This window comes from Gracilinanus agilis, chromosome 1 (assembly GCF_016433145.1).
Source record: "Gracilinanus agilis isolate LMUSP501 chromosome 1, AgileGrace, whole genome shotgun sequence".
NCBI classification, from domain to species: domain Eukaryota; kingdom Metazoa; phylum Chordata; class Mammalia; order Didelphimorphia; family Didelphidae; genus Gracilinanus; species Gracilinanus agilis.
The window spans coordinates 27567460-27632334 of NC_058130.1; the positions used below are offsets into that span (position 1 = coordinate 27567460).

At 38.7% G+C, this 64875-nt stretch overlaps 2 protein-coding genes across 2 annotated transcripts in view; both read left to right on the forward strand.

Annotated features, from left to right (window-relative positions):
• SYNPR (synaptoporin) overlaps positions 1 to 20706 on the forward strand; it is a 362121-nt gene extending 341415 nt beyond the window's left edge. Inside the window, exons 5-6 of the mRNA XM_044656810.1 lie at positions 9186 to 9377; positions 20449 to 20706. Coding sequence (XP_044512745.1) covers positions 9186 to 9377; positions 20449 to 20706 — 450 coding nt within the window. The remainder of the gene's footprint in view (positions 1 to 9185; positions 9378 to 20448) is intronic.
• A 20025-nt stretch (positions 20707 to 40731) lies between these two features.
• Positions 40732 to 60674, forward strand: SNTN (sentan, cilia apical structure protein). Its single transcript, XM_044656811.1, has 4 exons — positions 40732 to 40841; positions 41517 to 41551; positions 57308 to 57447; positions 60516 to 60674. The coding sequence occupies exons 1-4, from the start codon at positions 40732 to 40734 to the stop codon at positions 60672 to 60674; spliced, it is 444 nt and encodes a 147-aa protein (XP_044512746.1).
• The last annotated feature ends 4201 nt before the right edge of the window (positions 60675 to 64875 follow it).

The window sequence follows — 64875 nt, forward strand, 5'->3', positions numbered from 1 at the left end:
ATCTGAAACAGGATTTAAACTGAGGCCAGCCTGATTTCAAGGCTAGCACTCACACCTCAGGATATTGCTCCGCTGCCCAATTTAACTTATCAGATTCCATTTTCCCCAATTTGGTGGCAGTCTTTTTTTCCTTTTTTAAAAATTTATTTTCATTTTTGTATTATCATGCAAAACACAATTCCATATTGGTCATTGTTGTAAGAGCAAACTCACAAAACCCCTAAAATATGGTTGCAGTCAGACTGTTGTATGAGACCCTGAGATCTGCATAGTGGCACAAAGCCAAACCAGGTGGAGAGTAACCAACAGGCCACACATCCACTGTTGAGGGTGGTATTTCCACCCCAAGTCTGTGAAGACTTTCCCTGGTAGAATAGGCAGATGAAAACAATGCTTTCCAGCAGCCATGATGGCACCTCAGAGCAGGTGCTGGGACTTAGCCGTGGGTCCAACATCAAAGACACCAAGGTCAACCCCTCCTTGCTGGGTCATTCCCAATCATCCTAATTGTTCTCTGTCACTGGACTTTTGATCACTGAAAGGGAAAGTGAGGCTGATAACTTTGTGCAACTCTACCTCACTTAAATCCAATTCACAGGCAAGTCAAGGCATCACCCAGTGACATCATTGGTCCTCTTTGCAAACAAAGGATCAACGACAACAACAACAAGGACAGTGTGTGGCAGAGGTAGGGCAGGTTTCCCTGTCTTCAAGGACTGCCCTCTATGGACCACATCACATATGAGTCATCTCCCAGTTCTTAGCATAACTCCCCGCCACTGATGTAATCCCAGCTCGCCTACCATGCTAACAATAAGAGGTTACTCCTGCTCCCTAATCGTGGGTTCTGGAGACTTCAACATCCAAACAACTCACTACTACAGAACACTTGACAACCTGTACAGTAACTCACAACTGATCCTCACAAGATCCCTGTGAGGTCCTGGCAAACGTTGTTACCCACATTTAACAGAGGAGGAAATCGAAGCTTGGAGCTAAAGTGACCGTCTCAAAGTCCCAGAACTGATAAAGTTCTAACCGCAGAAGCCTTAAGTTCCAAGTCCCCATCTTTCTCTGCCACAGCAGGCTGATCTGGTAGTTAGAAAAGAGAAACAGGATGCCAGCTTTTCTGCTTTTCATGCCAGAGGTTTTAATCCTTTCATTCAAAGTCCTTGTATGTGTATACATAAATATATACACATATATAAATATATGTATATATAAATGCATAAAATAAAATATAGAATAAAAGAATAATATATTATATGCCATATATATTATAAATATATTATAAAAGAATAATATAATAATATAAAAGAATAAAAGAAACCAGTGAATAGTTATCAAAAACATATATTAGCATATACATGTAAAAATAATATCTAAATGACATATATGGTGAATATATGTCTATATATCCACAGTTATATATACATATATGGATGTACTTTTCTGATAACTCTACTTCACCAGTTGGGTTCTTTTATTATCTTCTGTATTTGATTTTAAGCATTTGGCACCATCATTTTGAGAAGGGACCCTTAGTCTTCACCAGACAGTCAAAGTAAGGGTCCATGACACACAAATGGGAAGAAGCCCTGCTCTAATTAGTCACACTTTCTGGGGCATCTCTTGANGCAATGGGGGTCAAGTGACTTGCCCAGGGTCACACAGCTGGGAAGTGGCTGAGGCTGAGTTTGAACCTAGGACCTCCTGTCTCTAGGCCTGACTCTCACTCCACTGAGCTACCCAGCTGCCCCTAGACTGTTACATTCTTAACATAGTGCCTTAACATAGTTGGGACTCAATAAAGTGCATTGGATTTAGGTGAATTGAGTCAAAATAAATTGAATTGAATTATGACTATGAGAAGACCTGGGCTGTAGACCCAACTTTACCACTTGGGAAGGCAACTTTAGATAGATTGCTGAACTGCTTAGGGCTCAGATTCCTCTCCTATAGAATTAGAGGAGCAGATTAAATAATCTCTGAGATTGTTTTCAGCTAGGCTATTCTAAGATTCCAAAGTATTTGTTGGAAATAGGAATACTTTCCCCAAAGATTTTGATAAATTCAATTGAGAACATATCCACACATGCTTATTAAGATGGAATAGGTTTATTTTTGATCTTTTGTTAATCACACATATTGTCAAGAAAAAAAATCAGTTTGCAGTTGAAAACTACTAAGTTGTCTAATTCAAATCATACCTGAAAAACCATCTCGTCTTCTACAACCTAAGCAACTGGTCCTCTAGACTTTGCTTGAAAACATCCAGTATGGGGGAAACGACTATATCCCATTTCACTTTTAGATAGCGCTCATTCTTAGTAGTTTTGTTTTTTCTTTTGTTGAACCTAGTTTCTTTCTATCCATTGTTTCCAGGTTCACCCTCTAACATAAAGGAGAAGTCCAATCCTTCCTCCATATGACAGTATTTAAAGTCCTTGAACATGGTTATTGTATCTTCTCTGAATCTTCTCTTTTCAAGCCAAATATCCCTAGTTCTTTCAACTGATCCTCATAGGATTGTGATGGCAAACCTATGGATGTGTGCCAAATGTGGAACACAGAGACCTCTCTGTAGGCACATGTGCCATCCCCAATAGAGTTAGTTACTATAAATGCAGAGGGACTCTGGCGGAGCTGCTACCTTACCCTCTCCACCATGTCTTCCCACCCTGCTGTACTTACTCCTTCCCCTGAGTGAAGCACTCAGGCCACTCCTCTCCATTTCTCCCCTGTCTGGGGTAAGATAGGGGGAAGGGAGGGACACTCAGTCTGGGGGAGAGGGGAACTGCACACAATGAGGGGTGGACATGTCACACAGTCTGGGTAGGGCACAGCACATGGTATCTAAAAGGTTCTAAAAAATTCACCATCACTGTCATAGGACATGAATCTGAGCCCTTCTCAATACTGACTGCCCTCTTCTAGACTGTCTCAAAATTAGCCTTTTTTTAAGATGTGAGGCACAGGCATACCCTTCCATAATATATATATCCATTGGGTCCAAGATGGAATCCAAGACTGAAATAGATCTGAGATATAAGTATGGAACTCCTTATATCTTCAAGTACATGGTTCTGCAAGTACTCAGTGTGAATTAGAAGTAAACACTATTCAGTAACAAGCTTGAAGATTAATTCTAGATGCAGCTGAAAGCTTTGAATTTGTATTGATACAACCTGCCCAGCTCCCTCACCAGTTTTCTTTTGAAAAAGCAACTCATTTAATTATATTGATTCACTTTTCTACATGCATATTTCAATGATCCAAAACCCCTTTGGGATTTTTCTGCATGCAACCCAGACTATGAGTGATCATTTCAGATTGGAATGCTATTGCTGTTTATATTGGAAGAGATAATGAAGACAAATGGGGAGCCTGAACTGATTTATTGTCGACTTTTAATTTAGTATATTGGGACAGCTAGATGTTGCAATAGATAAAAAACACTGGGTTCGGAATCAGGACTCATCCTCGTGAGTTCAAATCTGACCTTAGACACTTAACTAGCTGTGTGACCTTGAGCAAGTCTTTTAAATCTGTTTGCTTTTGCTTCCCTATCTGTCAAATGAGCTGGAGAAGGAAATGACAAATGACTTCAGTAACTTTGCCAAAAAAAAAAACCAATGAGCTCATGAAAAGTAAGACATGACTAAAATAACTGAAAAACAAAAATTTGGTATATTGGTAAAATTTTTATTAGTGTAGATTCTTTCTCAGATGATAAAAATTGTCTTTTAACTTCAACCTATGCCATTTTTGTTTCTGTTGTCATGTATGTCCCCCCATAGTAGATCTATGCAATGCCCTACCTTTTTCTCTTTTAGTATCTTGGGGTTGCTCATCTATCACCCCATCAGTTCATCAGCTGTGTCTGACTTTGACTCTCTTACTAGACCACTTTCTTCTTTTCTAGGCATATCATATTCTCAGTAATGTTTTTTCATAGAGTACATTTTCATGTGTACATTCATATACAAATTATCTTGGGTGACACACTTCATTCAATCTACTTACGTTCATTCTTTACTCTATAGGGTTCTTTTTCATTTTAATACTTCCATGATCATGGTGTCTAATTATTCATTGATTCATTGAAGAAGGATCAGAGAACTTAAATACGAGGCCTTAAACTTAAATAAGAGACATTAATTATCATTAATATCATTTGGTGACCCAGGAGTTCCTTTTTTTTAAAACCCTTAACTTCTGTGTATTGGCTCCTAGGTGGAAGAGTGGTCAGGGTGAGCAATGGGGGTCAAGTGACTTGCCCAGGGTCACACAGCTGGGACGTGTCTGAGGCCAGATTTGAACCTAGGACCTCCCATCTCTAGGCCTGACTCTCAATCCACTGAGTTACCCAGCTGCCCCAACCCAGGTGTTCTTAACCTAGGTCCCATGAACTTTTTTTTTTAATATTTTGGAACTATAATTCAAAATAATTGATTTTCTTTCTTATCCATGTATTTTATTTTATTTATTCATTTTAAAAACCCTCTGAGAAGGGGTCTACAGGCTTTACCTATACAGACAAATGAATTCATGATACAAAGAATGTTTCAATCCCCAATGTTGTCCAGTCCTATCAGTTGAAAACTGAGTTTCTGTAGTATCTTCTGTAAGAAAAAAAATTAAAACACTTTTCTTTGTGTCCTTGGTGGTTATGTAATCAATCATGAATTTAGCTAAAATAAGCCTTAGTCATTTAGTCCAACCTTTTTTGTTTTAGATGTGAGGAAACAAGCCCAAAATCACTCTGGGAGTAACAGAACTAGAATCTGAACTCAGGTCTTGTAATTCTAAATCCAGGAGCAAGTCCTCTCTTCCTTTCCAGATTTCATGTTGCCTCTCCCATTCTCCACCCTCACCTCTAACCCATGTAAACTTCTTGAGGCAATAGTCCTTTTCCATGATGTCTTTTTTCCAGTGTACAGCACGGTGCCTCACGTGTGGTAGGGTCTTGAGCAATACTTATTGACTTGTATTGGACTTCCAAACACATAAGCATCTTGCCAAAGACTACAAATAGGAGAAGCAGACCTAGAACCTAGCTGTTGTGACCTCCAGTCTAGTAAGCTTCCCATTATACTATATGAGACAGCTAAGTGATACCATGGATAAGGTGTTGGGTATGGAGTCAAGAACCCCTAAATTCAAAGCCTGAGTGACCCTGAACTAGTCATTTAACCTCAGTTTTTTCATCTATAAAATATAGATAATAAATGGATCTACTTCACAGGGGGTTTTGTGAGAATCAAATGAGATTCAAATGATCAGGACACTTCAAACCTTAAGGAGTTCTATAAATCCTAGATTTTATTATAGTTATATAACGTGGAGAGAGAAGCAACACAACATAGTGGAGAGAGTTGGCATTGGAGCTAGGAAAACCTGAGCTCAAACCTGCCTGTGTCCCATACTAACAGTGTGGATCTTTGCTGCCAGGCTCTGAGTTACAAAGTCCTGATCTCCTTTGACAGAGGGAGGTCCCTACTGGGAGATTCCCATTCCACTGAAATATAAGGCCTCCCACATCCTCCACTCCCTCAAAATAGGATGCAGCAGGGTTTGTGTTGCATGGATACTTGAATAACTTGTCTAGTGGAGACATCAATCCATAGCGGAATTGTCAAATGGCCAGCAATACGCCCATTTTGCACAACAATCATAAAAATCACTTGCATCAGCATTGACTGAGCAGCATAGAAGGTACAGAAGGGTTTGGGGGCTACTTCACTGTTTGCAAAAAAGAAAGAGGAAAAATGTATGAGGCCTCAGAATTGTGGTTGCACAACCAAAAATCAATGGATAAAATGTTCAGGAAAGACAGCAGCAAATGAAAAGCACAATGTGTCAATTGGGATCAAATTTAACTGGAGGAAAAAAGAAATGAAATCCTAGAGCAGTTCTCAAAACAAGGGCCCACTCAAGCATGAAACAAGAAGATGGATTATGACTCGGTTCCCTTGTAAATAAAGGAATCTTGGTGTCATCTGCCTCTTTTCCCCCTTGGCAAAAGCCAGATTAATTGACGATGCAAGCAGTAATATTTCTTACCGTGATAAAATAAAACAAATCTAAAGATTCTGCGAGCTCTCCCTCAAATTAATAACATTGTGAAACATGTAATCCTAGCATCTGGATGGGGTCAGAAAATTGGCTGCTTAGATCCTGTTTACCTCCAAAAGGAAAATAATGAATGTATTTGGAAAGTTGAACCCAGCTACAGATGGTATTGGGGGAAAAATGCTCAGCTTGATTTCCATCTCTCTTCCTACCTCTGTGCATCTCTTCCCTGCTCAGATCTCCAGCTGAGTTCAAAGAGAACTTGGCTTCCACAGGAGATGTACTGATGTACACAAGGGGATAGGTAGGAGGTCCCCAATGTTTTGGTTGGATAAGAGTTGAGATGTTATAGAACTATGGGCAGTTTCATAATGGGATTTTCCAAACAAGCAATATGGAAATGAGAACAGCTGGTACCAACAGTCCCTTGGCTTATTAGCCAGTGTATAATCTACCCCCAAAAAACACAGTATTTTTTCCTAAAACTATAATCAAAGTACTCACACCCAAAGTTCTAGATTGGCTATGAGTTTTGATTGTTTATTCAGTCCTCAAAATCCCAAATGGAGTCACAAAAAAATTGGTCATGTAACTTACCCAGAGCCACACAGCTTCTCTGAGGTAGGATTCAAATTCAGATCTTCCAAGTGTCCAAGTTTGGCATTCTATCTCCTTTACTAATATATCTATATTGGATATACACATATATAATAAAATATAAGGTCCTCAAGTACAGAAATCATATCATTTTTGTCTTTGTATCCCCAGTATTAGGCTCTTTACAAATGTATATTGATTGACTTTTCTGTGTACATGTCATTTCTCTCCAGTACCATGTGAGCTTCTGAAAGTCAAGAACTGTTTTCCCTTTTTGTTTGAATCTCTAGTTCTAGAGTAATGCCTGGAATATAGTGTGTGCTCTAAAATGTGAGTTAAATGGAAGGGAACGTATAGAGAGCCAGCCTCTACATGCAAAAAAATGAGGGTTCTGAGTGGCGTTTACGGCGTCGGATTGATAAGACAGGAAAAAGAAAATGAGAACAACCAGACTAGTGGTTAGCCCATGCTGTTCCGAATTCTGCAGGCTTGGGAGTTTATTATATACTGATTTCAAACAAAGAACACAAAAAGAGTCACCATTGTAAGGGGGTAATAAATCACACATAATCCATTGAAGTCTAAAGAATAAAGGTGCAAAGACAAATGGTCAAATTTCAACCACCAACTTAGTAGGGGATAATTCTGGGAGAGGAAATACCCCATGGAGATGCTCACCAATTGAAATCTGCATTTGGTCAAATGAAGTTCAGACTAAAGACGCCAGTTCTAATCTGAATATGCAATCTTATCTAAGTAACATTTGTTAGGATTCAGGCTTCTCAATTATCAAGGAAGGGAATCATCAACTCAGTAGATGCTGGTCTTCCACTTCAAAGCTCTCCAATAAGAATTCTAAGAAAGGTGGGGATCAAAGACTGAGTCAAAAGAGGAGGCTCAGATTTTTATCTTAGATGGCCCATTCTGTCTGTCCTGACATGCAGTGCAGAAAAATCATACACACAGTTTTACTTGCCGATGATGTTGTAATGGGATCCAGATAAAATATGTTACAGACTCTGTTTCTCTAAATGACTCCTAATAGCCTCTTGGAGGGATCAAGTTGATTTTGGATTAACCTACCTGCTGGTACCAGAGCTTTTGGGGGCTCAGGTGACCAGGACCAAACGCAAAGACTGCCTCAGTCTGGATTGGTCACGTAGGGATTCCAGATAACAGGCCGTGAATTTGATCCTATTTCTCCAATGGCTTTAATACATCGAATGGCTTCCCACAGGAATGGAAAACTGGAGAACAGAACTAGATCAGAACTGAGCTTAGAATGAAATGCTTCTGAGTCATCTCTGTCTATCCAGTTCATGTGAACTGACTTAGGAATATTGTTTCATTTCAGTGTTTAATTATGTTTTATGACCAAGGAGTCTTTGGAAATATGTATTCGTTCACTCTAGAATTTTCTGGTCATTAATGCATATGAGTTTGTTTTTTTTCAGAGTATTTGAACCTTCAAAGTCCTGGCTTTGATCAAGAATGAAGAAATGTCTAATCTTGGCCAGATGTTTCATTTTCTCTTTTTTTCTCTTGTATTTTGTATTCCTGATACTCAGCACAGTGCCTGGATCATAGTAAGCCCTTAATGAATAGTACTTGTTAATAGAGTGCTGAATCTGGAGTAGGGAGGGACTAAGTTGAAGTCTGGCCTCAGACACTTTGTGACTCTGGGCAAGTCACTTACCCAATTGTCTAGCCCCTGCCACTCTTCTGTCTTAGAACTGATATTAAGACAGAAGGTAAGGGTTTATTGGTCTGACAACTTAATTGTGCTAAATGAAGGAACAGTCCATTTGAAATTGTTAGGAAGAAGATTTGGAGGAACATGATATAACTTTAAATACTCATTCCATGGTCCCACTCAGCACTGGAAAGAAAATTAAAACCTTGGCTATCCCAAAGATTCTTCCTAGCTAATCTCTCTCCATTTGCCAAAAGTTCACAGGTAATAATAGAAGTCAGTATTCCCTCTGGCTCTCTTGGAACGAATGGGCACCCTCCTTTGGCAAGGGTAATTGCAGCAAAGACCCATATGTTTCAGTAGAATGATTGTTTTTTTTTAATCTCCATCATCCTTCCCATTAGTTTAATTTCCCTTAATCTCTAAGCACTGTCCTTAGCTCCTTCAAATATTTCTTTTAGAAATTTGAAAGAGCATTAAAATTCTGACACAGCTAAGCACCAGAACACATCTACCAAACTATAACATATAACAGTTTAGAAATAGCTCATGAAACCTGAAATCAAGGCTCCCACCTAGTCCACGACCATGTTTCACATTCCATTTGGCAATTCCAGTCATGTGGAGGAAACAAGAATTCAATTCTTAAGGAAACTATTCAGTATTCTTTGCCCATAGTATTTGCTCTAAGTCAACAACCATTCATTAAGAATTTACTGTGTAGGCCAGATGCTGTTCTGAGATGTTTGTTGAAATAAATTGAATTTCTACATATCCACTTTTCTTTTTCCATCATTTTTCTCCTCCTTTGATTTTCTAGGATTTCATCGTCACAGTAGTCTTCTCATTTCTGTGGCTGGTTGGTTCATCCGCTTGGGCAAAAGGACTTTCTGACGTCAAGGTAGCAACAGATCCAAAGGAAGTCTTGTTGCTGGTGTCAGCTTGTAAACAACAGTCCAACAAGTGCTTGGCTGTCCACAGCCCCGTTATGTCGAGTTTGAATACTTCTGTGGTAAGTACGTTTCATCGTATGCATGACCCTGAGCTCTTTGCTTATGACTGAATCAACTACTGCTACCGTTTCTAAAAACTTGCAGAAATTCTGTTTCCAAAACTAGGTCAATCCAAAAGTTGATGTTTCATTCCACAGGGAAGATTAATCTGTGGACCTTCCAGTTTCAGAGTGTCAGAATCTGGAGACTTTAATATATCCAATTATGGCGTCCTTAATAAAAACCCAGCAGGTATTAGTAACAGCTTGGATGAGAATCAAGACTAACTTCTCACCCAGAAGCAAATTTAAAATGTGAATGCTGAGGTCCAAGATTGGCAGAAATTGAAAGAAATATTTGAAGGCTTAGAAATTGGCCGTGAACAACACAGTGTTCAAATCATACTTATTTTGAGCCTACCCAACTGATTGCTTAGAGAAAAGTTCTCAGACCTGGTAGGGTGGTGAAAAGAATACATGGAATATTAAAACATACACACATTATAGCTATATTCATGTTTTTACCTTTTTCCTGCTTATAATTGCAAGATCTGTTTGGAAAAGTAGTTATCATATTATATGACCTTAGAGCTAGAAGGGAACTGAAGGTCTTCTAATAAAACACCTTTGTGTGACAAATGAAGAAACTGAGGCAAATTGAAGAAGCAACTTGCTCAAGATTTCACAACTCTTAAAAATTAGTATTTAAGGGGGCAGCTGGGTAGCTCAATGGATTGAGAGGACAGGAGGTCCTAGGTTCAAATCTGGCCTCAGACACTTCCCAGCTGTGTGACCCTGGGCAAGTCACTTGACTCCCATTGCCTAGCCCTTACTACTCTTCTGCCTTGGAGCCAATACACAATATTGACTCCAAGATGGAAGGTAAGAGTTTAAAAAAATTAGTATTTAAACCCAGCGCCATCAACTACAAGTCAAGTTCTTTTCCCACCACACTAAGTCCAAAATAATCCAGGGAGATGGTAGAAGGAAGATGACTTCAGTTAAGAAACTTGTCCTATAGTATCATCAAACAATGAGTTTCGGACTAAGAACATCATGAATTTGGCAGGAAAACAAAGTCAACATTTCAGTTTCCAACTTTGTGTTAGTGCTTAGAGTAAGTTACATCCATAGAAGACATGGCCTGTGAGAGCAATCTGAGATCCAGTCTATGACATCCAATTCATGAAGGATTTGTTAAGAATTTACCATACTGGTCCCTAGAGATACAAAGGCAAGAACAAAAGCAATCCTTCACACCAAGGAGCTTACACTCTACTGGGAGGAGTCAACATGTACACCATTGCCAACATAAAATATAAATCAGATAAATATTCAGTGATTTCAGAGGATGAAGCAAACACTAAGGAGGGAGAGAAAGCAGAGCTTATTGTCAGAGGCAACACTTGAATCAATCAGTCAGTGAACATTTATTAAGTACTTGCTATTTTCCAGGCACTGTGCCAAGCATTGGGGGATCAAAAAAAGGTCAAAGATAATCCCTACTCTCAAGTTGCTTACAGTCTAATGGAGGAGTCAACATGCAAATAACTATGTTCAAACAAGCTTTAGCTAGAATAAATGGGAAATACTTAACAGAAGGAAGGCACTAGACTTAAGAAGTATTGGGAAAGACATTCTACATGGGATAGGACTTTAGGTGTGATTTGAAAGCATCCAGGATTCAGGGATGAGGAGGGAGAGGATTCCAGACACAGAGGACAGTCAGTGAAAATGCCCAGGGAGGTGGGTGGAGGGTCTTGTTTGAGGAATCAAATCAAAGAGTTCATGGTGAATGGGCTAAAGCAGTGGTTCCCAAACTTTTTTGGCCTACAGCCCCTTTTCCAGAAAAAATATTACTTAGCCCCCTGGAAATTAATTTTTTTTTATTTTAATAGCAATTAATTGGAAAGATAAATGCACCTGTGGCCGTCACCACCTCACTGGATCACTGCAGCACCCACCAGGGGGCGGTGGTGCCCACTTTGGGAATCACTGGGCTAAAGTATAAGAAGACTAAAAAGGTTAGGGATCAGGCTATGAAGGGATTGGAAGGGAAATTGGGGTTCCAGGAAACAGATGTGAAGATCATGTGCATTTCAGCAATAGGGAAGAGTCTATGCAAAGAGACAGAGAAGGGAGATAGACTGTCACATACAGGGCACAGAGAGTATGAACTAATGAGGCTAGAAAAGTATGTGAGGAAAACTGAGATATAATCAGACTTCCTATCAGAAGACAGTAACTCTTCTCCAGGATCCAAATCCGGTGTTGTTTATTCTTTTCATTCAGAGAGGCGAATGGGAGGGGGATAACTCCTGACACTGATCTGATTCTAGTGGACAAGTTCCCTTGTGGTGACAAGCAGGGATGTCAAAGAAAGGAAGAAAAAGAGGCCTCTTCCTGGACCTTGAATCTGGTCCAGGCTCAGTGACCAGGTACCTTTGCAACTAAGGTCTTGGCCAGGGGTCAGAGGCTGGATGAAAAGAGACCAATGCTAGGGTCTTCCCTAGTAATGAGTCCAAAATGCAGTCTGAAGCACAGCAAAGCTGAGAAGAAAGTTCAGCAGCATTTGTGGACAGAAGAACCTTCTTGAACAGCCCCTAAAAATAATTATCTTTGCTTCAAGGTCGTGTTCCCAGAGCATTCTGGGATTCAATCTGGGGAGGCATTGAAGAAGGGAAAAAAATTCCAAAACTGTTTTCAGTTATTTGACTGCAAATAGTGTCTCTGGGAGATAGTCGCTATGGAGATAAATTATGTATTAGGGTTGACAGTCATTTTCATTTATCCCTGACCACACCTGTGGACAATAACTTCAAGGGGGCCATTAAAAAGCTATCGCCTTGTTTATGGATTTCTCTAATGCACAGTGTGTAAAGATGCCTGTGGCATCCAAGCACAGCCCTTGAAATCTTTGAAAGGTAAAATAAAGTGTTGGATGTTTTTCTCTCGGAAGAAGTCATTGCAGAGAATTTGAAGATTTATCTTACTATTTAAAAACACATATACACACAGGAGTCTTTCAATAAACAAGAAAAGCTCTGGCCTTCAACAAAGTCCTTTTAAAATCCACTTCGAAAATCTCTAATCGGTCCATAACGGATGTCATGGGAATTGGAAAAAACCCATACCCAGAGTATGGCAAGTGGAGCTCAGCCCCAGGGCATTAAAATTTAGAAGGCAAAAATGTGTAAAACGTTTGCTCCCTCAACATTGTAGAAGCCACCAGGCATAGAATCAAATACTTACCAAATGTGGGATCCTGGGCAAGTCATTTTACCTCACTCAGGCTCAGTTTCCTCATCTGTCAAAATGGGGAAAAGGAATAATGCCTACACTTCATGCTTGTTGTGAGAATCCTATAAGAAAGTATATGTAAAAGCACTTTGTAGGTCTAAAAGTATTTAAAAAAATGTTAGCTATTTTTTATTTTTATTAATTTTTTTGAGGGGGGGTTACTTACTATATTCTTTCATATTATAAAATCCTAATTTCATATGAGAACACAACTGCTAATGCTTGCCAGGGATATTATAACAGGTTTCTTCATGCTGTGGATAAAATGCTGAACCTGAAATCAGGAAGATGTAAGCATATCCCCACTCAGTGACTTGTTAGATGCATGACCCTGGGGCCATCATTTAACCTCTCTCAGCTTACTTTAGTTACCTATCTGTAATCTAGCAGTAAAACTATGGCAAGAATAGCCCCAACCTGGGGGCAGCTGGGTAGCTCAGTGGATGGAGAGCCAAGCCTAGAGACAGAAGGTCCTGAGCTCAAATATGACCTCAGACACTTCCCAGCTGTGTGACCCTGGGCAAGTCACTTGACCCCCATTGCCCATCCTTACCACTCTTCCACCTAGGAGCCAATACACAGAAGTTAAGGGTTTAAAAAAATTAAAAAAAAGAATAGCCCCAACCTCACAGAGGATCAAATGTAAGCATTTTGTAAACATGAAATTTTTATTTAAATGTTAGCTGTTAGCTGTCACTCTCTCTGCTTTTCCCAAAAGCCAAAATGTCTAATTATAGTTCCAAATGGGAGATTTTGTGGATAGGAAACAAAGCAAATCCATTCTCCACATTCACATAATAAATGGTCACTAGACTGATTATGAGATCTGTAAGGAAGATCACCTATGCTACCTAAGCAGCTGGTTTATTCAGGTAATATAATGGGATAATTAATAATAATTAGACAATGAGCTTCTCTATTAGAAAGTGACCTTGATAGTAGGGATTATGGGTTTTTTTTCCTATTCTTTGTATCCCCATTCAGTTCTTGGTATACAGTTGGTGCTTTATAAATGTTTATTAATTGACTAATAATTGTCTCCTTGTGGAATATGCTTTCATGTCAGTAATTTTTACAACTAGTCTATGAGCTAAGTGGGCATGGTGTTATTATCCCTGTGTTAAAAATGAGGAAATGGGACATAACTGACTGATTGATCATATGATTCATCAGTAGGAAAACCTGAACTGGAACCCAAAGCTTGGAAGTTCTAAGTCAATTCTTTTTTGCATCTCACCTCAGGCACCCAATAGACATCCTGTGGAACAAATGCCTCAGGTCTTGACTGAGTTTTTAAAATCTTATTAGCTATCAAACATGAAGTAGGCATCAACATAAGATCATATCACTCTAGTGCAAATATCAATAATATGGAAATAGGTCTTGATCAATGACACATGTAAAACTCAGTGGAATTGTGCGTTGGCTACGGGAGTGGGGAGGGAAAGAACGTGAATCCTGTAACCATGGGAAGACGTTCTAAATTAATTAATTAAACAGAAATTTTAGAAAAACATAACATCGTAGATTTAGAAAAGAATCAATAGTCTGGGAGGCTTGATTTTAAGTCCTGCTGCAAGCATGTATTACCTATGTATCCCTGACCAAGCCAGCTAATCTCTCTGTGCCTCAGTTTCTTCATCTGTAAAGTGGCTAATAATAGAACCAACCTTACAGGGTGCAGTGAGTAGCAAATGAAATAATATATGTAAAACTCTTGTAAATTTTAAAGTCATAACATCCACAAGGAATTATTAAGCCCTTGCTATAGACCAGGCAATGTGTTAGCCATTGGGGAATGCAAAGAATGAAACGCTCTCTAGTCTCAAGAAACTTTTATTTCTCTATTAGTAGTCAGAGTGTTTGTAAGAGAGTAATGTATAACTATCAGAAATTTCTGTTTGAATGGCCAGATTTGGGGGTAAAGTCTGGGTGCACCCAGCTTTGTAAAAAGTGTCCTCTCTCCAAAAAAAGTGTTCTCTTTCTAAGAAAATGGAAATGGAATCTGCCACCATCACAAAGTAAACCTAGTATCTGAATTTAGTGTTTGGGGTAGGGGTAGGGGGGACATGTATGCAGTTCAGTATATTGAGAGCCAGGCCCAGAGATGGGAGGTCCTGAGTTCAAATTTGACCTCAGGCACTTACTGTCTGTGTGATCCTTTGTTTTGTTTGCCTCAGTTTCCTCATCTGTAAAATGAGCCGGAGAAGGAAATGGCAAACCTCTCTAGTATCTTTGCCAAGAAACTCCAAATGGGGTCAACACTTTGCCTCAGTTTCCACATCTGTAAAATGATCTGGAGAAGAAAATGGCAAACCTCTCTAGTATCTTTGCCAAGAAAACCTTAAATGAAGTCATAGAGAATAAAATGGCTCAATAACAAATAGTCTTCAATCCATGATAACACGGTCCTTGGTTGTTTCTCTCCACATATATCTCTGGCTCTCTTGTTTCCTTCTCCCCCAAAACAAGCAATTCATTCACCCGGTATACTAGACCAGACTACCAAGGGAGTTGAGGTTTTTTCCCTACTTATATATACTACCTATAAGATAGCCTAGAGTAGGAGAGAGGTTGGTGGCTTTCCTTAAGGCTGTATGCAACAGCTGCTGCCTTCCTTCCTTAGGCAGCTGCCCTACTGTGTTGATAGTGGCAACACCTTGACTGTCTGAACTCTGATACTCAAGAGTAATTCAGATTAGATACCAATATTCTCTTTGATTTGATCAGATTCTATCTGTATTTTTTAATAAACAAAATGATTGAATTGTTCCAGGGACCTTCTTTTAATTTACTATTTTCTAAAAAAATTATCATTTCTTTCAGGATCACACAAGATTTATCTTTTTTAATGTTTAACTTTTTTCCAATTACATGTGGAAAAGTTTTGAACATTTTCTTTTATTTTGAGTTCCAAATTCCCTCCTTCCCTCCCCTCCCCTCCATTGAAAATCAAACAATTTGATATAGATTATACATGTGCAGTCATGCAAAACAGATTTCTATATTAGTCACATTATGAAAGAAAATATGGAAAGACCTACATGAAATTATGAAGAGCAAAATAAGCAGAATCAAGAGGCCATTATTTACAGCAACAGAAATATTGTTTGGAGAATAAATTATTTATGTCTGCCTCCAGAAAAAGAACTGATAGGAAAAGCATAGTTGTATATATCCATAGATCTTTTCATCAAATAATGCTTTCTCTAGTGTGGGGAGGGAGGGAAGGAGAGAAATAACTGGGAATTTTAGTGTAACAAACAAGTCAATAAATTAATGTTTTAAAAGAAAAACCAAATATACGCACATACAATAAAGTGAAAAACAGTATGCTTCAATAAATATTCAGAAAGGGAGCAATTGGGTGGCTCAGTGGATTAAGAGCCAGGCCCAAAGATGGGAGGTCCTGGGTTCAGATTTGGCCTCAGACACTTCCTAGCTGTGTGACCCTGGGCAAGTCACTTGACCCCCATTGCCTAGCCCTTACCACTCTTCTGCCTTAGAACCAATACCCAGTATTGATTCCAAGATGGAAGGTAAGGGTTTTAAAATAAATAAATATTCAGAAACTGTCCATTCTTTCTCTGCTCACTTCACTTTGCATCAGTAAAATCCATAATTTTGAATAGGGAGCCAACAAATTCCCATGTAATGCTCATATCCACATTTCTGATCATGTGGTCCCACTTGGAAAAAGTTTGAATGTCCTTACTGTGGACCATTTATATGTTTTTCTTCTGTAAAAAAACTTTTCTCTGTATCTCAATTCCTTCATCTTGACATGGGGGGGGGGGGTAGGAGTAGGGATGGATAATCGATAGTACCTTGCACAAATGCTTTTAGATCGATGGATTGACTGGTAACCATAGGATTAAGCATGTATAGTTGAAAAGGAAGTTTAACAGTCATCTAGTCCAATGCCCTTATTTTATAGAAGAGCACACAATGGTCTACACAAGTTAAGTGACCTGAAGTCTCTTCCTGCTCTGAATTCCTAGGAATCCATGTTTCCCAACCCACTTCATTTGTTGTTTATTTATTTGTTTGCAGACTGGTGACTGCATCAATATAGGCAATTCTTAGTGAGGAACCTTTAGGATCAGCATCATCTCAATAATTTTTAACTTGATTCATCACTCAGGAAGAATTTAAGGGACCTGCCCAGAGCCACAAAGAAAGCATCTGTCAAAAACAGCATTCGAACCCAAGTATTCATGATTCCAAGATCATTCATGAAGCTAAGATACCTCTCAAACATTTAAAGTTGAAAGGTTATCTAACCCACCCCTTTGATTTATACCTCAGAGAAGTTGTGACCTAAAATACCTTCCAACTCTAAACTTCTATGAATCTGGATTTCCCAACAAAAGATAGCTTTCAGTGAAGAACATGTGTGTTTTATTTAAATATAATGTCTTCATTGTTGACTTGGGAAATATATACCCTGAAATATACTCCAAAATAAAAACTAAAAGAGCAGAAAGGGAAACTGAACAAAAAAGGATGCATTGAAGAAGGTAGATTCTAGAGGTACAACTGCCAATTAGCAAGTTATTGCAATGGTCCATGCAAGAAGTAATAAGGTCCTAGACAATGTTGTCAGCCACCTGAATTTTCTCTAATGGCCAAATGTCCCTCCCCATCACTTCCTGTTTCATTTCTATGTCTTCCTAGAAATCTATTGGGGAGTGAGAAATGATACATGGATGCATTAAGCTTTGAAAAGAGACTTTTATGCTGAACATGCTCCTATTTCCCTATGCCTAACTCTTCTTTTTTTAGTTGGAAATTTTTATTTAACTAATTAATTTAGAATATTTTTCCATGGTTACATGATTCATGTTCTTTCCCTCCCCTCCAACCCCCCACTCCTGTAGCCAATGCACAATTCCACTGGGTTGTACATGTGTCATTGATCAAGATCTATTTCCATATTATTGATAATTGCTCTAGGATGATCGTTTAGAGTCTACATCCCCAATCATATCCCTATCAACCATGTGTTCAAGCAGTTGTTTTTCTTCTGTGTTTCTACCCCCACAGTTCTTCCTCTGAATGTGGATAGCATTCTTTCTCATAAGTCCCTCAGAATCGTCCTGGATCACTGCATTGCTGCTAGTAGAGAAGTCCATTATATTCGATTGTACCACGGTGCATCAGTCTCTGTGTATAAGGTTCTCCTGGTTCTGCTCCTTTCACTCTGCATCACTTCCTGGAGGTCATTCCAGTTCACATGGAATTCCTCCAGTTCATTATTCCTTTGAGCACAATAGTATTCCATCACCAACAGATAACACAATGTGTTCAGCCATTCCCCAATTGAAGGACATTCCCTCGTTTTCCAATTTTTTGCCACCACAAAGAGGGCGGCTATAAATATTTTTGTACAAGTCTTTTTCCTTATTAACTCTTTGTGGTATAAACCCAGCAGTGGTATGGCTGGGTCAAAGGGCAGACAGTCTTTTAAAGCCCTTTGGGCCTATGCCTAACTCTTGAAGTAACTTCAAATGTTAAAAAAAAGAATGGAAAATGAGATTTTTTTTTTCAGCCTAACTTAGGAAACAGTTCATTTAGTTCCGAGAAGAATATGATTAGGGTTGAAGCAGAGAAGTAGCACTTGCCTTCTAAATCACCAACACCCTCCTGGGAAGAGCAAAAGTCTCCATCTAGATCTCACATATTCATGATAGTTTTCTCATTAACTATTTTGTACCCTTTGGAGACACTTACTTGCCAAGGAAGGAGTTCAGCCCACTGCCTAAAAACTCTAATTCAAAGCTATAAAAATTGAGTCATAATAACTATATGGTTATTGGTGTATATGTGGTGTTTTTCATGGTATTAGGACAAGAGACTACTTGACATAATAAATATAACCAGGTCTCAGAGTCAAGAAAATCTGGGTTCAAACTCATCCCTCAGTGCCTGAAAGGCTACTTTCTAACATTTAATTACAGAACAGTAGTCTACCTACATTGCTAGAGGGAGTTTCTTCATCTGGAAACATTCCTTATGCCAGTGATGACAAACCTTTTCCAACCCCATGCTGTGTCCTGCCCACACACACACACACACACACACAGAGACAGAGGAGGGAGTGCTCCCATTGCGCTGTGGGTGAAGTGATGACATTTATGGAGAGGGGAAGGGTTTGTGGGTAAAGCGCTCTGCTCCCCTCCCATGTGAACATTCCCATTGGGATGATGGGCAGAAAGATGAATGAAGTGAAAAAAAATGTTCTCAGCACAGTGGAAGAGGGGAAAGGGAGCAGTTCCCCCAAGTCCCTCTGCCTTTCTAGTAACAAATTCTGGCAGGAGAGAAATCAAGTGCCCACAGAGAAGGCACTACATGCCCTTTTTGAGTGTACCATACGTTCACCACTATGGCCTTATGCCAATAAAATCACAGATCCAGTCCAAAGCAATAGTGATATCAGCATCCCTGGAAGAGAAAGAATGGAAAATATCAATCACTTAATCAACAAGAAATTATTAATCACTTACTATGTGCCAGGCATAGAACTAGATTCTGAAAATACCAAAAGAGCAATAGAACTATCTGTGTCTGATCTCAAAGAACTGACATTTTACTAGAAATATCAGGAAATAGTCCCAGATAAGTAAACATATACAAAATATGTGTAATGAGTATGGAGGGGCAGGATTAATAATTTAGGGTGGGAGAAGCAGAACTCTAAAGAAGATAGCATTTAAGCTAAGCCTTGAAGGGTTTTCAGAATGTAAAAGTAGATGAAGGATGGCAACATTCCAGTCATAAGAAATAGGAGATGGACTATGGGGATGGCAAACAAGAATAAAATAAATTGCAATGAAAGAACACTGAGCATAATTTACAGATATCAAAATTAAAACAATGATCCCAAAATTAAATACCAATGATAAAAGGCAATATGAAGAGGTCATTGAGCTAAGGACCAAAGCCCCAGGTTCTAATCTCAGTGCTGTCTCTAAAAAACTGAGTGTCCCTAGGGAGCCAATTGATCACAATTTCCTCATCGGTAAAAGGAGCCAATTGAATAAATAATCACTGGGGTCTCTTCAAGCCCTATCCTTTTGTTAAGTGAAAAATTTTATATTCATTTTCTAATTGCACATAATAACAATTTTAACATTCATTTTTTATTTTTTTATTTTAAATTCTCTCCCTCCCTCCCCTCCTACCTCCTTGAGAAGTCAGGCAATTTGGCATAGATTATATGTGTGCAATCATGCAAAGCATTTCTATGTTCTATGTTGTGAAAGAAAACAGAGACTTTGAAAAAAAAGAAAAAAAAATGTGTTTTGATCTGCATTCAGGTTCCATCATTTTTTTCTGGAGATAGTGTTTTTTTCATTATAAGTCCCTCAACAATTGTTTCGGATCATTGTATTTCAACCCTATACTGTTATGAGCCACAGCTCTTTCTGAGAGAGATTTAGCAATATTTGGATGACAAGAGAAAGTAAGTATAATTGTCTGATAGGTTCTTCTAAATTTAAAGGACATTTCCCAGAGACAGTCTTACATAGTTTCTTCTCCATTGCTTTTCTCTTAGATTCCTTGGGTATGTGCCAGATTGAATCACAGAGTTATGGCTGGGAAGGGGTTATGGCTGGGAGAATTAAAAGCAAATTTTTCAGTTCCATGGGAAGGAAATGACAGAACCAGACTCTCTGGCCCCAGATCCAGAGGATACCCAACTGTACTACATTGTCTCCCCCAGGCAGAAATTCCAGGCTTTCAACTGTCAAGGGCATCGTAGTGATCTGATGTTCTTTTTCTCCTTCAGGTGTTCGGTTTCTTGAATTTTGTTCTCTGGGCAGGAAACATCTGGTTTGTTTTTAAGGAGACTGGATGGCATTCTTCCGGCCAGAGGCATCTCTCCGAGTCAATGGAGAAGCAATCCAGCAGCTACAGCCATGGTGGATACAACCGAGACAGCTACGGGCCAAGTGGTGGGTATAACCAACCGGCAAATCTGGGGCAATCTGCCGAGGAATTTGGCCAGCAGCCTAGTGGCCCAACTTCCTTTACCAATCAGATTTAACACGGCAGAGCTTGATTTCTTCTGGAGACCATTCACCATGATATAATTCAATGGCACAAGATTTCCTTTTTTTTTTTTTTTAAGAGCTGGAATCAGATATTAAAATAGAAAGTGTTTAATGCAAATCAGAGCTCTGAAGCTCTCATTAAACAAGGAAGGCCCTAGGTTACGATAAATGGTACTTTGAGACTGGTTGAAATGATCTATTATTTAACACAGGTGGCTAATTGGACAGCGTCTTCTTATATGTACAGATAATTTTACAGTAGTTTTGTATGTGTACCAAGGTAGTAGGAGTATTTTGTAGCCTAAAGTCTTGAGTCTGTCATATTTGGAACATAAATAAAATAGTACCAAGTTTTCTTATCCATTTCAATGGGAAACAAACTTTTAATATGATTTCTAAGAGATGTCTTGGTGTGGAGCACCACACTTGCATGCTATATTACTGAGTTTACAACACTGCCAGTCTGTGAATCTTTCTAAGTATTTCTTTTAGATAACTGTTCCTTTTTTTCTTTGATAATAAAATTTAGTGCATGAATTGGCATTTTCTCCCAAACTCAATGTTTGCACCGTGTTTATGGAAACTTCCCAATTGTACCCTGACTCTACTAATTGTACATTTAAGGAAATGAATTGCCTGTTATGAATATTTTGCAAATTTGGCTCTCTGGTTCTATTCAGGTCCTTAAAGCATTGTAATGAAGGTGTGTTTCCAAATAAGGGGCATTTGAGAGTATGTGTGGTAACTAGTCAATGTGGATGCCCTTTGTGTAAACTCTGTATTTTTGCCCATTGTAATGTGCACTGGCTTTTTGTGAATTTTTTCACGTGAGTCAAGGATTATACGGACCAAGTAGCCTGTGATTCCTGTAATTGCAGAGGTATTTCTGTTGATACGTTGATGGAGGTGAAGATTGTCAGTAGCCCTAGTTAGGAATAAGTCCTCCTGGACTGTGCGTAATGTTGTCAAAAGTATTCATTACTCCCAGACAAGCTACACTGGACAGGCTTGTTTCATTATCATAACACGATGGCTCTCCCTAGCTAGCTAACAAAAATTCCCAAGTTTTATTACAGTTCTCCAATGAGTAGGGCACAATCAAAAGAGTGAAGATGTTGGGAGGACCTTTTTTTAAGTGAATTATTCTCCAATGCCAAAAGAATGACTCATAAAATCTTCTTTTGGGGGCAGCTGAGTAGCTCAGTGGATTGAGAGTCAGGCCTAGAGACAGGAGGTCCTAGGTTCAAATATGGCCTCAGACACTTCCCAGCTGTGTGACCCTGGGCAAGTCACTTGACCCCCATTGCCTACCCTTACCACTCTCCTGCCCTGGAGCCAATACACAGTATTAATTCCAAGATGGAAGGTGAGGGTTTAAAAAAAAATCTTTTGCCTCATTTATGATAAAGAACATGGCAATCTTCACCTCTGGGTTCCACGTCATTTGGAAGCCCAAAACAAAACAGGATTAGAAAAAGCAAGTAATTACATTCCTAGATAAAAGTGTTACCAATATATATTATTACTGTGTGGTCTGTAACATTGGAAGCATTTTAACCATGTTGCATCTTATATGATAATTGTAACCAGTTTCTGGCTACTTGGTGGATGAATCTATATTGTGAAATCTATTTGACCCTAATAAAGTTATTGCATACAAAGTTGGTGAAGTCAAATGATTCCACCCTTCTACAAAGAAAACATTCTGGCAAAATGTCTAGAGTTCCCCAACATACCATCATCTTGGCTCATTGGTTGGTTGGTCAGTCAACAAACAGTACTTAAACACTTACTATGTGCCAGGCACTAACTGTTCTACATGGCAAGGCTTCAAAAAAATGTTTATAATACACTTTGATGAGAAAATGGGTTTCCTGGTCTAATAGCCCCCTTTTCTTTATGACCTCAGACATGCTCTCACTTGCCAGTGGGATCCCTCCCTTCGGTGCCATGCTCCCACTGTGAGTGGCTAATTTTAATTTCTTTCTACTTGCATTTCTCAAATTGAGAGTAGCCTGCTGTTTTGCATTCCCTCAAGTGTACTAGTTCCAGTAACTAGCAGTTATTTTTTACCAGGCCTACTTATACAAAAGAACATTCTGGGCTTCAAATGAAAAAAAACTATGCCTGGCTATGTCGGTGGAAAATGATGATTGTGTATTTTATGGTATTCTTGCTAAAAGAATCCAAACAGGATTTTTTTTTCTCATCTGGGATTATACTTTTTTAATTTCAAGCAGAAGAAGCAAATTGTCTAAAGAAAATCAATGTGTCTCACAAGGTATGTCAACTCAGCATATAGAGTAGCTGAAATTTTTCCATGTCAAAATTCAATTTGATATCACTTGACTCAAGAGAAGCGTTGAGATATAGAAGCTAGTGTGCTAGACCTGGAGTGGGTTCAAGGAAGACAGGCTAACATCCTCACCTCGATACCGGAGATGCCAAAAGAAGAGCTGAAATGGATCTCAAAGTTCATCCATCCAATAGCTTCCTTTTACATAGGAAACCAAATCCCACAGACTTGCCCAACATTGGGATTCAAATCCCAATCCTCTGCCTCCAAATCCAATGGCACTTTCCACTCTACTAAAATGTCACTGAGTCAGTACATTAACCCCTCTGAGCCTCAGGCAATTCTCTAACCTAATTACTTAAATTATAGAAGGCTGGCATCCCCACCAGCGAAAGGTATCATAGTTCCTTGGAGTGTCACTTGACCCTCATTGCTCTCAGCTGCTGTTTCCTCTAGGCTGGTACTTTAGCAGACTCTAATGCAGAGATCACCCTAGTTTGAACAAACTCAGAGAGAAGCATAGAGGAAATGACAGCTATCAAGGGTCTAAAGGGCAAGGGACTCATTCACTGACATCAGGATAGTAGTTCTTCACATTTGCATGGTGAATAAAATGACTTCTCAGGGCTACCTACCTACTTACCTACCTACCTACCTAGTCTCATTTAGTCCATGGAGCCAACCTGCAAAGTACACAAGGCAAAGTTGCTCATCCAGTTTTTTACAAATGAAGAAACTAAGGCTTAGAGAAATTAAGCAACTTGCCCAGAATCCCACAAATACTACTTAATGGGAGGAACCAAAGTCAAACTCGGGTACACTGAATCCTATTTCATTGCTTCAATTACTTCATGAAATCTATCCAACATTTCTCCAACCTATTGCTGTGTGTTAACCTTAACTGAGACCCCCAGGCAACTCTCCAAGACTCTAAACTGGAAAGTTGCATTGGTAGAGGGAGTTTTAATGTTGTAAGTTCCTAACACTAATGAAATCACAATGCTTTCTCTCTCTCTTTCTCTTTCTCTCTCTGGCTCTCTCTCTATCTCTGCCTCTCTGTCTTTCTATCTCTCACATACAGATACACACAGATGCACCCACACACAACCACAACCACAACTTGAGTGCATCTATTTTCAATAACTCCAAAAATCTCTAATCCTAGAAATTAGAAGTTGTTGATATTCATTGATGGAAGAAGTATTTCCTGCTGAGGGTTCTTTTTACTGATGTAATCATAGTGTATATCTGAACATATCCAGACACACACACACACACACACACACACACACACACACACACACACATAGTGTATATCTGAACATACCCAGACATACACACACACAAAACCTATGTGGCCTCTTGAATTTTTAATAGCCTTGGGCAACTCTTAGAATATGAGTTACAAGGAGTCGTCAATATCTTTGGTAAAAGGTGCATTAAATACTGGTTATTCCCCAAATGGATGAAATCTAGAGTCCAGGACCCCCCCCCCACCTATCCACTATACCAATCCCCACAACATTAGTTTGTGCCCACATGTAAAATAGCAAATAATAATGACAATGGTTACTGCCATACCTTTTAAGTCAAACCAATCAATATTTCTCAAACATGTAGAGTCCACTAAGGCACTCAGCAAATGGTCCTCAATATTTGGACTAGAATCACAATCATTTATTTACAGATCCTTTATGGTGACATATATAGAACCAAAATTACAGCATTTCAGAATGGGGGAAAAAGTCACAAGGCACTGAATCCCAGACTTACAAGAGCTAGAGTTTCCTCTACTATATCAATTCAACTAGTCAGTGGGCACTTGAAGACCTTTCATGAGGGGAAACCCTCCATCACCTTCAGAAGTCCTTTTTTACTTCTTGACACCTCTAACCATTAGGAGGTGTGTCTTTATGGCAGTCCTAAATTTCCTTCTTTAGAACTTCCTACTAGGTCTACCCTCTAAAATCAAACTGAACAATTCTACTCCCTCTTCCACATGTCAGCCTTTCAAATATATGAAGACAGCTATTATACGCCCACCACCACTACCGTTGTGTCTAGGGTTTAGCCTGGTAAAGAGAAGATATAATCAATGTAAAAAAAAATATTCATTCCTCTTGGATTTCAAATAATCCAAATAAAATTCCAGCTCCACTAGTGATAAATTTCCTCTTTTACATGATCTCATCCTAATACCTTTCTTGTGGATTTTTTTATTCCTATTACTTTATGACACAAGTAATACTCTTTAAAAAAAAAAAATTCACCTTCCATCTTAGAATCTATACTGTGTGTTGGTTCTAAGGCAGAAGAGTATTAAGGGCTAGGCAATGGGAGTGACTTCCCCAGGGTCACATAGCTTTAAGAAGTGTCTCAGGTCAGATTTGAACCTAGGACTTCGCATCTCTTGGCCTAGCTCTCAATCCACTGAGCCACCTAGCTGCCCCCTGAAGTAATACTCTTTTGAACTAGGATCCTTAACTTGGGATTCATGAATTTTATGCCAGTACACATACACCTCTTTGTATACATATATGAATATATATATATGCTTATTTCAATGTAATTTGTTTTCTTTGTAATCATATGTATTTTATTTTATGTACTAATCTGAGAAAGAATTCATTGGCTTCACCAGACTAACAAAAGGATCACACACACATTGGACTCACTCTCTTTCTCTCTCTTTCTCTCTCCCTCTCTCTCTCTCTCTCTCTCTCTCTCTCTCTCTCTCTCACACACACACACACACACACACACACACACACACACACACACAGAGTTAAGAACTCCTGGTCTAGAACCAATTGAATCATTGTACAGTTGATCATTCAAAGTGTGCCAGTTGGCTCCCTGATTTACAAGACCCATTCACCCATGTGAATAACATGTACCAGTTACAAAAAGGTAAAGGCATGAAAGCAGAGTGACCTTTGACAGTTCTCCAAAAGTCCTATGTGACCACAATCGATCTTGTAAATTGAGTTATGTGTTTCCTTTAAATGGACCATCTTCTATTCTCTGTATCAGAACCAGTGACATATATTACCCCAGAGGTGACTTGTAATGAGTCTAAAAGGCTTCTTAATGGCTGAACTAGAATAAAACATTCAGCTCCTATTATTTTATTCATATTTTTATCACTTGACCTCCTGTGGCTTCATTACCTATAACTTAACACACACTGTGAATTAGAATCCTTGGGCCATTGGAACTTAAACAGATTTTGTCCCTTAAAAATGTACTGATGAAAAAGCATTCCCAATCACCCCTGTTTCTACCTTTTATTCCCATTGCCCTCTGAGAAACAAAATGCCAAATAGCTCCTGTTATATAACTTGACAGTTTCACTTCCTTCAAATATTTCCTTTGAGTTCTTTCTGCAATTTCTCTTGTATATCTTATCCTCTGGTCTTCTAGCCAGTAAACTCTGTTCTGATGGATCAAAATGTCATATTATTCCAAAACTTGATATATTCCTTAACTAGCACATTTCACCAAATATAATGGCCCAATCTCAGCTTTTGGAAAGGGTATTAGGCTTTCCACATCAGTAATTACATATTTCTCCTTAAAACTTTTCACTCATGTTTCTCTAAATGAGAATTTGTGTGTTCTAATGAATGGGAAGCATTCTAGGGAGAGTTTCAAAAAAGATGTGGGGTTTTTTACATAAATTTCAATGCTTTACTTGAACAATTCAAGGACATGTTACTTCCTTAAGAAGACTATTTCACCTACTAGCCAGATATTAATCCCTCTCTCACTTAATGGTCTTTCAGAGTTAGAGTGGCCAAAAAAAATTCACATACTTGAAGACAATCTAGAGATGACCTTTCCTGAACTTAACTAGATTGATCTTCAGGCAACAGATATAAAGCACCTCCTTTGGTCTATGCTACTCCCTTCCCAGGTTGATGGGACTTGCTCTTTACTGGCATTTCTCTTAAGAACTGAAGATCATCCCCACACCATGATTTAGCATTGAAGTGGGATTCAGTGAAGATTCTCAACCTATAGCTTTCTGTATTCATGCTATGAAGCATTTATGTGGCACAGAGAATAGAGTGATGGACCCAAAGTCCAGATAACCTAAGTTCAAATTCTAGCACCATTACTAGCTACATGACTTGGAAGAAATTACCTAATCTTTCAGCCTCAGTTTCCACATCTGTAAAATAGGAATAACAATAACACCAACTTCACAGAGTTGTTTTGAGGTTCAAATGAGAAAATATATATGAAGCAATTTGCAAAACTTACTACACTTTATAAATGATATTATTTTTATTATGAAAGTATAGATTTTCCCCTAGATCAAAATGGATTATTACTATTCTGTAGCATTCTGTGGTTTTTTTTTTCTGAAAATAAGTTGGAAACAGAATAGAGTTTATCCAGCCCAGACCCTTCTTCCCATTTCACAAATCAGGAAATTGAGACCCAGAAAATTCTGAATTGAGATCTGCCAACTTCCCAGTCCAGTGCAACCCAGAATGATGGCTACTAAATAAATTCTATTGGTGGACAATTTCCATAAAATCCAGTTCTTTGAACCATCAACTTCCTGAGCATGAGCTTGCCAGATAAACCCAGGAACCAGTCATTCTCAATGTATGAACTTGCCAGTGGGAGCATATTATTTACAGATAGATTCCTTGAGGTAATGAATGATCCAGGTCAGCCTTGCCATTTTGGAAATACGGTCTCTCCAAATCTGAAGTTCATAACAAGCTATTCCCAGTTTATTCCCAGTTTTCCTTCTCACTAACAAATTCTAAGAAGTGACTTTTCCTGAAGGTACCCATGATTTCCATTCATGGAGCCAATACCTCCTTGTTAATAAGAATCAGCCCCAGATGAGAATTTCCTCTTGTTAATTTCCTCTTTTTATGTATATAGCCCAGCACTGGCAAAGGTTTTCAGAGTTCTTGTGCCCGAACTGCAACTTCAAGCTGCCTGTGAGTCCCCTGGATTACCCCAGAGTGGAGAGAAGAAGTCCTCATTTTGAGTAACTGGACAGAGGAGTGGGCATGCAAAAAATGTGCTCAGGCACTGGGAAGAGGAGGAATGGAGCAGCTCCCCTTATGTCAGCTAGGCACAAGCATCAATACTTCAACAACACTGACATAGCCTATTTGTGTAGGCTATTTTCTCCTTTTCTATTCCTTCTCAGTCAAAAGGCTTTTTGACTAGATTGACAGGATTCCAGGTAAAGATATTTTTATTAGCCTTTGTCAGAAAAATTCTGTATCTGATCAGATGTCCATCATTCCTGTTTCTAACATCTGGGATACACATACCTTCTTCACACATGGGTCCCCAGAATATTTAAGGTACTCTTTGGGTTCACATGTCCTTAAAAGGATAGTTTACAGATCCCCACCAATATATCCATTTTTACTAGTTGGTCAAAAGACATAATTAGTTCAAAGTAAAAGGAATTAATGAAAAAATCATAGTTAGAAAAGTATCAAAATAATATCCTCCCAGGGGGCAGCTGGGTATCTCAGTGGATTGAGAGTCAGGCCTAGAGACGGGAGGTCCTAGGTTCAAATCCAGCCTCAGACACTTCCAAGCTGTGTGACCCTGGGCAAGTCACTTGACCCCCATTGCCCACCCTTACCACTCTTCCACCTAGGAGCCAATACATAGAAGTTAAGGGTTTAAAAATAATAAAATAAAAAATAATAATATCTTCCCTCTATAAACTTGGGACACCCTCTCCTACAAATACAAATACCATCAATGGTGAGAGCTGACATGCATAGAGATTACATATTAGGACTCATATATGAAGGGGCACACATTTAGGGAAATGAACACATGCATGCCTCCAAAGCTGTTGAGATTCTTTGCTTATGTTGCCATGCTATATTTTGCTTGTTATTCTATTTTTGCTTTTCACTGGGCACATCATGCCATTGGCCTCATAGGAGTTGTGGGAAAGAGGCTCCAGAAAAAGTTTTCATAGCAAAGGGGGCCCAAAGAATTAAGGGAGAGGGCCCAGGCAGTGCTTATACCACATGACTGTATGAGCCAACAAAAGACCATGAGTTAAGGCAAAGAACAAAGATTAGACTAAGAAAAAAAAGTCCCCCATTCCGAGATTTGAGTGCTAGCGTAAATACTCTATTCTCCCTATGCTAGTTATAAGTTTCCCTAGAAGTAACAACTATATAGCTCACATTTCTCAAAATATAGTTTCAGATTTAATGTGGGAATTTGTTTTACTTGACTATACATATTTATAATAAAAAGGTTTTTTTTTCTTTTTTATAGAGGGGAAGATAAATTAAATGCTTGTTAATTGAAATAAATAAAGGCTTCATCTGAGGGAAGGCAATGATTGACTACATGATGGATTAACCTGAAATGAGCCCCTGGGGAATTCTGGGATGCAGATGATATGGATATGGGGTTTAGACACATTCTGACATATGGTGAAAGATCAAATATTCCCTAAAAGCAAATCCTTCTATTCCCATTTGGAGTCATTAGAGGAGAACAGAATACCCTAGGAAGCTTCTCGTTTTAAAAATGGAATACATCTCCAGCATTTCCAGAAATCATCGCCAAGTTATCAAAAAGAAAATGTAACTGCAAACCTTTTACAAGAAATCGATGGAAACTCCCATTTGAGCACCTTGTGTGAGACTGAGGAGCCTTGTTAGCAGAACCAGGTCCATAATACGGCTTGGTTCCATCCCAGTACAATGGGCAAGTCAGAGATAAAGCAGCCAAGCTCAACAAGCAACTCCCTCCTCACCTCGTGAGATGTTTTATTTATATCTACAACTCAGGGGCCTTACTTCAAATGTAGAAAAAGTCTAGCAGTCTTTGTCACTTTTTTAAAAAGGTTGCTTTGGAGAGAAAAAATGTAAAGAAAGACTTCTAAGAGGAGAGAAGATATTACTATTCCCGTTAGATAGATAGATAGATAGATAGATAGATAGATAGATAGATAGATAGATAGATAGATAGATAGATTTAACCCTCATTATGTGTCAGGCACTCTACTAGGCACTGAGAGTACAAATTTGAATGAGTTAGTTGATTCTGGCTAAAAGCAATCTATTCCCCTCTTATCATCACTTGGCTTTTCATATCACACTATATATTAAAGAAAATTAAATTCAGAGAGAGTTTATTAAGTCACTATTGTTCAGTCATTTAGTCATATCCAACTCTTTGTGACTACATGGACCACACTGTCCATGGGGTTTTCTGAAATGATTTGCCATTTCCTTCTCTAGTGGATAAAGGCATACAGAAGTTAAGTGACTTGCCCAAGGTCACATAGCTAGTAAAGTTCTGAGGTCAGATTTGAACTCAGGTCTTTCTGATTCCAGGCCTAGTATTCTAATCCACTTAGCCAGTGTGCCAGACACTGTTCTAGGAGCTTGTAATACAAAGACAAAAAATTAAAATAGTCCCTGCCCTAAGGAGCTTATATTCTATTGAAGGAAAAAATTGAATGAATTAATGAATGAAAAAAAAGTATATTTAGTGCATACTACCTGCCAGGCAATGTGCTACAAATACAAATAGAAAAACAGGAACCACAGACAGACAACTTTCACGTACCTCGAATTCTGACAGGGGGAGACAATTCAGAGGGTTCTGCTGCGGAGAAGTTACCAAAGCTCAGGGTTCTTGGGCTGCACTGACAGGGCACTCCCCTTACAGGAAAGGCACAGCCACTCAGGTCACATAAGAGATTCACATGATCTTTCTGGGGAAGTGGTTGTATTCCTGGTACTTACCATAGTGTCTGGCACATAGTAGGGCAGTTTGTTGGTTAATTGATTGATTGCCTGTGAGCCTTGAGGCCCATCTACTATGCCCTCTGGATCCTCAGGCATTATTGCCATCTGTTCTTAATGTACATATATAATGAATAAAAAAATATACATAGAACATCCCAAGGTGGTGAAGGCACTGGGAGGGAGGAAGAAAATAGGAAAGCCTGCATACAGGAGATTGCACTTGTTGGCTTTAAAGTAAGCTGGAGGCTCTTAAGAAGTAGAGGGGACAAGAGGGACATTCAAGGCTGATGCAAAATTATAGAAACAAGAGATTAAATGTCATGTGGCCTGGTCAGCACCATGACCACCATCATCGTCCACATTTATAGAACCCTCTCAGGTCACATGGACTGCCAAGTGACAGTTGCTGACATAACTCAGAGAGATCCTGCTGTCTGCTTTCCATTCCCTAGACAGCAGTGTCACAGACAGTCATCGTTACAACCACTGTTACACCTCATCGGGGCCCTTTGCTGACAATCTTCCTCAAGGATCTGAAACTGAAAACACGGTTTGGGGAATGATTGCCATGAAAAGAGTTTTGGCTGACACACTGACAGGTGGACCATTCTGGTGCCGCGGCTCAAACTCCATCGCCGAGTTCTGAGTCTTAACATCAAATGCTGGCTTATTTAGCAGTTTAAGTAATTTGTTACAATCTTGATTTTTAGCATTTCTTTAGCTTTTGCATCCTTTTGATCCACAGACTGCATTCATCTAAGAATATCTGTTATAATCGTTTGGAACTCTCTCCTGGAACTCAAGACCAATCAGAATAAATATTAACCCCTAGAGCTGACAATCAACTTTTTCTCTAGAAGTATTAAACAGGCCATTTGGGAAATAAACCCATAATATAGTCACCACAGGGCTCAGATTTGGGAAATAGATGTACTCGATAGCAGATGGACAATGGGAGATAGTGGACGGCTTGCTGAACTTGGGATCAGAAGAGACCTGTGTTTAAATCTAACTTCTGATTGTGACTTAACCTTATAACTGTGGACAAATCACCTAATCTCTCTGAGCCTCAGTTTCCTCAACTATAAAATGGGAATAAATAAATCCCTGCTTCACAAGGTCATGAGGCTCAAGTGAAATCACATACACAAAATGCTTTGCAAACTTTAGAGTTCTATAAATGTAATACGGTGATAGTGGTAGGATTCGTGGTGGGAGTGGGAGTGGGAGTGGGAGTAGTAGTAGTATTGGTAGTAATGTTGGAGCTGGTGGTGGTTATAGTAGTAGTAGAAGTGGTGATGGTGGAGGGGAAGTTGTTGGTAATTGTAGTAGTAATAGTAGTAGTAGTAGTAGTAGTAGTAGTAGTAGTAGTAGTAGTAGTAGTAGTAGTAGTAGTAGTAGTAGTAGTAGTAAACAACCATATATTCTTTTGCCTTCCTTCCCTTACTCCACTCAATGGGAAAATCTGCGATTTTCTGGGGGGCATTTTCCTTTCTTCCCTAGTAGGAAAAGAAGGAATGGTACCTAGCTGAGCATGAAAAACATAACAGAAGCTCAATAAATAGTTCTTGAAATCAAATTATTTGAACTACAATGCATTAAGCAACAAAGATACCTCCCTACCCCTGACTGTGACTGCAATAACTATGTATCTTGAGAGTTTGAATTTCTTTGTGTAGATTCCCCTGCTCTGCCTGTTAATGTTTTAATTTTAAATAATAGAGAAAAAAACTGAAAAGAAATGTTTTAGCTATATCAGTGGATCTTCATTTTTTTTTGTATTATGGACCCTTTGGCAATCAGTCTGGGGAAGCCTAAAAACTCCCTTTTCACAATGCATAAAATAAAATATATGATTATGAAGGAAAGTAATTAACATTGAAAAGCAGTTATCAGATTTTTGAAAATAAAAAAGTTCTTGAGCTGCAGTTTAAGAATTCCTCGTCTATAAGATAACAAGTAGACAATTTGCTGGGGAAAGCACTCAAGCTGGTTGTTGGGTGCCATGGCAACAAAACAAGGAGTGAACTCATCTTTAACTTGTCAACCAGTCTGTGCGGATCCCATCTTCTTCCCTAAATGATGTACCTGGAAAGTAGAAATGGAAGAGCCCAAAACTCCACCTACCTACATGAGTCTAATTAGCCAAGCTAAGGACTAATCTTATATAAAACAAGTTTCTCTCAAAGTTGTTTTAAATAGACTAATGCCAGGGGAGACATACAGACTCACACACCATCGAAACTGGAAGAGAGCCCCATTCACAAACAGATAGGCTTCAAATTTGTGCTATTTGAAATTATATATAAAGAGATTCCAATACAATGGAGATATGCAGTGTGAATTCAAATAATGACACCACTTCAGCAGACTTCTTGTTCCCACTAATCTGAGACCTACGTGGATTCCCTCAGGTTGTGAAAAAGTGGCTCATTTAAAGATAGTGGTCTTTGACCTTCATTTTCTCTACATTTCTACCATAAAGGAGTCATCAATGACTCCCTAAAAGTCTTCTTCTCATTCTTATGCTATACTAGAGGCACCATTGTAACTAACTGTGCCTCTGTTATCCCTCAATCTTCTTATATATTTGGGCTTCTTTTCTTTATGTTCTTATTTGTCAGGAAGAGGGATAGGCTGAGAGTCAGGAAGGCTTGGGTTCAAATTTTGGCTTATACTTACCATCATGTGACCCTGGGAAAGTCACTTACTCTCTCTTAGCTTCAGTTCCTTCATTTGTAAAATAGAGAAAATAAAAGAACCTACTTTCACAGGGCTGTGAGGATCAAATGAGAGATATTTGTAAAGCTCTTAGTAAAGCTTTAAGTGCTAAAAAATGCTAGCTAGCTGGGATGACGATGATGATGATGATGATGATGATGATGAAGATGATGATAATGATGATTGAGTGGTAGTGATGGTGGTAGTGATCGTGGTAGCAGCATGAGTCTGTGACATGTCTCCCACACACTTCTACTTTGGTAATATTCTTCAATTTATTTCGCTCACCATGCATCCTTCCATTGTCCGTAGAGTCCACTGAAATTCTGATTCCTCTAAATTCTGAATCATGGTGTTCCAGGATCACATCATTTGGAGAATATTAACCCACAACAATTAGCTTTGGGGATAGCTAATATCTGAGAATCCATTGCTCAATAAATAAATATATATTAGATACCAAATATGTCTGAAGCAATGGGGGCCAAAGACAAAAATGAAGCAAAATCTATCATTGTGGAAATTATAGATGTGCATATAAAGTATATGAGGATATATATATTTTTAACAATACACTATAATTTGGTAGGAAGGTGCCACTAGATGCTGGGGGAGAGGAATGGATCAGGAAAAGCTTCTAGGAGGTGAGGCTTAAACTAAGCTTCTAGAGGTAAATAGGGATTCTAAGAGGGAAAAATGAGGACAGATTGTGTCAGGTATGAGGACAACCTTGTACAAAGACACAGAATTGCGAACTGAATGCCATAACATATCGGTCAGATGAAAACAGTGAAAGGTCAAAGAGGACTAGAATACAAGACTAGAAAGGTAGGTTGGAGCCAAGTTGGTAAGGATTGTAAATACCAAAGAGATGAGTTTATATTTAACACTAAAAGTAATAGGGAGTGACTGTGACTATTGACTAAGAAGTGATATGGTTAGATGCGTACATTAGGAATATCACTTTGGTGGGCAAATGAAGGATAAATTGGAAAAGGGAGAGAGTCATGGTAGACACACAAATTTGGGGGCTCTTAAAAGAATCCAGGCAAGAAATTGAGGTCTTGAACCAAAGTGGGGCTAAAAGAATGGAGGAAAAAAATCACATAAGAAAGATATGGTGGCTGTAGAATCAAAAAGCCTTGGCAACTGATATATGTGGAGTGAAGGAAAATGAATCATGGAGAATGAATCCAAAGCTATAAACCTGGAGTGACTGGATGGTGGTGTTTTTGACAGAAATAGGGAAGTTTGAAACCTTCCCATTCAACAACAAGAAGCCTTACTTCATCCTTTCATAAAACATAATGGGAAAGATTGTGTCAAGTAAGATATTTAAAGAAGGTGAATTCCAAGGTATTTGGAGAAATGGGGATAGTGACAGATCGATCCAATGTGAAGCATAGTGATGGATGGGAAATGGGAATACCATTAAGAAGCACTCATGCGGGTATCATTTTTATATAGTCGGTGCTCCTTGAAATATGGCAGGAATCAGCAGATTTAGAAAGGAATGGTGGGATTTTCTTGAACTACTGTGCAGTGTAATAATTAATCATAGTGACAGGTACAAGACAATGTAATGGAGGCAAAAATCTCAGAAGAAAACACACAGACACAAATATAGAAATTAGAATTGCTGAAAACAGAATCCACTGAAGTATTCATGTCTGTGTTGGTCCCCAGACTGGTATTTCTATTTACAACTTTGTTATTTATTTTTGTCCAATTTCAAACATTCAATGTAGAAGACACATTTTCATTCATTTTGAGTTTTATCCATGATTTTTTTAAATGATGAGCCCACAGATAAAATGCCATGAGGCTCAGAGAACTTAAGTGATTTTTTTCTTTTTTTTTTATTGTCCTACAAAGCACACTTCCATATTGGTCGTTGTTGTTAGAACAAACTCATACATAACCAAAACCCCAAAATAAAACCATAAATACACTGGTATAAAATATGACTCCAACAGTTCTTTCTCTGGAGGTGGATAGCATTCCCCATTTGAAGTCTTTCAGTATAGTCCCAGATCAAACTTAAATGATTTTATAAAGACATCAAGCTATTAAATGTAAAATTTGAACCCAGGTCTCCCTTCAGTTTTGTATCCACTAAACCATGCTAAGTCAGTCATCTTTCAATGATTACTAAAAGAAATGATAGATTCCTTTTTCATTTGCTGTATTAATCAATGGGATAATAAGTGTTGATTGTGTGTGTGTATATGTGTGTGTGTGTGTGTGTGTGTGTGTTGGCCTGTTTCATTGCAATTACATTGCATACTTTATAAGTGAGGATCTTAAAAAAGATACTTTTGATTGTCTTAAGCTCCTAAAACCCCTAAAAACAAGGATCAAAAAAATCTGAGTAACTCTCAGATAGAAAATTAAGAGCTCCCTTTTATCCTTAGTTTGTTTTTTTTTTTTTAATCCTTACCTTCTGCCTTAGAACCAATTGGTTCTAAGTCAGAAGAGCGGTAAGGACTAGGCAATGGGGGTCAAGTGACTTGCCCAGGGTCACACAGCTGGGAAGTGTCTGAGACCAGATTTGAACCCAAGACCTCCCTTCTCTAGGCCTGGTTCTCAATCTGCTGGGATACCCAACTGCCCCCATTCCCTTACTTTTTGAGATAATTTAAAACAAGGCGAGTGAAAGTGGTTGTGTCCTCATTCTTCAGCTTTGAGTGACTGAGCTACCCCAAGATCAGGAAAACATGTTAGTTCCCCAATTCAACTGTTGCTGGTTCTTTGTATGTCATGAGCCATAGAGTAACAGTCTGGCTAGGCCAGGGATCGATGCCCTTCAATCAGAGACTGGACCTGGGAATTGGGCTCTCCTCCCTCAATTCTCTTCCATTGGTCATGATGCCCAATGGCGCCGGGACAACAAATTCAAAACAGCTGGCTCATTAAAAAATGATGCAGAACTTGTGCATAAAATATGTAAATGCAATATTGCTCAGGCTGCTTCCCAAAAGGCAGAATGAATCTATTTCCCTGCCCAAGTGTAGGAGGAACTGGCCACTAGAATGGAGAGGAGGACATCCTGGGCATCCGCACAGAGCCTCCTCACCACCCACCCCGGGAGGGTGAGAATGTATGCGAAGCATGTTGTAACGGCACACTGCTATGTAAATGGGAGCTATTATTAGGAGATGCCCACCTATTCACGCTCCTAGGGCCAGAAAATAGGGGACTCATCCAGGGTGAAAACACCCACATTGTACCTGCAATGAATCCTGCCAACCAGAAGTTTATCAGCTCACATTTATGTAACATTTAAAGGTTTGCCAAGTATTTCATATATGTTGAGAGGATCATAGATCTGGAGCTAAAGGGACCGCAGAGGCCATTTAGTCCAATGACCTTGTTTTATAGTTGAGGAAACTGAGGCCAAAGGCACACAGATAAGTGCCATAGGTGAGATTTGAACCTCTAACTCCAGAGACAATGCATATATATGATCTTATTTTTTTTTAACCTTTCTTTTTTGGGGCATATTGGTGGCTCAGTGGATAGAGAGTCATGCCTAGAGATGGGAGATCCTAGGTTCAAATCTGGCCTCAGACACTTCCTCGCTGTGTGACCCTGGGCAAGTCACTTAACCCCCAATGCCTTGCCTTTACCATTCTTCTGCCTTGGAACCAATATACAGTATTGATTCTAAGACAGAAGATACCTTGATTCTAAAATGGAAAGTCCCTTACCTTAGAATCAATATTGTGTATTTTAATTGTTCTTAAGTGTTCTGCACTTGTGATTTTAATTGTTCTTCACAGCAACTCTGCAAAGGAGATATGAGAATTATGCAAACTTTACCATTGGGGAAATGGAAGCACAGAGAGATTTTCCAGGGTTAATGCAGCTAATAAATTATCAAAGGTAGAATTTGAATCTAAGACTTCCCAATAAACCGAATCACAGAATTTAAGAGTTGGAAGAGGCTTATGAAGCCAACCCTGTCCAATCCAGCTCTCAGAAGGAATTCCCATTATAACATATTTAACAAGTGATCACCCAGTCTCAGCTTGAAGACTTCCAAGGAGAGGAAACTCACCACTTCTGGGGGCAGCCCAGCCCACTGGGGGACAACTGTAATTGTTTAAAGTTTTTTCTGACATCAGGAGTGAGCTAGTGGCACAGCGATGGAATGCTGGGTTTGGTATCAGGAAGACTTCAATTCAAATCTAGCATCAGATGCTTTTTTTTTAATTGATTAATTAAGAAAATTTTTCCATGCTTACATGATTCATGTTCTTTCCCTCCCCTCTTCCCATAGCCAACACACAATTCCACTGAGTTTTACATGTGTCATTGATCAAGACCTATTTCCATATTATCAATATTTGCACTAGAGTGATCATTTAGAGCAGGGCAACGTATGGCTCTCGAGCCATATCTGGCTCCACCTCCCAACCAACCAGCCAGTCCAGGCAGAGTCCCAGGATGTGCCCCAGGGGGCACATATTCTAGCACCATATTCTAGCGCCTTCTGCCTCCATCCTTCTCCTTCTGCAGGTGTTTATGGCTCTCATGGCCAAAAAGGTTGCCGACCGTTGATTTAGAGTCTACATCCCCAATCGTGCCCCCATCAACCCATGTGATAGAGCAGTTATTTTTCTTCTTTGTTTCTGCTCCCACAGTTCTTTCTCTGGATGTGGAGAGCTTCTTTCTCATAAGTCCCTCAGAATTGTCCTGGATCATTGCATTGCTGCTAGTAGAGAAGTCCATTATGTCTGATTGTGCTACAGTGTATTCATCTCTGTGTATAAGGTTCTCCTGGTTCTGCTCCTTTCACTCATCAGATACTTCTTAGCTATGGGACCCTGGGTAAGTCACAACCTCAAATTACTGTAGTCTGCTCAATTGTAAAATGGCAATAATAGTAGTACAGTACTTAGCTCTTAGGGCTGTTGTGAGGATCTTCTATAATAATAATATTTGTGAAAGCACTCAGCACAGTGGCTGACATAAGTTGTTCAGTCATTTCATTCATGTCTGACTCTGTGAGCCTATTTGAGGTTTTTTTGGCAAAGGTACTGAAGCGGTCTGCCATTTCTTCTCTGGCTCATTTTATAGATGAGGAAACTGAGGCAAAAGGGGGTTAAGTGACTTTCCCAGGGTCACACAGCTGGTAAGTGTCTGAGACCAGATTTGAACTCAGGAAGATGAGTCTGACTCTAGACCTGGCACATAGTAATCACAATTTAAATGCATATGGCCTTTCCCTTCCCTGACATCAAACTTAAATCCATTTTTACTCAATTTCCCTCCATTGCTTCTAGCTCTGCCCTCTGTGGCCAAATGGAGAAAGTGTAATTTCTTTTCATTTGAACAACATTCATGTCCATGAAGACAGTCATCATTCCCTCCCACCCCCCAGTCTCCTTTTCTCAGGCTAAACATTCCCATTTCCTTATATGATATGGATTGCAGCCCCCCTCCCCAGACATCCTGATGACCCTGCTAAGAAAACTCTCCAGTTTGTCACTGTCCTGAAGTCATGGCACCCAACAGTACAGTAGCCACTCAACTCTGCTACATACGGGGGAGATTTGCAATTTAATCCAGCAATTTAACAATTATTAAGCTCCTGCTGTGTACAATACAAGCCATTGCTAGGTTCTGATGATGCCAACAGAGGGCAGAGAAAGGGACGGCGGCGACTTCTTTACCATTAAGTAAATACAGAGTGATACAGAGTCATTTCATTCAAGAGGGAGGCAGGGAGAGACAGAAGAGATGGAGTTAGACAGAGACAGAGAAAGAAAAGAGAGATAGAGACAAAGGCAGAGACAAGGAGATTTAGAGACAGAAAGATTGTGCTAATGAAAGGGCTGGAGGACAATAAAGGTCACTCCATACATGAACTGAGCATTGAAGGAAACTAGGAAGCTTGAGAATCAAAGATGAGGAAAGATGGCATTCTAGATATGAGGGACAGTTTGGGCAAAGGTACAGTAGTGGGAAATAAAGCATCCTGGGAATAACAGAAAGAAGGCCTCTGGCTGGATCATAGAGTGTGGAAAGAGGAGTAAAATAAATTAGGGCTTATGTGAGTATTTCCTCCATTTGTGTAGGTCTCAAGCTCATTTTATCTCCTCATCCCTTTCTACCAGCCACTAGCACTGACTCCTCCCCCCAAAAAATAACAATATTGTATTCATTTTGAATATATTCTGCATATATTTTGTGTATAGGTTGTCTCCTCTATTCATATGTAACTTCAGGGCAAGGGCTATTTGTGAAATCACTTTTGTCTTTGTATCTCCCGCATTTAGCACAGTGCCTGGCACATAGCAGGTGCTTATGACTGATTGTGATTGATCCTGTGTGATTGTCATCCAAATCTCTCCACAATTCCTCCATAGGATAACCATTTGAGGTGGTAGAGATCTTTCAATTCCTTTACTATTTTATGAACTAGATGGCTCAGTGGATAAATTATCAGGCCTAGAGTCAGGAACATCTGAGTTCACATCAGCCTTACATCCACATACTAGCTGTGTGACCCTGGGCAAGTCATTTTACCCTATTTGCCTCAATTTCCTTATCTGTAAAATGAGGTGGAGAGGAAAATGGCAAACCGTTTCCAGTGTTTTTCCTAGGAAAGCCTCAAATAGGGTCATGAAGAGTCAGACACAACTGAAAAATTACTGAAAAAAATTTCATACTGAAAAATTGACAATTCCATCCCACTGATCAGAGCCAGCTCCGGTACACCACTGAACCCAGCCAATATATGACCCAAATAGAACCTGACCTCAATTCTTCCTAACTCCAAAGCCAGCTCTCCATTCATTGCACCATGTTGGCCCTCTGATTCGGAGAGGGAGTTTCCCCAACGTGATCCAGTGTCATCTCTAAATCCGAGTATTCCTAATTGTGCCACTACACAATTGTTCCGTTATTTCTTGGTGACCCCCTTTGGGATTTTCTTGGCAAAGATACTGGCATGGTTTACCATTTTTCTCCTCCAGCTCATTTATAATCTGTAAAGGGACCGTCAGTCAAGCACTGTTATCATGCTAGTCCCTAACACTGCTCCTAATCTATTGTACAAGCTGCTGGGTTGTGAGTTTATGTAGATTGCTTTAAAGTTACATTATCAGTGACTCATTACACAATCCTCTATTCTTCCGTGGCATACAGAGCACATACTGTAGTGCCGGCTTCCCCTAGTCGCTGTTGCTTAGGGATGATGAAGTACAACAAGAGACTAGAGAATGTGTGGCTGTACTGTGAGCACCAAGGATCAAAAGTCCCCCTCCAAAGGGGAAACCCATCCTTTGGCATCCCCTACAGCAACCTCCGCGCCTCCAAAGATGCTGAAAAGGTCAGTGGTCTGCCTTGACATCCATTTTCATTCTGGCCTGCAACTCCAGGACCAAGAGTTAATAATGTCAAAGGCCTCAAAGCTTGTGGGTTGCAAGCTTGGAGCCTTTGAACGGGAGTAATCCACCTTTAAATGGAATCGAAAGAGCAAAAGGACCAGCTTGCAGTTTTGACCTCAAAAAGAATTTTTTTCAAAAGAAGAAAAAGAACTTTCTCTCTCCATTAACTGAGAATGATCTGATTAACCCAAGTTAATGTAACTCACCTCTTGGGAAATATTTGAGGCTGAAGCGTTTTGATAATGATTTTCCGGAGAAAATCTACTGTAAGATAAACAAGCCATCTCAGTGACCCACGGCGAAGTGAAATTATTTCAGGCTATTCAAATATGTAAAATATATCCATTGATTCCATGGTGGGAGAGAAAGGAATTCTTTCCTTCTTCTATTCTTTTGGGGACTGTCTTTACCAGAGTTCAAGAAATGGGAGCTGTTTCTGTTCTGCTCTGTGGATTTTTTGCTAAAAAAAAAAGATTAACTTAGGGATGATCATATCACTATCTCAGAGTTTACATGAAAGAAAATGGAAATCGATTGATGGATTTCATTTTTCCTGGCCATTCTTCTCTTAAATCTCCCCTAACAAATTCTAACATTGCTTTCCTTTTTATTGACAGCATTCCGATTTCCAAACAGCTATCTTCTGTGAAAGGTAAGATGCAGAGAGATGAAAGCAAGGGTGATTAATAAAACATCTTCTCTGGCTTGAAAGAGCATGCTTCCATGCCAGAAATTAGAGCCATTCACATGGGTGCATCTCCAGGGTACCAGCATCTGGAGCCAATGTTGTCAAGTTTGCTACATGGGAGATCCTGAGTAAATCCAAAGAGAGCTGCCCAGGAAAGGGAGGCTGGAAACTTAGGTGTAGTCCTGCTTCTGCCTGGCATTAGTTGTGCGAGCTGAGCAAGTCACTGGGCCACTCTTGGCCTCCATTTCCTCAGACATACCAAAAATGAGTTGAATTTAAAGACCTCTCTGGCCCCTTAATTTCAGGATTTCTTAAAATCAACTCCTAACTGGAGCAGGGAATTCTCAAATCATTTATGTTTGCCTTCAAAATCCAGTTTTAGCCAGGCCTAGAGATAGGAGGTCCTAGGTTCAAATCTGGCCTCAGACACTTCCCAGCTGTGTGACCCTGGGCAAGTCACTTGACCCCCATTGCCCACCCTTACCACTCTTCCACCAAGAAGCCAATACCCAGAAGTTAAGGGTTTAAAAATAATCTAGTTTTACAGGTGATATTTCCTTAGAGGAGATCGCTATGTAAGGAAAAGGTGGATAAGCTTTCCTAATGGGTCACTGTGGGTGATCAAGACTTGACTGAGCACTGTATTCCCATTCCATTAGATTGGCAGGAGGAACAAGTTCAATTCAAGTTTTTCTTTTAAACTCTTGATTGAAGGGACTTTGGAGGCCAGGTAGTCCAACTCTCCCCCTCCCCCTTAACAGAAAAGGAAGCTGAAGCACAAGGAAATTGGCTAACTTTCCCATAGGCAGGATTTGAACTCAGATTCTGTGACTCTAGAACCAATGTACTTTTTTTTTTTACTTTTATTTTTTTTTTTAAACCCTTAACTTCTGTGTATTGGCTCCTAGGTGGAAGAGTGGTAAGGGTGGGCAATGGGGGTCAAGTGACTTGCCCAGAGTCATACAGCTGGGAAGTGTCTGAGGCCAGATTTGAAACTAGGACCTCCCGTCTCTAGGCCTGACTCTCAATCCACTGAGCTACCCAGCTGCCCCCACCAATGTACTTTATATCATGCCACAAGACTTGCCTCAAACTTTCTTCTTACAAAAATCCTGATTATTGTGTCGAGATTTGAACCCACAATAAGGGGCTACTGTTGTCTGTGTCTGGAATTTATCTTTAAGAGTAAGCAGTTATCCCTCCAGTTCTTCCAGTCTGATACCTCCCATATCTTGAAAAGCACTCATGTTACCCCATATTTGTCTGTTATCATTCTTCCCCTCATCCAAGATACTTCCCTGAATTCTTCCCCGTATCTCAAAGCCAAAGTGACCTCCAGCTCTCTCTGAATCACTCCAGTCAGGCCATTTTTTGTCTGACCTTTTCTATGCACTTTATAATTGGAGGCATTTATGTGGTAGAGTGGATACTTACTGGAACCGGAATCAGGAAAGTCTGAGTTCAAATTCTTCCTCAGACACTTGTTGGTTTTGTGGCTCTGGGTAAATCACTTAACCTATGTCTGCCTTATTCTTCTCAACTGTATAATGGGAGTGATAATAATATCTACCTCCCAGGGTTGTTGTGAAGATCAAATGAAATAATATTTGTAAAACACTTAGCACAGTACCTGGCACACAGAAGGTACTTAATTGATGATTGTTTCCTTTCTAACTTTAAGAAAAAGTCCCACTTCTAGCCCAGGTTGACTGTGTGGCCCTGGGCAAGTCACTGTTGAATTTAAATCAATATCAATAATGCCAGGTTCTTATTTTCCATAGAGTTTTATTAACAATCACTTAAATAGAGAAAGCAGTAGCCTAACTGACCATGTGTGTGGCTTCTCCCACCTGGCTATCCAGCCAAGTTCAGGGAAGTAGAGAGACAGGTTGGTGCCACACCAAAACTTTTATCCTCCGTTCCCCCCATGCATGCACGTTCACATCCCTTCCTTTCGTGCAACATTCCCGCAGTGTAAGCACACAAATGGGATGCTGGGTAAGACGAGCCTTGGGGAGTGAATTCTATCTACACATCACTCAACTGTCTAAGACTGGAAGTGGCAGAGAAGGTGCTCCCTGTCTTTGTAGAAGGAATTTCCTCACCAGGGAGTTTCCTATATCAGTGGACTCACAGGTTTAGTTTCTGTGTGGTTACCTTTGTAAATGTCTCATCACATAAAGCTCAGGACTCTTATTTTTTCTGTGCTTGTATCTACAACACTAACAATCAAAAAGTCAACAAGCATTTATTAAGCACCTACTGTATGCTAAACGTGTGGCACTTTTTTTGGCCCATATCTAAGGTTTCATTGGTTAAAGGAAATTTTCAGCATGGAAACTCAATTTACCTATACAGATCCGTGACTCTCCTGTAATTTATAGATTTAAAGAATTGCCTGGGCACAGAAGAGCCAAGTGACTTGCTGGGAGTTGAACCCAAGTCTTCTCTACTGCAAGTTGAATTCATTCTGTACCAGGCCACGCTTTGTTACACACTATATTTTGTTGTTGAAACTGTCATTTCAGTTATGTCCAACTCTTTGTGGCCCCATTTGGGGTTCTCTTGACAAAGATACAAAAATTGTTTGCCATTTCCTTTTGCTATTCATTTTATGGATGAAGAAACTGAAGCAAACAGGGTTAGCTGACTTGCCCAGGGTCACACAGCTAGTGCCTAGAATGGATTCGAACTCAGCCCTTCCTGACTCCAGATCCAGATCTCTATCCATGCCGCCACCTAGCTGCCCCCACACGGTACATAGTGGGCTCTTTTAATGTGTGTTTGCTAAACTGAATTAACAGATAGTCTTTTACATACAATTTCTGTCAGAGTTCTCCTCCCCAAGTAGCAGCTCTCAGCCCATGGGGGACTGAGTCATAACAGGGCAGGCAATTGGAACCAAAGGAAGGAATTCTTGTATCTCCTTTAAAGCTGATCTGCCCAAACCCACGTCTCCTGTGAAAGAGTTAGTTATTCAGGGCAATCAAGTAGTGAGACGAGGCATCTGGGGGTGCCCCAATAGCTGGTCTGTCTCTCCAGTTTCCTACATCCATAGCTTTATCTGCATAGATGGCATTGGGGATCCATCGCCTACCACCAGGGAACCCTAGAACTTAACTACTTTGGATCACCTATAAATTTATTTTATTTTATTTTCAAATCCTCACCTTTCATCTTAGAATCACTCCTGTATATTGGTTCTAAAGCAGAAGAGTGGTAAGGGCTAGGCAATGGGGGTTAAGTGACTTACCCAGGGTCACACAGCTAAGTGGTGTCTGAGGTCAAATTTGAACCCAGGGCCTCCCATGTCTAGGCCTGGCTCTCAATCCACTGAACCACTCAACTGCCCCCTCCCCTATACATTTAGAATGAAGGAATTTCTATGTATGTACTTTATTACCCCCCTGCCCTCCAGAAGAATGTAAGCTCCTTGAGGACAGAGATGGTTTCATTTTTGTCTCTGTATATGCCAAATACCCAACACAGTGCCTGGCACTAAGCAAAAACTGGAATGGAAGAGAATGAAGGGAGGGAGCCAAGAAATAAGTATTTCTCTAATGCCTTATATGGGCAGCTAGATGGCACAGTGGATAAAATGCTGGACCTAAAGTCAGGAAGACTCATCTTCACCAGGTTAAAATCCAGCCTCAGACACTTACTAGCTATGTGATTCTGAGCAAGTCATTTAACCCTGTTGGCCTCAGTTTCCTCTTGTTTAAAATGAGCTGTATAAGGTAGGCTGTTGATTTCCCTAATTTCTGTTATTCCCTTTCAGAGTGGAGAACCAGGGTCATTGGAGGTGGGGGTGGGGGGAATATAAAGAAGAATTTTAAAGCTGATAAGCCTATGGAGGACCAGAGTAAACCCAGAAAAATCACTTGAGAATAAATTACATTGACCAATTGGGCAAATACAACCTGTCACCCCTGATATAAATACACAGTCATGAAATCAATCAATTACTCAATAAGCACTGGTCAAGGGCTTACTATGGACAGTGCTGTACCATGTTCTGGAGATATAAAGAAAAGCAAAAGTAGTCCTTGGCCTCAGATGGCTAAAAGACAGGTCCCCTAATCTACCTTCTTCATATTAATAGTCCTATAAGACTGTCACTATTATTATTCTCATATTCCCATTTCACAGATGAGTCTCATAGAGGCTAAACAACTTGCCAGAGATCTCACAGGTAATAATATCAAGTAGAAGGAACACAAGCTTTCTTTATCCAAAGTCCAATATTCTGCCCACTTATGCTATGCAGACTCTCAACCTCCATGGTATGTGTGAACAGTGAATACCCATTGCAGCATCCTCTGATGACCCCCTTGAGAAATTGGACCAATCAGTTCCAACATGTCAGGTAGCTCCTGAACAGGGACAATACAGCTCCTGTTTGGGTTTATAGCATAGTACCCTTGTAAATTCTGTTTTCGACAACGGAAAATTTAGCCAATCTTGTGTTAGGAGAAAACCTGTTGAGTTTATGGAAGTCATAATTCCAACACAGAAACCAGAAAATGTAACTATCCAGGAAGTGCTACTTCAGGACCTTGGAAAGCATTGATGATCAGAACAGAAGCTCCTCACCCTTGGAATCCAATCTGACTCAAATATTACACTTTTCTGTTTATATGTAAACATAAAACATATGTAATATCACTTATGTTATAAATACCACTTATATTTACATATATAAAATATATATCTCAGTAATTATAATAATCATCATCATCATTTAGAGACTCTATAGAAGTAGCTCTCCAAAACAACTGATATTCTGCAAATTCATTTCAAGGATAGAGTAAACATGCTTTCTAGCTGTCTAATGATTATTTTTCCCTTGTTTAAAGAAGTAAAACATTCCATACATGACTGGTGTATTGGGAAAGCACCTGACCATGAACCAAGAACTTGAAGTTTGGCTTCTCATACTCCCACTTACTAGAACTGGATCTCAAATGAGTCCCTACCAAACTGGCCTTCTTGCTAATCCTCACATGTGACTCTCCAACTCTTTTTTTTTTAAACCCTTACCTTCCATCTTAGGATCAATACTGGGTATTGGCTCCAAGGCAGAAGAGCGGTAAGGGCTAGGTAATGGGGGTTAAGTGACTTGCCCAGGGTCACACAGCTGGGAAGTGTCTGAGGCCATATTGGAACCCAGGACCTCGACTGACTCTCAAACCACTGAGTCAACCAGATGCCCCCGACTCTCCAACTCTTATCTCTAGGCTTTTATACTGGCCATCATTCATCCCTAGAATGCATTCTCTCTTCACCTCTAAAGAGAGTGTAGGCAGTGTAGTGAGTGAATACAACACTAGGAGTCAGGAAAACCTGAGTTCATATTGGGCATCCAGACATTTACTAGCTATGACACCCTGAGCAAGTCACTTAACTTCTATTTGTATCAGTTCCCTTAACTCTAAAATTAAGATTTTACCCTAATATTATAAAGCCCTTAGCACAATAGCTGGCACATAGTAGGTGCTATATAAATGTTTATCATCTTTCCCTTCCCCTCCTCTCATTACTCCTCCACCTCATAAAATTCCTTATTGTCTACAAGAACTCAAGCTCAAAATGATCCCCCATCTTCTATTGACCTTCCTCCCTAGCCCATCTCATATTTATTTTGTCTAAATGTTATACTTCCTTATACATACTTATAAATATTGTCTCCCCCTATTGAATATAAGCATCTTTTTTAAAATCCTTACATTCTGATTTATTATCAATTCTAATACTGAAGAACAGTAAGAGCTAGGAAACTGGAGTTAAGTGACTTTCCCAGGACAAACTAGAAAGTATATAAGACCAGATTTGAATCCAGGTCTTCCCAACTCCAGACTTGGCACTTTATCCATTGTGCTACCTAGCTGCCCTGGTGTTAGTTCCTTAAGAGTAGAAATTGTTTTGTTCTTTGTTCTTGTATCCCCAGCACCTACAATGTCCCTGGAATATGGCAGAAACTAAATTCCTGTTGGGTTTTTTTTTTTTAATGAAAACCAATGGGCAGCCTGTGTGCTTTATTGGTACCCTTGAAATGTCTAGGGAAATTAAAAAAGTCTCCCAACATGTTGAGCAGCCCTGTTGTTGTGGACTTGATGGAAGATAGACAAGAGTTACCTCTCACCTTCTACTAGTAACTTGTCCTCATCTTCCTTAATGCTGGTCCTTTACTTCTGATGAATATCTCCAATTATCTTGTTTGTGTGAAACTATTCGCATGTTGTCTTCCCACTTGAGAGTGAGATTCTCTTTTGCCTTTCTTTGTGACTCCAGCACTTATGGGTCTGCTTAATAAGTATGAGTTAACTGACTGATTAACCCAGGATAGTGAAGCATAAATGAGTTATTCTTGATACCATAGAGAAAGTACCTCCCTCTTGATGAGATCACAGATCCACTGGAAAACTGGAGAAAGCTGGGACAAGTCCCTCAGTTTCTCCAGCTCTGTTGATAGAACCCAGTGATGGAACTTGGTCTCTAGGACCTTTCCAGCTCTAAATCCAGGATTTGATAACCTTCAACAATTGTTTTAATACTCTGCAAGTCTCATAGTTCTCATCTATAACAGGAAAGAATTGAATAAGTTGATCTTTAAGGTGCCTCCTAATCAGAAGTTCATGATCTGAAATACTTGAGCAAGACAGTCTCTCCAGATTTCATATTCTTAATTTGCACATAAGAACTCCAAATCTATGATCTCTAAGGTCTTTTCAGGTTCTAACATGCTCAGGTCTTAGATCGCTGCCTAATTATTCTTGGCTAGTGATATGAAAGTAACCAGCCTTTTCAATCCTAAAAACAGGTCAAAACAAGTGGCTTGCTAGGCCAATTAGAGAGAGCATGTTTACCTCAAAGAAGTGGTGGGTTTTTTTTTCCTGGAGCTGTCTGCTTCTTAAAGGCTGATCTATTTATAAAGCACAGCTCATCTCTCAGCCAGGCAGACTCAGGACTGTAGACATTCTATACATGCAAAAGTTTTTAAAAATTAAACACATGAACAGACAAATTCTTCCCCTTTGGAAGGCACTAGGTGACAGGTATATTTCTTAATTAATGTATTCAGAAGTGTATTGCTTAATAATTTCAGAAATACGCCTGTCAAACCCAATACGTTTCAGGAGCAAAATAAAAGTCACTCATTATGGCATGGTCATTACCCCCAAAATAAGTGCACTGGACATAGCCAAGGGAGGGTAGGACTAGGATCATGGGAATTTTGTGGCAGAACATAGAGAAAGGAAAAACAAACCAGGGAGCAGGGTTAAAATTGAGTGGTGGTATATACATGCCATAATTATATACATATGAGTGTACACATGCACACATATGTACAAAGATATCTGTTGCTGGGGCATGAACTCTATCTGTAAGGAAATGGAGATCAAGATCCGGCAACAGGTTATGTGGGAAGAGTGAGGAGCCAAAGCTGCAAGCCTATGTGGCTAGAAGAATAGTAATACCCTTGACAGTAATAGGAAAATCCAGAAGGAGTCATTTTGGGGAAAATATAACAAGTTCTATTTTGGATACGATGAGTTTGCTCTGCCTCTGGGATATCTAGTTTGAGATGTTCAAAAAGCAAATGGAGAAGCAAAACTAGGGTTTATTAGCAAAAATAGGGTTCAACATGCAGATCTGAGAATCATCTGCACAAGGTTGATAATTGGACCTATGGGAGTTGATGAGATTCCATGGCACGATAATGAAAAGAGATAAGGGCCAAGACGTGGTCTTGGGGGGCCCAGTTTCTTAATAGGTGTGACATGGATGAAGAACCAGAAGGGAAACCTGAAGAAAAATCAAATAGATAGCAAGAGAACAGGCAGTGACGTATCATAAAAACTCAGAAAGGCAGGAGTATACAGGTAAAGAAGGTCCTCCTATATATCCTATATGTAGATATAAATGTAAATGTATGGGGCAGCTAGGAGACACAGTGAGTGAAGTGGTCGGCCTGAAGTCAGAAAGGCTTATCCACTTGCATTCAAATCTGGCTTCAGACACTTGCTGGCTGTGTGGCCCTGGGCAAGTCACTCTACCCTCTTTGCCTAAGTTTTCTCATTGTAAAATGAGCTGGAGAAGAAAATGGCAAATCACATTCACTGAGGAAATTCTCTCCAATTATCAGTCACTAATTATTCTATAAATCATAGTAATGGAGTTACCAAGGACCTAATAGAATAAATAATTTTCTTTTTTTTTTAATTTTTTTTTTTTACCCTTGTACTTTGGTGTATTGTCTCATAGGTGGAAGATTGGTAAGGGTGGGCAATGGGGGTCAAGTGACTTGCCCAGGGTCACACAGCTGGGAAGTGGCTGAGGCCGGGTTTGAACCTAGGACCTCCTATCTCTAGGCCTGACTCTCACTCCACTGAGCTACCCAGCTGCCCCCGAATAAATAATTTTCTAAGAGTCACATAGTATGTGCAGTAGTTAGAACTTGGATTCTGAGGCTGGACCTCTCCTTATAGACACTCACACACATATAATGATGGATGTGAGATACATACATACATACATATATATATATATATGTATCTCACATATATGTATCACACAAGTATTTATATTTTTGTATATACAAAATGCTACATACATATACAGAAAGACAAACAGAAAGACAGAGAGAGAATGAAATTAATACTAATGTGTAAGTGTGAGGTTCTAAAGCGTTACTCTTTAGTGCTTTAAGTTTTCCCACAAGTTGTTACCACTCACATGAGTATAAAGTAAAAAAGCAATCAACTAGCCATAGATTTGTAGAATTATTGTGTGAATCTTTTGACAAATTTAATTTTTCATCCTATTCTGCTGATTAAATGACTTTGGAACTCTGACAAAAGTGATCATGATCACAGCGTTCCAAATTCTGCCATCATATGTTTAAGGTGTTTTGAAGCAGAATAAGCATAGAGCAACTCTTCTTATGGAAGCTAATACTATAGGAATCAATAAAACGAGACATTTTGTGATTAGAAAATGTATTGATCTTTAAGTTTAAAAATGAACTATGTATTTACTCATTTATAAAGAACAAAGTATTTCTTAAGCAGAACCAAGAGAACATTGTACACAGAAAGTGAAACATTGTGAAATGATCCAATGTAACAGACTTTGCTATTAGTAGCAATGCAACAATCTAGGATGATGCTGAGGAATTTATGAGAAAGAATGCTCTCCACATGGAGAGAAAGAACTGTGGGAGTAGAAATGCGGAAGAAAAACAAATACATGACTTGGGGTTTTGGTTTCAAAAGATTGCTCTATTGCCAAAATGAATAATATGAAAATAGTTATTAAGTGATAACATTCATATAACTCAGTGGAATTGCATGTCGGCTCTGGAAGGAGAGAGGGGAGAGGGGAAGGAAAGAAAATGAATCATGGAAACATGGAAAAATATTTTAAAATAAAAAAAAAAACAGAGCAAAAAAAGCAAATGGTGGGAAGGGAGGGAAGTGGGGAGGAAGGCAACAAGAATCATGTAACCATGGGAAAAAAATGTTTAATTTTTTCTAAAAAAATTTTTTTAAGTGAATAGTCTCAGCTAGCTGAAGAATAGCTTCAGAAAGAGTAATTAACCAGTGGCTTCATTGCACATGGAGGTTAAAAATGAGGTGGTAATGCCAAGTATGCCTAATGCTGGGTGCTATGCTATACAAGTGAGAAATTAGCATCAGAGATTCAATGCAGCCCAAAAAAGGTAATGGGATTTGTACTGGGTCACAAAAAACCTTAGAGGCCATTTTCTAAGGTTAGATTTGATGACCTCTAAGGTATTTTGTGACCCAGTACAAATCCCATTACCTTTTTTGGGCTACATTATACCTATGAAAATGATCTCCATGCTCCTATCTTGAACTAAATCTCTGATGCTATTTCATACATGAACAGTGTTGCTTTCCCATCAGCCATTCCTAAAGTGTCAGTTTGTATGGTAGGAGTCAGTAAAATATTCCCAACACTGTGCCTACCCACACTCCTGTGTAAATGGAATTAGCTCATCCTCATTCATTGTTAGACTCTAGCCATCGTCTGGGCCAGAGTTTCTCTCTCTCAATTTCCCTACTTTCAACCTTCCTAATTGTAAATAAACTTCCATAAAAGTCATCCTGGCTTGGGTCTATTTTTAATTTGAAATCAAGTTAATCCAATTTCTGATGACCATACCTTAAATATCTAGTTTCCCCTCTTACACTGCTCAAGTGAACTACAAAGAACTAATAAAAGACCAGTCCAGCACATGTTATTTCCCAGGAAACCATATCCCTACTACATCACACCCCTACCCCTTCCCCAACTTCTTTAGGAAAAAAAAAGTTCTTAATTACCTCACATCAAAAAGGCAAAAAAGGAAGAGCTTTTACAGTGGTGAGAAAGATGGGAAAGTGGGCAACACTTAAACTTTATTCTCATCAAAGAAGGAATAACAAAAATAGTTGAGTATAGAAAACTATCTTACCCTTCAGGGAAGTAAGACGGGAAGGCAGTAAAAGCAGGAAAGCTGTGCCAATAGAAAGGAGGATAGATTTGGGAGGTAGTGGTCAGGAGCAAATTAAACTTTTGAGGAGTGACATGGTAAAAGGAAAGAGACAGAAACAGAAGAGACAGACGAAGAGAAGAGAGACAGGGACAGATAGAGTAGAAAGAGAGGGAGGGAGGAAGAAATAGGATGGAGGGAAAGACACAATAATTATAATTGTAAATGGGAATAGGATGAACTGACCCATAAAACTGAAGAAAGAACAGAATGGATTAAAATGCAGTCATTTAGTGTCATTTACAAGAAACGCATTTGAAACAAAGACACACAAAATAAAAATATGGGACTGGAGCAGAATCGTTTATGTTTTAGCTAAGGTTAAAAAAGAAGCAGAGGTAAAAATAATGATCTCAGGTAAGGAAAAAATAAAAAATATAAAAATGTCTAAAAAAAGTAAAGATCTAATTAAGAGTGATAATCAGGAAAATGTAAGGAATTAAAATTAGGAATTTGACTAAAATATATGAAAATTATAAATAATATTGTGGCCACTGATTTAAAATATTGTAGCTCAAGTCAAAAGGACTTTCAATAGTTTTTATTTACAAAATAGGTTAGAGAGAGTAAATGTTGAGAAATACAAAAAGAGGGTAAAGAAAATATTTAGCCTATCACACTAAATATTGCTCCAGTGCTCAACTCAGCCCAACATGACTTGTTAACCCTCTACCAGAATTACTTCTCTCTCCAGAAGTCAGGAAAGGAAAGCCAGCTATTCACTCACCCAAGTTCCCCTCAAGAGGCAATTCAAGCTAAAAACGTTGACCTGTCAAATCGAGCCCTAAAGCCAGCCTCTAGCCACAGAAATTCAGGATGTTTATAGTGACTTCTTGTCCCTTCCCCTCTTTACAGTGGCCAATCACAACTTTCAAATTGTCTAACACTGCCCAGGGAGGCATTGGCTTGAGGGATCAACTTCTCAACCTCTAGAGGTATAGAATTCACAATTCCCTGTCTGATTGAGCCATTACCCTTTAGAAAATGACTTGCTTTGGAACACTCTTATTTAGTGTCTGGTGAGTACTAAGTAGGGGTACTTAAGTTAGTGTTAACTCAAAATAGACAAAGAATTCCCTTTCACAGAAATCACATTTTGTTAAAGGGTAACATGGGCAATGAAGTAATATCAATATTAAACATAATTCATCTAAAGGTAAATTAGTATAAAAAGGAAAAAAGTAATAAAATATTAGTGGGAGGGCCTCAACTTGCCATTCTTACAATGAAATGACTCCAAGCATAAAATAATCAAGAAAGAAGTTAAGGAGAAGAATAGTATTTTAGAAAAGTAAGTTATGATCAGCCAATGGAAAAAAATTAATGGAAACAAAAAGAAATATATCTTTTTCTCTCCTGTATATGGTACCTTCACAAAAACTTATATTGGGGCCTAAAAATCTCAAAACCAAATGCAGAAAAGAAAAGATTATTAAATTCATCCTTTCCAGATAAGAACACAATAATAATTATATTTAATAGAGAGTCATGGAAACATTGATTAAAAATTAATTGATAACTAAATAATTTAATCCCAAAGAATGAGTGGATCAAAGAACAAATTATAGAAACAATAATTTCATTAAAGATGACAACAATGATACAACATACCCAAATTTCTGAGATGAAGCCAAAGCATTTAGGGGAAAATACATAGCTCTAACCATTTATATCAATAAAATGGAGGTGGGGGTGGGGAGCAGATCAATGAATTAGGTGTACAACTAAAGGAAACCAAAAAAAGAAAAAACTAAAAATCCTCAATGAAATACGAATTTGAAAACCTAAAAATCAAACAAGGGATTAATAAACTTGAAAGAAAACCACTGAATAAAACTATGAGCTGATTTTTTATTTTTAAAAAACAATAAAATAAATAAAACATTGATTAATTTGATTTTTAAAAAAGAAAAGGAAATTATCAACATCAAAAAAGAAAGATATTAATTAATCACCAATGAAGATAAATTTATAACAATTATTGGAAGCTTTTTTATCCATTACATATCAAATAATCTAAGTGAAATGGATAAAAACTTGCAGAAATAAAAATTGACCACATTAACAAAAAATGAAATAAAATACTAAAATGACACATATTGAAAAGAGCAATTGAACAAGCCATTAAAGTCCCCAGGACTTGATGGAATCATAACTGAACTCTACCAAACATTTAAAAAAAAACAATTAATTCTATTACCATATAAATTATTTGGAAAAATAAGCAAATAGAGAGTCTTAACAAATTCCTTTTACAACACAAATTTGGTGCTGATATCTAAACCAGTAAGAGCAAAAACAGAGAAAGAAAGCTATAGACCAATTTGCCTAATGAATGCTGAATCAAAAAGTTTAAAATAAATACTAGCAAGGATATTACAGCTATATATCACCAAAATCTTATACCACAAGCAAGTGGGATTTATAACAGTAATGCAGGACTGGCTTGATATTAGCAAAACTGTCAGGATAATTGACTACATCAAAAATAAAACAACAGAAATCACATGATTTTTCTCAATAGATGCAGAAAACTTTTGACAGAATACAATAATCATTCCTATTTATAAACCATTAGAAATCAGAAATAAATGAAGTTTTCCTTAAAATGATCAGTAATGTGTATCTAAAAATATCATCAAACATTATATGTAATACCGATAAGCTAGAAGCCTTTCCAATAAGATCAGAGGTGAAACAAGGGTGCACATTATCACTATCATTATTTAGTATTATACTAGATATAGTAGCTATATTAAAACAAAACAAGAAAGAAATTGAAGGAATAAAATAGACAATGAGGAAACAAAACTATCACTCTTTGCAGATGATATGATAATATACTTAGAGAATCATCTAGTTGAAATAATTAACAACTTTAAAGAAAGGGCAGGACAAGGAGAGGAAATCAAAATGTTGGGGAATACACAGCTGGTAATAATAACTCTGAATATGAATGGGATGAACTCTCTACCAGCAGCAATGCAATGATCCAGGACAACTATGAGGGACCTATGAGAAAGAATACTATCCACACTCAGAGGAAGAACTGTGGGAGTAGAAAAACAGAAGAAAAACAACTGCCTGAAAACATGGGCTGATGGGGATACTATTGGGGATATAGACGCTAAAAAATCACCTTAGTGCAACTATCAATAATATGGAAATAGGTCTTGATCAATGATACATGTAAAACCTAATGTAATTGCACATTGGCTGGGGATGTGTGGCTTGGAGGAGAGGGGAAGATCATGAATCATGTAACCTTGAGAAAATACTCTAAATTTAAAAAAAGAAATAATTAACAACTTTAAATAAAGTTGCAGGATTAAAAATAAAGTCACTAAATGATTACTATTGCTTTATACTACCAACAAAGTCCAGCAGGAAGATATAGAAAGATGTAGAAATTACACTTAAAATAGTGTAGATGGGGGCAGATGGGTAGCTCAGTGGATTGAGAGCCAGGCCTAGAGACAGGAGGTCCTAGGTTCAAATCTGACCTCAAACACTTCCCAGCTGTGTGACCCTGGGCAAGTCACTTGACCCCCATTGCCTACCCTTACCACTCTTCTGCCTTGGAGTCAATACAAGACAGAAGGTAAGGGTTTAAAAAAAAAAAATAAGTGTATACAGTATAAAATATTTGGAGATCTACCTGACAAGGCAAACTCAGCGGCCATATATATACACAATTACAAAACATTTTTCACACAAATAAAATCAGATCTAAATGACTAGAAAAAGACCTGTTGCTCATGGGTGGGCCAAGCCAATAAAATAAAAATGATGATCCCACCTAAATTAATTTAATTATTAAGTGCTATTCTAATCAAACTATTTTTAAAATTAGTTTAGAGAGCTAGAAAAAAATAATAAAAATTCATCTGCAGAAACAAAAGGTCAAGAATATCAAGGGTATTATTTTTTTTTAATGTAAGGTAATGTAGTCTAGCTATACCAAATCGCAAACTGTATTCGAAGAGGAAATAATTAAAACAATCTGGTACTGGCTAAGAAAGTGAGTGTAGAAACATGATACACAATAGGAAACTATAATAATCTAGTGTTTGGCAAACTCAAGCAAAGTTCTGGAATAAGAAATCCTTAATTGACAAAAATTGCTGAAAAATCTGGAAAGGAGTTTGGCAGAAACTAAGTATAGACCAACATCTTGTGCCATATAGTAAGATAAGGTCAAAATGAGTACATGCTTTAGTGAGTACATGCTTTAGATATAAAAGGTAATATCATAAGTAAATTAGAAGAATGTGGAAAATTTTACCTGTCATATCAATGGATAAGAGAAGAATTTATGACCAAACAGGAGCTAGGGAGTACTGTGGGATGTAAAATGGATAACTTTGATTATACTAAATTAAAAAGAGTTTGCAAAAACCAATTCAGGCAAAATTAGAAGGAAAACAGAAAACTTGGAGTGAGAGGATTCTAACAAATTTCTCCACTAAAGGCCTCATCACTCTTTTTGTGGTGGCAAAGAATTGGAAATCAAAGAGATGCCTTTGGGAGAAGGCTGAGCAAGTTGTATTATATGATTATGATGAAATAATATTGCACTATCATGAATGATGAACAAGATGCTTTCAGAAGAACCTAGAAAGACTTACATGAACTAATGCAAAGTAAAGTGAGCAGAATCAGGAGAATATTGTAAATAGAAACAGCAATATCGTAGGATGTTCAACTGTGATTGATTTAACTATTCTCAGCAATATGCCGATGGAAGATAATTCTAAAGGATTTGTGATGAAAAATGCTATCTATCTCCAGAGAAAGGTATGGTGAAGTCAGAATGCAGATCAAAGCATGCTTTTTTTTTACCTTATTTTTCTTGGAAATTTTTGGTATGTATTTTCTTTTGCAAAATGGCTAATATGGAATTATGTTTTACATGATTGCACATGTATAATCTACATCAAATGGCTGACTTTCTCAAGGAAGTAGAAGACAAGGGAAGGAGGGAGAGATTGTAAAACACATTTTTTTAAAGAATGTCAAAAATTTACATGTAATTGAGAAAAATACTGTAAGAGAGAAAAAAGAGAAAAAAATAAAAGCAGTAAGCAGAGACATAACTTTTGTTTCTCTAGGATCTCATTTTCCATCATGTAACACAGCTTTGCATGTAATCTCTTTTGTAGCTCTGGGGAAGGGCTCAGACCTGGAGAAAGCCTTTGCTACTGCAGCTCTGATTTATAATAACTCTTCTGACCCAGATGGTAAACTCAGTAAAGCTGCTGCAAAAAACTTACTGCAGACCCAATTTATGAATTTCATCCAGGTAAGGAGATTAAAGTGTACAGGCTGTGTCAGAGCCACAAATATGGCATTGCTAGAGGGACAGTCACTATCTTAAATCAAGGTTTGCTTTTCTTTTGCCTCACAGAAACCCTGTGTCTAGCAAGAGAGTCAAAATAACAACTACTTTAAGATAAACTTTGCATCAGTAGACAGATAGTGGTATCTTTCCATGGTTTTCCTTAGAGGATGTCTTTTAATATTTGCCCTTTAAATTTTTACTTAATTCTGGATCCAGTGGGTGTCTGTTTCCAGGGAGCCATAGTAGGCCACTTCCATGATAATCTGTCAAATCATTAGAGATTTATTAAAATCAGAGACCATAAAAGAAGGCAGTTATATGAGTAGCCTTATTGGTATTCATCACTAGCTTTAGAGACACAAGATGGTCAAGAAATTTAAACAGGAGTTATTTAGGATCAAAATAAGCATCATTAGTGGAATTTAGCAAGATGAAATTTAATTGAAATAATTTTAGATTACTATATTTGGATTCAAAAAATCAACTACCCAATCTCAGGATGTAGGAAAAATGGTCACAGTAATAAAGAATTGGACATTGTACAGGAACGCAACCTCAACATACATGAATAATATTACATGATGACTGAATAAGAAATGATGACCTCAGGCTGCATTAGGCAGCAAATGCCACATTCAGAATAATCAATTAATTATTTATTAAGTTCCTAGTGTAGGCTTTCAATTAGTATCCAATAACTCAAAGTAGCCTAGAACGTCCAACAGAGCACTCACTGGCTCTGCACTCAGAGCATATACATGCAACACCTGCCTTTGACACTACCTATATGACCTTGGGGGAATCATTTAACTTCTCTTGGATTTATTCATTTTTCTCATCTGCAAAATGAGGGGGTTGAACCAGATGGCTTCTGAGGTCTCTTTCATCTCTAATCCTATGATTCTATGATTAATGTAAGGAAGTTGAAAAGAGTCAAATTTGAGCTTAGTATAAGAAAAGACTTCTTAATGATTAGAGCAGTCCAATGGTAGAACTACTTTAGCTAATAGTGAGCTCCCAGTTACCAAGGACTTCATGCAGAAACTGAATGGCCACTTGCTAGTCATGCCAGGATAATTCCTGTTTAGATATAGATTAGACTCAGTGATTTCTGAGGACCTTTCTAATGCCAAGATTCTTTGGAGTTTTAGATAGTCTGTCTTTGGTGTAGGATAAGCAGAAGAAAGTTCATAATTATCCATGTTTCATACAACAAAAATGTCCAGACCCCAATTTGATGATACCTATTATGTTTGACCTACCTTTCACATGAGAAAATTTTACTTCAATGGACAATAGGAGACCCCTCTTTTCCTGTGCCTCCTAAATGATGCTGTAGAGAATGTTTAAGATACCTTATTATATCCTGTTTAACTGAAAAAAATATGTCTTCTTCAAGCAAGGAAATATAGGCTATTAGGAACTATCTATGGACTAAATTCTAGAGGCAAATAACCCTAGAAATTCAATCCAATTCACCACCACTCATCTTCATGTAAAAATGAGTTTGGATTGAGATTGGTAAATCACCTTTCCTGCCTTCCATCCTATATTCCTATAAAACATGACAACTTACGAAATTATAAAAATCAGGAAATATCATTGCACTATGTATCATCCCTCATTCAGTTCTCCACAGAACTCCACAAAACAGGTCTTAAGGGAAGTATAAAAAATATTCTGCTTTGATCAGACAGGTGAGTAGGGCACCCCACTGGCTCACTGCTTGAAACACCCACCATTTCTACACAATGCCCAAACACCTGTCAATTCAGTCAAAACCAAACATCATCTGAATCATATTAGGTAGACAGTCTGACTTGGCCTTTTGAGGAACCAGACTGAATTTTTTGTTGCAATGTTTTGTACTTTTTTTCCCCAAAAGTTGTCTGTATTTTTTTTTACCAAACTTATAAACAAACACCATGCCTCCATTCAGTCATAGAGTTTTGCATTGTTTGGGGAATCATGGCCTTAGAGGAAAAGATGATTGCCAATTTCATCCATTCATTCAGCAAGCATTTATTAAGCCTCAACTGAATACAAGCACAGACAGTAAAAATAAAATAATTCCTGCCCTCAAAAATTTTACTGTCTATTAAATCCAAATAGATAAATATAAAATATAAGCAAAACAAGGCAGTAATCACAAGAAAATTTTGATAACTGAGGGGTCAGGAAAGGCCTTGAGTAAGAAGTATCTAAACGGAGCATCAAAAGAAGCTAGGAAATCCAAGAGGTGGTGGTGCTGAAGAGAGAGGACATATTAGGTATGCAGAAAAGTCTGGGCAAAAGCAGAAAGATGGGAAATCATACAGAGAGCAGCAAGCAAAGCAGCTTGTCTAGAATTTAGAATATGACTGGAGAGAAGAGGACAAATGAGAAAAATAATGTAGAAGTAGAATTACAATGGTCTGACCACTGATTGGAGTCAAGAAAAATGGCTTTACCCTGTGTACAAAAGTCATATTCTCTCCAGGGGATTTCAGGAGATATTTTTCCATTATTATCATGATTGTTTTTGACAATTAGCATGTGTGTGAGCATTTGGTGATTAAGCTGAAGATGATGAATGTGAATGCAAATAGCTAAGATACTAAGAGGAATGACCTTAATGTTTGCAGTGTTAGCAGAAAAGATTATTCATGAGTTGTAGTCTGATCCAAAGAGGCCCTCCATTAATATTGTGATTCATATTTGTACCTTCAATCTTTCTGTTTATGTGAACTGTGCATTTGAATTTGATTTATGAGTGAATTGAATGTGGAAGGTCTTCCAAAGCACATATATTTTCTCTTGGCAATTATATTTCATAGTTCTGGGCAATCTTTTTAGGTGGGGAGGAGAGCGTGGAGTGGGAAAAAAAAACAATTCTTGAACCCAGAAATGCAGAACAATATGAGTGCTTTATAGGCACTAGTCCTACAACCAAGCTGATTAATTTTTTTTTAATGGAGAATCTAGGAAAACCTACAAACACTGGATGTCAACAATGCTCTAAGGCATTTTTTTTTAAATTATTCTCACAGGGACAAGAAAACAAGCCCAAGTACAAAGAGATCCTTTCGGAACTTGAGGAGCAAACAGAGAGTAAACTAGGTTTTGAAGATTTCATGATCCTGCTCTTAAGTGTTACTCTGATGTCAGATCTGCTCCAAGAAATCTGGACACCAAAAATCACCAAGTGAAATGGCATGTCAGAATGGTTAGAGACCACCCAGGAAGTGGCAGGTGGTGGTTAAAAATGCTGCCTCCTTGTTTTTGAGCAATTGCAAACTTGTCAAAGGTGTAAAGCCCATTATAAAAACAAAAAAACTCCTGATGGGGCTAGTTCTGTTACATATCAGATTCAATCTTTCATATCTCCAATGTTACATCATTTCTTTCTCCCTTTAATGGTGGAAGTCCGAAGTTGACCTTTATACCAAGTGGATACTGATTCCAGTACTTTAAGTCAGTCTATTCTGGGTCAAAGGGAAACAGGGCTAGATTTGGAATCCAAGGAACCAAGTTCAAATCCTTTCTCTGCCTCTTACTACCTGTGTAACCTGAGGCCAATCATCTCAATCAATTATTATAATCTCTCTGGAACTTTATTACCTTTTCTGTACAATCAGAGGGCCAGACCAAAAGAACTCTGAGCTCTAAGCATGTGAGCCTTCTTTGCTAGAGTGATTAGGAGTACAACTAGAAATATCTCTACCTAGGCTTCACCTAAAGCCACAGCTATTGGTAGCACAGAAGGCTAGTGAAGGCTCTGAGTTCAGGTTCCTCATTACTCTGTGTTCTGATGCAGAAATGTATCCAAATGATACCAGAAAGTAGCTGAGCCTCTGGGACATTAGACTGTTATCCCTAGATTCCCTAACTTCTCTTCAGGAACTATAAACCATATCATAGCCAGAAGTGACATTAAACTCTGATTTTTATTATCTTATTAAATGGCACTAGGAGGTTTATAGGATTGATCCAGTTTCCAACTTAGAGTCAGAGATCCTGTCTATATAGCTCAAAAGGGAAAGGGGTGAAAAAAGAACTTAGATGATCTAGCTTATTTAACTTGTCAATAGCATTTCTGAATAATTCAGACCCAAAATAATTGTGAAGTTTTATTTCCTTTAAATCTGGACTATCCTGACCAACTTTCTATACAATCTAGTTAACCAGGCAGTTACAGCGTCCCTCCCTTCACCCCCACCCCTACACCCCCACAAGATAGGAAATAACTTATGTAATCCAGAATATACTTATATTGTAAAAACTGTCTTTTGTGACATTGAGTCTTTAGTTATTAACCTGTTTTTATTTGCTTGCTTTTGTTGTTTATTGAAAGCAATGGCTCCAAAAACATAGAATAAACCAACAATAAACATTTATTGAGCATTAAATGTACTCCACAGACTGTGTGGGATCCCAGCGATACAAAGTGGGGCAGGGAATGAAAATGAAATCATTCTTGGCCACAAAGAGCTTATATTACATATACTGGGGGAAGGGAGAGTTAATGGACACAATAAGTACACAGTTAAGAACCTACAAAATATTTCATTAATTCAATAAGCATTGATGAAGTGCCTGCTGTATACAAAATGCTTTTCTGTGTTGGGGGGGGAATGCAAAGATAAAAAAAAATAATCACAAGTTTCAAGAAGCATGCATTCTAGCAGTAGTGGCTTACATAGGACACAAAGAGAAATTTAACTGAGGAGGGAGGAAAAACTTGATGGCAAACCTTTTAGAGGGGTGGGTGATGTGAGAAATGTCATCAGAAAAGCACGGAAAGGAGATGGGGAGCAACCCAGTCCTGCATCCCTCTGGCTTTCTAGTAACAAACTAGCAAACTCTGTGCTGGGACAATGGCCTGTGTGCCCACAGAGAAGGCTCTGAGTGCCCTCTCTGGCACGCATGCCATAGGTTCAACACCATAGCGTACAGTGTGCAACCAGAACTGAAGATTGAAGGGAATCTAGAAATTCTGAGTGGAAGAAGTAAAGAAACAGTCCTGGAGAATGGACTGTGCAATGGCCAGGAAATAGAAAATGCAAAACAGTACTTGGGAAAAAGCAAAAAAAAAGGCTAATTTGGCTGGGACGTGGAACTCATGAAGAAGAGCAAAATGAAACTCATCTGAAAGCATAGGCTAAAGCCAGATTGTGAGGGTCTCTAAATAGCCAAGCTAGAGAGTTTACAGATTATCCTAAAGACAAGAGGGAGCAACTGGAAAGTCTTGAGCAAGGGAGAGATATAGCCAAATGGATAGGAAGAGTAATTTGGCAGTTGTGTAGAACAGAGCTGTCAAATGCCAAATGCCCCCAACACTTCAGAGTGCTGTAGGAACCAGATTAAAATGTAATGGGGAAATATCTAATAGAATAAATAAACCACACTAAAAAATAGATAACATTATATTTTAAAACTAAATCAATATGCAGCCCATGGGCATCCTTATTCCAGATTAGTGGCCCTATTTCTATTTGTTTGACATCACTGGAGGCTATTGTAATAGTTTCATATAATATATTCATATACATATATATGGATATTTCAGTATGTGTGTATGTGCTAAAATGCCCATTATCCTTTGACCACAAAAAGAAAATTCCTTTGACCACAAATGAGAAAAAAACGTGTAGGTGATTCAGTGTAAATCTATCTCAATTATTATCTCAGAAGTAATGTTAGACAGATGACAAGTCAGCATCAAAAACTTAACATTAGAATATCTCCTGTAACCTTAATGGTCCAGGATTGAAAGGACCTTAGAGATCATCTAGCCTATTCCCCATCATTTTACAAATGAGGTATCTCATAGTATCATTTTTCTAAGGTCACACAGAGCTAAGAAGCCTCCCCAGGATTTTCTACCCACCTCCCTCCTTGGACATCACAGTGGTCCCTTTATGTCTTCCCTGTGTAAAATGAGGCACACCTTCAGCCAAAGTCCAGATGTCAGTCTAATCGAGAAGTCTCTCTTGTAATTGCACCTAGCCCAGCTTTCCTGCAGATGGGCCTGGAGCATCCTTGTAATTGTGAGAGCTTGAAAAAACCGGGACTGCTTTTACAACCCCCTAATTTTCTTTCTTTTTTGGTCTCAAGATGGGTCTAAGTATGAGATCATGATTTGAGCTTTAAATAGTCTTTTAAAAAGAAGTAATGAGAAGGGGAGGGAGAAATGAGGGCAGGCAGAAAGAAAGAGAAAGGCAGCCAGCAGCCTGTTGATAAAGTCCCCTTCTGTGCCACTGAGCACAAGGAGGCTTTGTGATGCCCAGAGTTTCAGTGTTGAGGATTCTTAGTGCAGTTTAAAAGAGGTTCCAAAAATCCCACCATCTATAGGAAGCCTCCCCCAATCCCTCTGAATTCCAACACTTTCCATTTTTTCATTATTTCCTATGTATCCTGTGTACAGCTTGCTTTGGGTTTGGTTTTGGTTTTTAAACCCTTCTTACCTTCCATCTTAGAATCAGTACTGTGTATTGGTTCTAAGGCATAAGAGTGGTATGAGCTAGGGCTAGGCAATGGAGGTTAAGTGACTTGCCCAGGGTCATACAGATAGGAAGTATCTGAGTCCAGATTTGAACCCAGGACCTCCCATCTCTGGGTCTGGCTCTCAATCCACTGAGCCACCCAGCTGTCCCCTATAGTTCACTTTGTATATATTTCTTTGCAGGCTGCCTCTCCCATTGGATTGGAAGTTAGTTGAGGGCAACAATTATCTTTTGCCTCTTGGTATACCTAGAGCTTAGCACAGTACCTGGCACATAGTAGGTATTTAATAATAAAAGTTTACATATTGATTGATTGATTAAATCATTCAGACTTTGGCCAGTCATTTAGATTTTAATTTAATTTATCAATCAACCAGCAAGCATGTATTAGCTGCAATCTGTTGAGCCAGCCCTGGAGGTACAAATATAAAAATAAGACAGCCTGTGCCTTCAAGATGCTTGTGTTTTGTTTTTACAATCCTAAATTTAGAAGTGGAAGGGTCCTCAGAAAGCCTATGGGGAGTGTGACAGGATCAGGAGCCTAGTGTCCTACAGGTTCTCAGAAACCATTCAATCCAACTCCTTATTTTACAGATGAAGAAACTGGAGCCTAAAGAGTTTAAATGATTTACCCAGTCTAAGTCCTGTCCTGTCTTGATACTGAACCCAGACAAGCAAAATGTATTAGGATGAAAAAAGAGTACAGATGAGGTTGGGACCTCAGGGCCAAGAAACTGGGCAATGGATTGAATGCCAGGTCTGGAGTCAGGAAGACCTGAATTCAAATCCAGCTTCAGATACTTACTAGCTGTGTGACCCTGGGCAAGTCACTTAAACTTCTTGGCTTCAGTTTCCTCCTCTGTAAAATGAGTTGGAAAAGGAAATGGTCAACCACTAGAGTATC

Coding starts and splice junctions, on each gene's coding strand:
- SNTN (XM_044656811.1), top strand. CDS start 40,732: ATGTGTGGCTGTACTGTGAGCACCAAGGATCAAAAGTCCCCCTCCAAA. Junction 40,842..41,516: donor CCTCCAAAGATGCTGAAAAG/GTCAGTGGTCTG, acceptor TTTTATTGACAG/CATTCCGATTTCCAAACAGC. Junction 41,552..57,307: donor ACAGCTATCTTCTGTGAAAG/GTAAGATGCAGA, acceptor TCTCTTTTGTAG/CTCTGGGGAAGGGCTCAGAC.